The sequence below is a fragment of the Erinaceus europaeus genome, chromosome 6 (genome assembly GCF_950295315.1).
Source record: "Erinaceus europaeus chromosome 6, mEriEur2.1, whole genome shotgun sequence".
NCBI lineage: Eukaryota > Metazoa > Chordata > Mammalia > Eulipotyphla > Erinaceidae > Erinaceus > Erinaceus europaeus.
In genome coordinates this window covers 4,653,175-4,722,905 of record NC_080167.1, presented here as the reverse complement: position 1 = coordinate 4,722,905, position 69,731 = coordinate 4,653,175, and the positions used below count along the sequence as shown (strand labels likewise).

General features: G+C 57.3%; 1 protein-coding gene across 2 annotated transcripts; it reads left to right on the top strand.

The window, feature by feature from the left end:
• The first annotated feature begins 27,588 nt into the window (after positions 1–27,588).
• FAM222A (family with sequence similarity 222 member A) lies at positions 27,589–62,384 on the top strand. Of its 2 annotated transcripts, XM_060192602.1 has the most exons (3): positions 27,589–27,831; positions 47,242–47,367; positions 60,520–62,384. In XM_060192602.1, exons 2-3 carry the CDS (start codon positions 47,286–47,288, stop codon positions 61,629–61,631), a joined length of 1,194 nt encoding a protein of 397 aa, XP_060048585.1. In that variant the 5' UTR covers positions 27,589–27,831; positions 47,242–47,285; the 3' UTR covers positions 61,632–62,384. The 2 variants fall into 2 exon arrangements, with proteins under 2 accessions (XP_060048585.1, XP_060048586.1); XM_060192603.1 differs by lacking the exon at positions 47,242–47,367.
• Positions 62,385–69,731: the final 7,347 nt, after the last annotated feature.

Genomic DNA, 69,731 nt, shown 5'->3' with positions numbered 1-69,731 from the left:
TTCACTTGTGGTGGAACAGGACTGCAGGTGTGTGTGTTTCTCTCTCTCCCTCTCTCAGTCTCCCCCTCCTCTTTCTCAGTTCCTCTCAGTCTCTAGCAAATAAATAAAATTTGGAGAGAGGGAGAAATCAGAGCATATTTGAGTCTCTACAGCTTGAGCATGGAAGCAGTCTCTCGGACAGGTGAGTCCTGCACTCTGCAGCTGAGCCAACTCCCCCACCACTGGGTGGCCCCCTCCCGAGTAGAGAGAGCAGACCTGTGCCACCCAAAGCGCCCAGGTGACAGCTCTGACTCCCTGGGCTCAGACACCCAGGACACAGCAGCTCTGCCTGGCTCTCTGAGGTGGCCTGCCCCAGGACTAGCCAGCAAAGGCTCCAGTGACCACTGAGCTGCCTGGTGGGATGTAGGCAGTACAGACGAGCCACCGCAGAGAGTGGATCCTCCTGTTGACACTCTAGCCATCAGACAACGCTGCAGCTGACCTGCTGTTTCCGGTGAGACGCTGAGCCAGAACCAGCCGGCATCCTGACCTGCAGAAACAAGGCAGAGATGTTGTGGCAGTCACGTAGTTGCCATAACAACCCCGGGAAAGGAGGAAAAAAGGACCCTGCAGACAGAGGAGGCGAGAAGTAGCCCACCCGGGCCGTCATTCACTGTCCTTGCACTTTAAGTTCTTTGATGTATTGGTAATATTTTATATGCACAATTCTGAAAAATCACAATAAATGTGAATGAGTCAAATTTGCTGACAAAGGACAGCACTCTCCCCCCTAGTAATCTCACGAGAGAGAGAGGCACCATTTTCCCCATGTGGCAGACAGGGATGTGGGAGGGCTCAGCATGTGATGGAACTTGCCTGAGAGCTCCAGACCTGACAGCGCCAGGTTGGGGGTTAAATCTAGGTCTCTCTGACTGCAAGGCACATAGCTCTCACAAGAAGAACCGGAGACTCAGAGAGGGTGAGGGACTCGCCCTGGGTCACACAGTATCCGTCTGTCCTGAGACTCCCAGACGAGCTCTCCTGGTTCAGAGTCCCCAGGGTCTTCAGTCTTCATCAGGTGTGTGTGTGGGAGGGGCCACTCCCTGGGGACCAGAGCACCAGCACAAAGCCATATGTGGGGGTGGGGGTGGCCCCAGGGCCTTGGAGCTGGGTTCCGGTAATTACATCATTTGTATTTAGGTGATGAATGTCTGTGTGTGCCAGCCTGATTACCTTATTTACATTTAGAATTTGCTGTTCTATTATTAATGTCTCCTGGAGGCCGGGGCGAGAGGGACCTGAGTAGCTGGGACACCCCTCCCCCATCCAGGAAGCACAAGCTCTCAGGCCCAAGACCCCCCCGCCCCAGGCTCCCTGCTACCCCTCCTTGCGTGGGCTGGAGGTTCCTATCCCTTCATCAGTAGAAGCCCAGGAGCACACACACAGAGCTGCCGGGTATGAGCTCACACTCGTATTGCAACACGTCTGTCTGTGACCCTCCTGTGCCTGGCACACACATGGACCACGCCCTCACACTGGCATGGGTATGCACATGCATGTGACATACGTGATATTATGGCTGGATACTGGTGCCCCCATTCCAACTATCCTGTTGAAGCTCTGCCCCAAAGTGTGACGGTGTTTGGAATAGAGCTTCTCTCCCTCTCTCTCTCTCTCTCTCTCTCTCTCTCCCTCTCTCTCTGCCACTAACTAGGATTGTCACTGGGGCTTGGTGCCTACACGATGACTTCACCACTCCCAGCGGCCATTTCTTTTTCTGTGGTAAAGGGTGAGAGAGAGAGAGAGAGAGAAAGAGACAGAGAGAAGGAGACACCTGCAGTTCTGCTCCACTACTCGTGAAGTTTGCCCCTGCAGATGGAGACTAGAAGCTTGATCCCGGGTCTTTGAGCATGGTAAACACATGTGATTTCTCTGAGAGGGAATTCAAACTCAGTGAGGTCAGGAGGGTGGGGCCCTCATGCTGGGATTAGCATCCTTGATAGAAGTGACTCCCTTGGAGTCGGGCAGTAGCGCAGCAGCTTAAATGCAGGTGGCGCAAAGCACAAGGACTGGCATAAGGATCCCAGTTCCAGCCCCAGGCTCCCCACCTGCAGGGTGAAACAGGTCTGCAGGTGTCTGTCTTTCTCTCCACCTCTCTGTCTTCCCCTCCTCTTTTCATTTCTCTCTGTCCTATCCAACAACAACGACATCAATAATAACTACAAGAATAAAACAGCAAGGACAACAAAAGGGAATGAATAAATAAATAAAAAGAAGTGACTCCCTGTCTCTGAGTGATCACATGGAACCTGTGAGACGCAGCAAGGGAGACACCATCCTCTCACCAGGAGGAGCACTGCCAGCAGGGATGGGCCAGCCAGCACTGGAACTTCCTGGCTACATTGTCAGGGCTCCCAGCTGAGGAGCTGACACACACACACACTCGGTAACTTGCTGTCCCAGCCTGGGGGAGCCAGCAGCTTGCCAAGGACCTCCTCCACCTGAGGGCGGCGTGGCTGGGTCTGTGGTCCCTGTAGCCAGGTGGCCTGGGTTTGAGTCCGGCTCTGCCTGCTTGTAGTGGTGTGACAAGGGGAGTGACAGCATTTCTGTCCCGTGCTGCCATCTGAGCTTCACGCACTGTGAAAAGGGCCTGTCGGTGTGCTCCAGGAGCTCGGTCCGCAGTTCCCAGGTCACCACCGTACTGGTGTTCCATGGACCTGTCACACGGCTGGCACACAAAGGAGTCATGGGAAAAGAGAGGGTCTGGGGAAATGGCTCAGTGGCTAGACCACAGTGCTTGCACACCTGAGGCTCCTGGTTCAAGTCCCAGCATCTCATGTAGTGCACTGGCTTCTCTTCCTCTCCCTTGTGAAGCTCTCTCACGTAAGACTTTTTCATATGAAATAAGTAAAAATAAGTCTTTTGATAGAAACATGATTACACATGCCCTTTCATGCCCCGTCCTTACCACATGCATACATACATACACACACACACACACACACACACACACACACAGAGACACATACAGAGAGACACACACACAGATACACATAGAGACACAGACACACAGAGACACACACACAGACAGACAGACACACACACACACAGAGACACACAGAGACACACACAGAGAGACACACACAGATACACATAGAGACACAGACACACAGAGACACACACACAGACACACACACAGAGACACAGACACACATAGACACACACAGATAGACACACACAGAGACATCCACACAGGCACACACACACAGACACACACACACACACACACAGGGACACACACACAGAGAGACACACAGAGACACACATGGATACACACACATTCATCTCCATCTGCTTTCCCAGCCCCGCCCCACCAGACTGCCCGTGGCTCCCTCTCCACCAGGCTGCAGGTGGGGCAGGGAAAGGGCTCTGGATCCGGTGTCCCAGACCAAGGCCGGGTCCTCGTCTCAGCCACTTGTTAACGTGACCCTGGCACCGTGACGCAGCTTCGCTTGCCGGACCTGTAGAGTGGGTGGGTGGCAGAGAACTGAGGGCAGGAATCCCGTCAGGATGCTGGCAGACCTGCTTCACCTCTCGTGAAGCAGCCCCCTCTACTCCACAGGTGGGGACGGGGGGCTTGAACCTGGGTCCTTGCCACCACCCAACCCTGCCCCCATTAAAAATATCCACTTGGGGAGTCGGGCTGTAGCGCAGCGGGCTAACCGCAGGTGGCGCAAAGCACAAGGACCGGCATAAGGACCCCGGTTCGAACCCCGGCTCCCCACCTGCAGGGGAGTCACTTCACAGGCGGTGAAGCAGGTCTGCAGGTGTCTATCTTTCTCTCCCCCTCTCTGTCTTCCCCTCCTCTCTCCATTTCTCTCTGTCCTATCCAACAACAACAACAACAATAATAACTACAACAATAAAAACAAGGGCAACAAAAGGGAATAAATAAATAAATATAAAAAATATATATCCATTTGATATGGGCTTACAAGGTGATGGTATTTTAGGATAGTTTGATAGCTGCATGGGTGTGTGAGACCCTCATCACACGACCCCTCTAGTCTACCTAGACCCCCTCCCCCTGTCCACTGGCACCCAAAACCACCAGAGCTTTCATGGGCTAGAGCCCGTTTGCTTGTTATTATTATTATTATTATTATTATTATTATCCTTGCACACGAATTCCTTTTACCATCTGGATTGCTCGTGTGACCAGGACAATGTGGTCGTCTTCTGCCTCCTGAATTGTTTCACATGGCAGCATCACCTCCAGTTCTGCACGTTTAATCTAGATCAACACAAGCTGCTCCTGCTCCCTGTCTCCCTCCTTCTTCTTCTTCTTCTTCTTCTTTCTTTTCCAGACAGAAAGATCAAGACGGGAGTCGGACGGTAGTGCAGCGGGTGGCGCAAAGCGTAAGGATCCTGGTTCGAGCCCCAGGCTCCCCACCTGCAGGGGAGTCGCTTCACAGGCGGTGAAGCAGGTCTGTAGGTGTCTGTCTTTCTCTCCCCCTCTCTGTCTTCCCCTCCTCTCTCCGTTTCTCTCTGTCCTATCCAACAACAACGACATCAACAACAACAACTACAACAATAAAACAGCAAGGGCAACAAAAGGGAATAAACAAATAAATATTTAATAAAAATTAGAGGCAGAGGGAGACAGGAGAGATATCATAGCACTGCTCTGCTGCTCCTGAAGCTTTCCCTGCTGCAGTGTGTGGCTGGAACCCGGGTCCTGGCACAGGGTACAGTGTACTGTATGGAGGAGCTTCCTCTGGCCTCCCACCTCCTGCCCTCTTAGAGGTGGGGAAACTGTGGCAGGACCAACAGGTAGCGTGTGTGTGTGTGTGTGTGTGTGTGTGTGTGTGTGTGTGTGTGTGTGTGTGTGATTTCCGGGGGCCCAGCTAGACCAGGCCTGGGTTCCACAGGGTGTGGAGTGACAACTTCTCTCTCCCTTCTCAGAGGGGCTCGAACTCCCCTTTTACTGGTGGGAAGGCTGAGGCCCGGTCGCCAGAGATGGGCCCTAGGGGCTGGCCAGGGGTGGGGCCACCGAGCTGTTCCAGAGCGGGATCCCCTAGGGCACCTGCCAGGGGGCGGGGTCTGGACCCCTGGCCCCACCCACCCGCATCGCCATGGCGACCAGGCAGGTGAGCCTCCTCTGGGCTAATCCTCTAATTACCAGCCACCTCTCCAATCGGCGGTAATTACTTTGGGGACACGGTTAACCTCTCATTAGGCGCGCACGGCCGCCTCCTCCCCAGCGCAGCGCTGACATGCCTAGTAATTTCCCGCCCCGCTTGCTCGTGGCCGCTTTGTGTGGCGCTAGGCGTCCCTGTCATTACTCCAACCCGGTTGTCATGACAATTAATCATTCAATCCCTCATCAGCAACTTTTGCCAAATGTCACCCCGCTCTTGATCAAGATCCATCCCGCCGGCCGGCGCTGGGGGACTAATGACTTGGAAATCAGCTTCTCCTTCCCTGAGAGAGCTTTCCACCCTGCAAGACATGTGGGGGCCCCCTGAGGGAGCAGGGGCCAGGCTCAGAGCGGGGGTAGGGTGCAGGCAGGGGGAGGGGGCTGGGATGAAGCGGGCTCTTCCCCTGTGCCTGGCACCATCGACACATGTCACTCATAAGGAAACTCCTTCCCAGGAGGAGAAACTGAGGCTTGGGTGGGTGTGGCGGGGGACAAGGGGTGGGGGTGCGGCAGCTGGGAAGAGAGAATCTCAAAAAATTCCAAAGCTGGGCGTCTCTGTCCTGCCTGACAGCCTCTGCTGGACGCATCAGCGAGGAGGGGAGCGTCCATGGAATACCCTGGACTTGATATTCTTCACTCGGGTCTCCTCGGAGCTTTGTGGTGGATCCCAGTATCTGTGAGCCCCTGAAAGTGACCCGTCTGAGTGGGGGCATTTTTTTCTAGAGAGATGCTGTCATGGCTTGTCCAGAGTCCACAGCAAAGGGTGACTTCATCCTAAGAGGCAGGGGTGGGGCTTGGACGACCTGGCCAGCTGTGTAGGGGGAAGGCTCCTGCCTCTCTCTGGGTCACGTCTGCCACCCCTGCATGCCCCCCACGTGCCACCCCCATCCCTGTCCGGGAATCTTTCTGAGGCCCCTCCCGGGACCGTTCCTGCTGGCTGGGCCTCCAGCATGTGTGAGACATAATTACAGCACGTTGTAAATGGCATTAGCAGACTGTCACAGCAGCCACACGCTATTAGCCCACGGCTCTGTCTTCATCACACAGGCCCGCTGCTCCCCGGCTGTGTGGAGCACCTTCCTAGGGGTCTTCTGCCACGTCAGGTGGCAGAAATCTCCTGCTTGGGAGAGAGGGGGCGGGGCGAGGTAGGGGGCAAAGAGCTGAGTGGGAAGCTCAGTGATTTATATTTTTTGACTCTTTTTTTAAAATTATCTTTACTTATTTATTGGATAGAAACAGCCAGAAATCAAGAGGGAGGGGTGTGATAGAGAGGGGGAAGGACAACTGTAGCCCTGCATCGCCACTCTCAAAGCTTTCCCCCCCCACCGCAGGTGGGGAACGGAGGCTCGAACCCAGGTCTTTGTGCACTGTAGTGTGTGCGCTCAGCCAGCTGTGCCACCACCCAGCCCCAGCTTAGTGATTTGTAAACTTGTTTCTGGCACAAACGTGCTAAGCTCTGTCTGACGTCTGATCTCATTGCAGCTGCACTGCCCCGACCTCAGAGCTCAGAGTCTTAGAGGGGGCAGGTGACTTGCCCAAGTCCTCTCAGCTGGCCAGTGGTGGCGGTGGGATTCAAATGGCTCCTCCAGGACCTAGGTTTTCCCATGTCTAGTTTTTTTTTTTAATATTTATTTATTCGTTTTCCCTTTTTGTTGTCCTTGTTGGTTTATTGTTGTAGTTATTATTGTTGTTGTTATTGATGTCGTCGTTGTTGGATAGGACAGAGAGAAATGGAGAGAGGAGGGGAGAGAGGGGAGAGAGGGGGAGAGAAAGACACCTGCAGACCTGCTTCACCGCTTGTGAAGCAACTCCCCTGCAGGTGAGGAGCCGGGGGCTTGAACCGGGATCCTTATGCCGGTCTTTGTGCTTTGCGCCACCTGCGCTTCACCACTGCGCTACCGTCCGACTCCCACCCATGTCTAGTTTTACCTCCTTGGAAAAATCTTTGATGAGCTTTCTGCCAACAGATACTGTAGCCCCGAAGGCAGTTCATTCCCTGAAGCTACCAGCCCTCCAGAAAGCCACCACCCTGGGAGCAGTGCTCACTGGGAGCGACTATGTAATAATCTAGATGACAGCAAACCTTGTTTCTCCTAGAGAAGTTCTCCTATGATCTTTGCGGCAAACACAGGCAGGGAAGAGGAACAATTTGTCTTACTTGAGAGTTGAGATCTGAGTTCCAGAAGAGGAAAGTGATTTGGCCAGGACCCTGGGGTGAGGTCTCGGGCCTGGGGACATTTGTTCCTGGGGTGGGGTGGCTCATCCCCCCCACATGCCCAGTAAGCAAGGGTGACTGATGCTGTCTTCTGGAGAAGGCTGAACCAACCTCTCTGCCAGGGAGGTCATATTTTATCCCGGCTGCCACCTGCCGGCCCATTTGCTTTCAGATTATAGGAGCTTCATCAGGGAGGAATTAGCGATGGCTTATCCCACAGACTTGGCAGATGGGTAGCAAGGCAGGGCATGGCCAGGGTGAGAGGCCAGGAGCCCGCTCTAAGGTCACCGCCTTGTCCCCTGTCCCTTAGCCCTGCTCTGGAACGAAAAAATGTGGCACCAGGATTCCTACTCTGGGTGGCTTCCGCAGACTCCCCCCTGCCCTACCCTGCCCTGCCCCAGTTAGTAGTGAAGTGTATCTAACAGTTCAGGAGGGGCTATTGATGCCTAGGATTTTATTATACCCATCAGGGACTCCAAACCCACCAGTGGTTGGCATTTAAAACCCCTACGTTTACAGATGAAGAAACAGAAGTTCAGGAAGTGTAAGCAGCTCACTAATGCCACACATAAGGGTTATATGGTTTCTGGGGCTGGGTGGTGGTGCACCTGGTTGAGTGCACATGTTAAAATGCACAAGGAAAAAGACAGTGACGTGTGACACACAATTTAAAAATAATAGCCAAACTGGCATAGCCTATCTTAAACCTCAACTGACTATCATAAACCATTGGCATGAGGAGTTCGGCGGTAACACAGTGGGTTAAGCACACGTGCCAAGTGCAAGAACCAGCGTAAGGATCCTGGTTTGAGCCTCCGGCTCCCCACCTGCAGGGGAGTCACTTCACAGGCAGTGAAGCAGGTCTGCGGGTGTCTGGCACCAAGCCCCAGAGATAAACCTAAAGGCATATATATAAAAAGTTGGGGGTCTGGCGGTAGTGCAGTGGGTTAAGCGCACGTGGCACAAAGTGCAGGGACTGTAGGAAGGATCCCAGTTTGGGCCCCTTGCCTCCTACCTGCAGGGGAGTCACTTCACAGGTGGTGAAGCAGGTCTGCAGGTGTCTGTCTTTCTCTCCCCCTCTCTGTCTCCCCTCCTCTCTCCATTTCTCTCTGTCCTATCCAACAACAATGACAGCAATAACAATGATAATAATAACCACAACAATGGTAAAAATGACCATCAATGAGCGTTCACACCGGAACCTCCTGTGTTCACCTGCTCCACCTGTGGGTACCAGAGCTTGGCAACAGTTGATGCCAATTTAAAAAAAATTTAATATATTTATTTATTTTCCCTTTTGTTGCCCTTGTTTTTTATTGTTGTTTAGTTATTATTGTTGTTGTTATTGATGTCATCATTGATAGATATGACAGAGAGAGAGGGGGAAGACTGAGAGGGGGAGAGAAAGACACCTGCAGACCTGCTTCACTGCCTGTGAAGTGACTCCCCTGCATGTGGGGAGCCAGGGGCTTGAACCAGGATCCTTACACCCATCCCTGCGCTTCGTGCCATATGCGCTTAACCCGCTGTGATACCACTCGGACCCTGCTATATATATATATATTTTTTTCCCTTGCCTCCAGAGTTATCACTGGGGCTCGGTGCCTGCACCACAAATCCACTGCTCCTGGAGGCTATTTTTTTCCCCTTTTGTTGCCCTTGTTGTTTTATCATTGTTGTGGTTATTGTTATTGATGTCACTGTTGTTGGATAGGACAGAAAGGAAACGAGAGCGGAGGGGACAACTGAGAGAGGGAGAGAAAGATAGACAGACACCTGCAGACCTGCTTCACCGCTTGTGAAGTGACTCCCTGCAGGTGGGGAGCTGGGGGCTCGAACCGGGATCCTTACACTGGTGTTTGAGCCTCACGCCATGTGCACTTAACCAGCTGCACTACTGCCCGACCCCCATATATATATTTTATAGGCTTGTTACTGGATAGAATTTACTGATTTTCCCTCTTCTAGATAGAGGATGAGAGAGAGAAAGAGAGAGAGAGAGGAGACATCATAGCACCACTCTACCTCATAAACCTTCCACCCCTTGCCTTGTGGGTATCCCCATATTGTGACCCTGGGCTCGAACCCAGGTCCTTGCACATGGCAATATGATTTACTAGGTGAACCACCTGCCAGTCCCCAAACCCACTGGCTTTGAGTTCACTGAGTGTGTAAACAGATGTGGTCACTTGAACCCTGGACCACAGAGATCAAGGACTCCATGGACCCCAGGGGTGCCATAGCAATCACCTCCTGACTCCCCCCACACACACACACACACACTCTGGCTCCAGGCTCAGCTCTGGGGGGGTGGGGCAGGAGGGCAGTGCAGGCTGGGGGCCCAGCATGTGCAAAGGCAGTCCCTGTGGTAAGATGAGATGGGTGGGGGACCCCTCCAGTGCCCCTGGACTATGGCTGTGTTCCCGGCAAGCACATTTCTCCCAGCCCTGCCTGCTCACAGCCTGTGGCCTCATTCCTGTTCCTACCTCCCATGGAAGCCATGACTATGCCGCTCCCTCTCTGGTGGCTTCTGAAAGGTGGTCCTGGTGGCAGCCTCCTCACTGTCTGGGGGCAGGCCTTGGGGTTGCGAGAAGCTGGACAGGGGGGTCCTGGCTGTATCCCCCACTTTGCCACCCTGAAGCCTGCAAGGAGGCAGACCAGACCACTGGTTTCTTCTGGGACTGCCAAGCCTACCCTTGGGCTCCCAGGACTGATCTCAAAAGCAAGACTCTCTTTTGGGAAACAGTTCAGAGAGGGCAACCAAGGGCTGACCTTATAGCACACAGCTCAGAGAGGGATGGAGGGCTGGGACCCCCACCCCCAGGGCCCAGGCAGAGCAAAGGACTCAGCCCTGTGGGTGAGCACAGTGGCAGAGCCCTCCTTTGTGTCCTGCTGGGGGAGCAGGTTGGGGCTAGGCTGCTACTTGGGTCTGGCTTGGGTCTCCATACCCCCTTCCCCCAGCCCCTCCAGCTGTCAAAGAAACAAAGGGGGTAGGGGTTCCCTCCCAGGCAAGGCAGAAGAACCCAGGGTAGGGCTCAACACTCCCTTTCTATTCATACTGCCCCGCCCCATAAGTCAGCAACCATCCAGTCTTTATGGGCCTTCCATAAACAGGACAGACAGACAGATGTTGGCAACATCTGGAGAGCGGGCAGCCAGTCCTCCCTAGATGGGGAGGGGTGTGGGGGGAGCTGAGGACCCCTAACTGTCACTCATCTGTGGGGCACTTGCACCACTTCCAAACCCCCTCCTCCCCAAAGGGGTCCCCCCCCCCAGCCCTGCAGGAAGAGAACTTCAAAGGAGGCCTAATCCCCGGTGACATTTCCAGAGGCGGGGAGCTTGCTTTTTTATGCTGAAGATCAAAGCCCTGAGCTTTATAAATAGCCCTCATAAAAGCCAAGGGGCTTGTAAAGTTAAACAATAAGTCACAGAGAGTGTGACCCAGGGGGAGAGAGGGTGGGAGAGGGGCTGGGGGTTGGGCCCTGGCCCCCGCTGGTCCCACCAGATGTCCACCCATCCGCCCCACCTCCAGAGCAAAAGATCAGAGGCTGTGGGAGGTCTGGGGGGTGGTGCCCACTGGATGGAGGTCACACCCCTGGCCCAGGTTGGCCTGGGGCCTCTGTGCTGCCTCCTCAACTCTGTTTGAATTCTAGAGCTGGCATTCATTCATTCATTCATTCATTCATTCATTCATTCATTCATCAAGATTTTCCTCTAGTCATCCTAGCACATGCTGGCATTGCCGGGTTCGAGTCACAGTATTTCTCCTTCCCAGCTGGACAACTTCCAAAATTTATCACCCAGCCTCTCTATGTCTCAGTTTCCTCATCTGTAATATATAAATGCTTTTTTTCCCCTTTTCTATAAAATAATAATTTAAAAAAGTTTATGGGGAGGTGGGAACCAGAGCATCCCCCAATTTAAGGTCCCCTGTCCCCTTCTCTTGCAGGTCCTGGGTGTGTGTGTGTGTGTCTGTGTGAGTGTGTGTGTGATTGTGTGTATGTGAGTGTGTGTGTGTGATTGTGTGTGAGTGTGTATGTGTGATTGTGTGTGTGTGTGTGTGTGTGTGTAGGGGTGGTCTATGTTTTTGGTGAAGTCACAAGACGTTGCCCAAAGAGAGGCATTCCCAGAGCCAGGGTGGTGAGTTCAAGGCCCGAGCCCGGCACATTTTGGGGCTCCTGCCCTCCTACTCCGAGCCTCCATGGCCTCGTCTGTGAAATGGGGGCAGTGGGGGAAGATCCAGGCAGGTGGGACTAGCCAGTGCTTGCTACAGAGTAGGTGCTCGGTAAACAGGCAGCATTTCCAGGGGGAGGGGGGCAGCTCATGGGGTGGAAAGCTGAGGAAAGCATCTTCATCCTGGGCCCCAGGATGAAGAGCCCGGTATGAGGCAGACTCCTCTGCCTATGTGTTGTCCCCGGCCCCACTCAAGTGAACTGCCACACGCTTGTGTCCACTGGGGCAGTTCATCTGCGACCCTAACAGTCAGGAGGTAAGGTTGCTGCTGTCTTTTGTTTTCTTTTGGAAGGAGCCTGGCTGAGCGGGCAGGGAGCCCTGTTTGGGATGACTAGGAACTAGTCACCCATCGAGAACGTACTTGGTGCCACCCACTGAGTGATGGTGCGCTAGGCTGGTGAGGTGGCTTTGGTTATCTGTGACTTGACGTCCCAAGTCTCACTTCACCTCTTTCTTTGAATTTCATTTTTACTTGTGTTTATTACTGAATAGAGACAAAGTGAAATTGAGATGAGCAGGGGAGGAGATAGAGAGGGAGAGAGACACCACTCGTGAAGCTTTCCCCCCTGCAGGTGGGGACCAGGGGCTCAAACCAGGGTCTTTGCACATTGTCATGTGTGCACTTAACCAGGTGCACCATCACCCAGCCCTTGGTATCTTTGTTTATAAGTCTGACTATTGGCGATGTCACAGCGGCTGGCCAATGTGTAAGATTTCAGGGGTGGGCTTTCAGGAATTCCTGCCCTTCCCCCTCCGCTTAACCACCATAGATAGTCTCCAGCCCCCAGAAGTCTGAGAGACAGTTAACCACGACTTTTTGTTATGGTTGGCGAGTTCTTCTGTCTTAGTTCTCTGTGTTACACATCTGAGTGAAACCAGGAAGAATTTAGGACAGGAATGTCTCCAGAGCCCCCACCCCCCTGAGCATCAGCCCCCTCAGCTGATGTAGTTGTCATAGAAGTCACTGAGGTGAGAGTCTGTGGCACCTTGGTTGATAAGAATGACAAAGTGGGGAGGTCCAGGGGGTGGATTAAGCGAACATAGTGCAAAGACCAGAGCAAAGATCCAGGTTTGAGTCTCTGAGGTTTGAGCCCCTGCCTCCTCACCTGCAGGGGAGTCGCTTCACAATCAGTGAGGCAGTCTGCAGGTGTCTGTCTTTCTCTCCCCTTCCCTGTCTTCCCCTCCTCTCTCGATTTCTCTCTGTCCTAGCCAACAACAGCAATAAAGACAATAAAACAACAACAAGGATAACAAAAGGGAAAAAAATAGCCTCCAGGACTAGAGGATTCATAGTGCAGGCAACAAGCCCTAGTGACAACCTTGGAAGCAAAAAAAAAAAAAAAAAGGCATGACAAAGTGGGGACCAGGCAGCCGCACACCCAAGTGAGCACACACCTTGCCATGTGCCAGGACCTGGGTACAAGCCCTTCGTCTCCACCTGCAAAAGGGGGAAGAAGCTTCCTGAGTGGTGAAGCAGGGCTGCAGGTGTCTTTCTCTCCCTCTCTCTCTCTCTCTCTCTCTCTCTCCCTCTCTGTCACTCCCTTCCATCTCAACTTCTCTCTGTCTCTATTCAATAAAGTATATATGAATGGTAAAGAATATCACACACACACACAGACTGTGCCTGCTGTCCTGCACCTGTAACTGTTGTGCAAAGTGTCGCATGTGAGTGGGCTCAATCATGCAGCTGTTTTGCCCCTCTGACATGGCAGATGTGGACTAAGAGGTGAGGCTGCACCCTCCTGACGCCTCCCCTCCCTTGTTCTGTTTCCAAGTGAGAAGGCTCCCGATGCAGTGGGCTGCGCATCCAGGACTCTCATTCTTTTTTTTTTTAATTAAAAACATTTTTTTTAATGTATTTTCCCTTTTGTTGCCCTTTTTTTTTTATTGTTGTTATTGATGGTGTCGTCTTTGTTGTATAGGACAGAGAGAAATGGAGAGAGGAGGGGAAGACAGGGGGAGAGAAAGATAGACAGACCTGCTTCACCGCCTGTGAAGTGACTCCCCTGCAGGTGGGGAGCCGGAGGCTCGAACCGGGATCCTTATGCTGGTCCTTACGCTTAACCCCCTGCGCTACTACCCTACTCGCCCGGGAACCTGACTTCTACTTCTACTGTGCTCCCATTCCCATCTAAAAGATGGTCCCCCACTCTGGCACTTAGGCAAGGGAGGAGGTTCAAAGAGGCCATGATCACATAGCCAAGGCACTTTTTTTTTTTTTTGCCTCCAGGGTTATGGCAATGGTCAATGCCAGCACTACAAATTCCATTTTACTGGATAAACAGAAATTGAGAGGGGAAGGAGGGGGAGATGGAAAGGGGGAGAGAAAGAGAGACATCTGCAGACCTGCATCACTGCTTGTGAAGTGACCTCCCGCAGGTAGGGAGCCGGGGGCTCGAACCGGGATCTTTGTGCTTCATACTATGTGCACTTAACCCAGTGCACCTCTGCCCACCCCCAGCCAAAGCACTTTGGACGCAACCCACTGAGAGCACATGGACCCTGGGGAGTGGTGTCTCAGTCCCCTCCTCCTACCCCTCATTGCTGAGCCTGTTTCCCCCTCTGCCTGGGAGAAGACCCCCACCTCCCCTGGTAGAACTGGCGGATCTCAGCAGCCTCATTAAGGCAGGTGTCCTGGAAGCCATGGTCTTATGGGGACACAGCTACAAACCCTTCCCAACTAGGCCAGGGACACCGGGGTCCCCTGTGAGCGGCTGGCCTACTTGGAAGGACACCCCAGGGAGCTGGGCTAGCTTTTCTAGAGACACCGCTCCTTGGAGTGGCTGTGTGAGGGCACAGGACAGCACCCGCTCCCCTCCCCGTCCCGCAGGCTCACCGTCCTCTCCAGGCTGGGCCTTGTTGGCTCCTTGTGTCCTGCAAAGCCACTTCCTCCACTCCAACTTTCCAGGCCCCAGGGGCAGGGCACTGGCCTCCAGCGACTGAGGAACCAGCGTCCAGATAAGGAGCACTGTGCATAGTTAGCGAGCACCCGCTAGGCGCCTGTGCTTCTTAGTTGGGTTCAAGCCCCTGGTCCCTACCTGCAGGAAGGAAGCTTCATGGGTGCTGAAGCAGGGCTGCAGGTGTCTCTCTCTATCTAGGCCTCTCCTCAATTTCTCTCAGTCTCTAGCCAATAATAAATAAATAAAAGATTTAACGATGAGAATAGAAACCAAAATCTTGGGAATAAAAAGTTTTCTTTCTCAAGGGCCAGGAGATAGTTTGCCTTGTAGAGCACACATCTGAGCATGGCATAAGGATGTGGGTTCGAGCTCCAACCACTACTTGAGGACCCTACATAAAGAGGAAGTTTCGGGAGTCGGGCTGTAGCGCAGCGGATTAAGCGCAGGTGGCGCGAAGCACAAGGACCGGCATAAGGATCCCGGTTCGAACCCCGGCTCCCCACCTGCAGGGGAGTCGCTTCACAGGCGGTGAAGCAGGTCTGCAGGTGTCTATCTTTCTCTCCTCCTCTCTGTCTTCCCCTCCTCTCTCCATTTCTCTCTGTCCTATCCAACAACGACAACAATAATAACTACAACAATAAAACAACAAGGGCAACAAAAGGGAATAAATAAAATAAATATTTAAAAAAAAAAAAAGAGGAAGTTTCACCAGTGGTGGAGCAGAACTGTGGTGTGTCCTTCCTTCTCTCCGTCTGTGTGTCTATCCTCCCTCTTTGTTGATCACCCTCTACCTAAAAACAAAACAAACAAACAAACAGAAAAAACAGGGAGCCGGGTGGTAGCACAGCGGGTTAAGCCCACGTGTCTAGACGCGCAAGGACCGGCGTAAGGATCCCGGTTCGAGCCCCCGGCTCCCCACCTGCAGGGGAGTCGCTTCACAAGCAGTGAAGCAGGTCTGCAGGTGTCTGTCTTTCTCTCCCCCTCTCTGTCTTCCCCTCCTCTCTCCATTTCTCTCTGTCCTATCCAACAACAATGACAGCAATAACAAAGGCGATAAACAAGAAGCTCAACAAAAGGGAAAAATTAAAAATAAATAAATAACATTAAAAAAACAAGGACAACAACAAAAGTATGTCAAGAGTGATGGAATCATACAGAAAACAAACCCCACAAAAACCTGGCAGGGAAAAAGATCCCTTCATCCCTTCCTTCCTTCCTTCCTTCCTTCCATTGCCACCAGGGTTATCACTGGAGTTCAGTGGCGGCCATTGTTACCTTTTTGTTTCTTTCTAGTTTATTAGATAGGACTGAGAGAAATTGAGAGGGGAGGGGGAAATAGAGAGGGAGAGAGAGAGACACCTACAGACCTGTTTCACTGCTCATGAAGCTTCCCCCCTTGCAGGTGGGGAGCGGGGGCTCAAACCTGGGTCTTTGCACATGGTAGTATGTGCGCTTAACCAAGTGCGCCACTGCCTGGCCGAGCTCCAGATCAATTGATTTCCTAACAAGAGGGGACGGTAGGGAACCAGATCATCACTCTGGCAGACATGATGCCAGGAGTGAAACCTGGGACTTCATGCCTGGAAGTCCTGTATTCGCCCACTGAACCAGCTCTCGACCATTCTTGGCCTCTTTTTACAGTTGAACAAACAGAGAAGCTGAGAAACACCTGACCCCCACACACAGCACCTGAGCACAGGCTTCAGAGTGTGTCCTGGATGGGCAGGGTGGGGGTCTGCTGGAGCTGGACCACAGAAGGCCCTTCCACGCCATGGGGGCCTGTGAGCAGAAAGGCCTTCACCCCCATGGTCAAGCCTGGCCCCTACGGCTTCTGGAAATGGGTCTGCCCCCTGCCATCTCCCCTGTGCCCCTTTCCGGGGGCTCGCCCAGCCATTGTCTGACTGGGATGGATGCATGCCACCTCCCTGCCCCCTGCTCTGTTCCCTCCCCTGCCCGCAGCCCCCAGAGCAGCTGGGCAGCGCTGCTGCCACTCGAGGGCTCGTCCATCATTCTGAGGGGCCACCGTCACTGTGAGGTCCCCGGGGACAGCCAGGCGGTGACCCCATCTGACTGAGAGCCAGGCCCCCAGGAAAGAGGAATAAATACCACGGCCAGTGGGCAGGAGACACAAATCGGCTGCTAATTGTGGCACATCCTGATTAAGTGGGGTGTGGAATAAAGACTTCAGTGCTGGAGATGCATCAGCCACCCACTCCCCACCCCCGGCCCCACCTCCTCCCCTTCCCCAGCTCCTTGACCCAGGGCTGGACAAAGGACTGTCCCCCCCACCCCCGGCTGAGGCACTGGGGATCAATCACTGTTCCCCCTCCTGGCCTCAGTTTTCTCTTCCACTGAAGAAAGACTTCGTTATCACCCACCCTTCAGCCAAGTGCAGGGATCTGGGGTGAGAATCCCAAAGTCATTTGGAGTGGCATTTGGGGGTGACCAGGTTTTGACAGATCAGAGGAGGCCATGACTGTGAGTCACAAAGAATCCTAGTTCTGGGACTAGCCCCGTGCCTCAGTTTCCCCATCTAGAAATCAGGAGTGGGAGTCCGGCGGTAGCGCAGGGGTTAAGCGCACGTGGCGCAAGGTGCAAGGGCCGCTTAAGGATCCCAGTTCGAGTCCCCAGCTCCCCACCTGCAGGGGAGTCACTTCACAGGCGGTGAAGCAGGTCTGCAGATGTCTGTCTTTCTCTCCCTCCTCTGTCTTCCCCTCCTCTCTCCATTTCTCTTGCCCTATCTAACAACAACGACATCAACAATAACTACAACAATAAAACAACAAGGACAACAAAAGGGAAAATAAAAAAAAAATTAAAAAGAAATCAGGAGTCTGCGAAGAATCACCCTTCTATTCTTGAGTCATTAGCCATTGTCATTAAAGGCAGAAGTTTCCAGAAACCCAGGGCCCACCCTGGGGTGAGATCTGTGCTTCCCACACACCCCCGTGGAGGTTCGTTCTAGAGATGCCACCTGTATCCTCCTCACAGAGCCTGCCTCCTGTTTTCTGAGAGGCAGTGTGACACCAGCTCAGGACCCCGGGGTGGGTGGGAGGAGGGAAACTCATTCTGGAAACCTTTAAATCAATTAGCCACTATTTATTTATTTATTTATTTCCCAGAGCACTGTTCAGCTCTGGCTTATGGTGGTGCAGGGGACTGAACCTGGGACTTTGGAGCCTCAGGCATGAGAGTCTGTTTGCATAACCATGATGCTGTCTCCCCGCCCCAATTAGCGGCTTTCTAGAAAGCAGGCTGGAAAACGTAAATGAGACAGAAAGGCTTTGCTTATTGGATGAAAATACCAAGGGCCCCAGGAGGCATCAGGGAGGCAAGTGACCTTGAGCAGGTCTCTTCCCCTCCTTGGTCCTGTGTGAGTGCAGGGCTGACCATTGCTTCCAGGCCTGTGCCCGGGGCAGGCATTGCTAATCGAGTGCAGCACCGGTCTCCTCACTGAGCCCCGTGAGCCAGTGAGCCAGACCACTCCAGGGCCTTCCTTCAGATAGGGCAGAGCTGCCGCTCAGGCACCAAACTGGATCGAACTCTGCCTGCAAGGTCTCCTCTGGAGCTCAGTCAACATTCACGGATGCTATTCTTCACAGGGGGATAGATTTGGAATTCATCTTGCACAAATAGCAAAGGTTGGCATTCACTGAGCACCAGAGACTATTCTCAGCTCTCAGATTTTGACTCATGGAAACGTTTTAACCAGCCGTGAAAGCAGCTGGAGTTATTAGTATCATTTTTCCAGCTCATCTCCTCATTCTTTGCTCTTTTTCTTTAGTCACAATGATCCTTGTTACTCTTACTATATTCTTCTTACTTAAAAGGGAATTATCTTCATAGCACCAGGGAGTGAAGGGAGAACCGTGTGCATGTGCAGTTCCTGGAAGGAGCCTCCCCACAGCCGTTTTCTTACTCCAAATCCAGAGACAGACAGACAGACACCACAGCACCACTCCACCACCCACAGAGCTTCCCCAGTGCTCTCTATGGTGCTCCCATAGGGTGCTGGGGCTCCAGCCCAGATCACACACAAGAAATTGTGTGATCTCTTTGCCCAGTCATCCAGTTATTATTATTTTATTATTGAAAAATTTAAAAATATTTGTTTTCCCTTTTGTTGTCCTTGTTTTATTGTTGTTGTTATTGATGCGTCGTTGTTAGGACAGAGAGAAATGGAGAGAGGAGGGGAAGACAGAGAGGGGGAGAGAAAGACAGACACCTGCAGACCTGCTTCACTGCCTGTGAAGCGACTCCCCTGCAGGTGGGGAGCCAGGGGCTCAAACTGGGAACCTTATGTCGGTCTTTGTGCTTTGCACCACCTGTGCTTAACCCGCTGTGCTACCGCCCGACTCCCATTACTGAGCATTTTTATGACTTTGTCACTAGGGTTTCCACTGGGGCTGGTCATCTGCATGATTCTTCTCTTCCTGGCAGACTTCTTTTTTCTCTTTAGATAGAGGGAGAGACAGACAGAGAGGAGAGATAGACAGAGAGGAGAGACAGCATAACACCTCTCCACTACTTATGAAACTTTCTCCATGCAGGTGTTCTCGACACGTGGTAACCTGGACCTTGAGTCTGGGTCCTTACTCATGGTACAGTGTGCACTCTACCGGCTGAGCCATGCCCCAGGCCCACCCTTTACTTTTTAGTTAACTAATTAATTATTCCTCCAGGGTTATCGCTGGGGCTCAGTGCTGACACTATGAATCCACTGCTCCTGGTGGCCATTTTTTCCTTTTTTATTGGCTAGGACAGAGAGAAATTGAGAGGGGTGGGACAGAGAGGGGGAGAGAAAGAGAGACAGACATCTGCAGACCTTCTTTGCCGCTTGTGAAGCTTCCCAATTGCAGGTGGGGGGCAGGGAACTCAAACCTGGATCCTTGTGCGTGTCTTTGCGCTTAGTAGTACTATGTGGGCTTAACCGGGTGCACCACTGCACAGCCCTCTTTCTTTTATAGTAATGTAATTGTTATCTTTTTTTTTTATCTTGCCAAGACCCAGAGCTAAAGAGTGGGGTGAAGATTCAAACTATGTCCCTCAGGCCCCTTGTTGCCAGAGGGTCCAGATGCTTCTGTTGGAAGTCTGGGAAGGGAGCCTGTGTTCTGGCTATGTTCCAGTCTGTCCCCACCCTGACATTCTGGGGCTGCACTCCTGGACGGGACAATTGACAGCTCTGTGGGTCACATGGATGGTGGTCCCTGGGGGGGGGGTAAAAGGGCTCTTCATGCTCCCCTGCCCCCTCACTGCAAGAACAGCTGCCTTGACACCTCCAGGCTCAAGCCTGGCGCATTGCTATCAGTGAGTGAAAGATACAGCTTGTATTGGGAGAGTTAGTTCCGTGTTCGGGGTCCCCAGCACCTGCTCATTGCCAGCCCTCTGACTCCACACCTCTGTCCCTTGCTGACCCTGGGTGACCTTTCATCCCTGCTCATGACCCTAGATGCCCCTGGAGGTTTCTCTCGAGCCCAGACCCATGACTCTTGGCCCTGACTCCCCATCCCCATCCCGCAGGAACCACTCAGTGCCAACTTCCTCGCCTTTTGCCCACACAGCTTGGGAGCCAAGAGAGATAGCACAACCCCACCCACCAGCCCCCATGGGAGTCCCCAGGACTTCCAGAGAGCCATGGAGGACCTGGGAGGTCAGCGCCCTGGGCTGAAATCTCTGTCCAGTCACTGGCCGGCTGTGTGACCCCTTCCCTTCTTTGGGCCTCAGTTTTCCCATCTGCATGAGAGAGAGAACTGAACTCAGTGCTTTTCAAACCTACATTGTCAGAGCAGTGGGATTTTTTTTCCCCAAATCGATTCACTGAATAATAATATGAAAAAGAGATAAAATATAAGTGCATCTCCTTGGGAGTCAGGCGGTAGCGCAGTGGGTTAAGAGCATGTGGTGCAGAGCACAGGGACCGGCATAAGGATCCCGGTTCAAGCCCCCGGCTCCCCACCTGCAAGGGAGTCGCTTCACAGGCAGTGAAGCAGGTCTGCAGGTGTCTGTCTTTCTCTCCCCCTCTCTGTCTTCTCCTCCTCTCTCCATTTCTCTCTGTCCTATCCAACAAAAACATCAATAACAGCAACAATAATAACTACAATACTAAAAATAAGGGCAACAAAAAGGGAATAAATAAAAAATATTTTAAAAAATTTAAAAAAGAAGTGCATCTCCTTGAACTTGGCAGGCTGCTTGGGGGATGTCAAGTGTGACCCCCAGACTTCTATCACCCTCCAATTCCCTCTGCCCACCCCAACTCCAGCATCCACCACCAGCCTCCAAGTCATCTTCCTAGAAGTGTGAGGTGCCCAGAGAGACAGTTACTTTTCCATCAGCGGGGCAGAGTGCATTCCTCGTGAACCTGCCTTTGAGAGAAAGTCCTCGGGATCTTGGGGTTCACTCCTCAGGTGAGCTCACTGAGTTCTTCCTCCATTCCCTCACTCCATTTCAAAGACTGGAGAGAGAGAGGGAGAGAGAGAGAGGAGAGATGTCTAGACTTAGAGCATCACCCTGGATCATGCTGTGCTGAGGATTGAACTCAGGACCTCCTGCTTGGGAGTCCAGTGCCCCATCTCCTGCGCCACCTCCCGGGCTGCTCTCTCTCTATTTTATCTGGGGGAGTGGATGCTAAGGTCCAGAGCGGCTCACACAGCTAGTGGTGGAGCTGGGTTCGAGTCCTCGGATAACTTGCCCACTCTCTGCTGTCCTGGAGCATCAGGGGTCTGCTGGACTCTGAGGACTTCACGCCTGCCCCTCCTGCCCTCCCTGCGGCCCAGATGCTGGTGTGTTTATTTCCACCATTTGAGAAAATAGGTGCCAAGCTGCAGAGAGGTCAGGTGACTCACCCAAGGCTGCACAGCCAGTTTGCCTCAAATCCTGGTCTATTTGACCCCGCGGGGACAACTCCTGATATCTCAGTGGGTTTCTTTCTTTCTTTCTTCCTTTCTTCCTTTCTTCCGGGGGGGGGGGTTTGCACCCAGAGGCAGCAGATTGTCTCTTGTCAAAGTGTGGCTTAAGTCAGGGTGCCTTTTCTACTGACAGTCTTGGGGACAGATCTGCAGGCCCAGGGCAGTCATGGTTCACAGAGCAGCTACTGTAGAAGCTGGGTGGGTCCCAGTGCTGGAGTCCAGCCAGACAAGCTCTGGGGCCCGGGCTGGAGGCTCCTTGGTGCTGTGGGGTCTGAGTCAGGGGCTGTGGGAGGGAGGGAGGCAGGCAGAGAGAGAGAGAGAGAGAGAGAGAGAGAGAGAGAGAGAGAGGGCCCAGCCTGGGAGGACGGGCCAGAGGCCCAATCAATGCTATCTTCCCAGGCCATGCCTGGCCGACATTGATTTCTGCCACTGTTGTTAACTCTCTGTTTATGTAAAGCCTGAACTTTGCACAACGGAGCCACTTAACGTGCGGGAGTGGGCCCGTTGCCATGTGAACCAAGCTACACATGACAGCCCGGCCCTGCCTTGGCGGTCTGCACCAGGAGCATTTTAACCTTGATAAGTCAATAACTTTGGGGACAAAAGATCCACAGGGCAGGCGGCAGGGCTGGGGAGGGTTGCTCCCTGGGAACTCTGCTGCCTCTCAGCTCCTGGCTCCAGGAGCCTGCCCAGAGCCCAGAGCCCAGAGAGACCTTGGAACCACAGGAGGGAGTGGGGGTACAGGGACCCCAGCACCAGTCACTAGTCCCCTGTTAGTCACTGTGGGGCTAAGCCACCTGTTTCTCAGCTGTCACCAGCAGCCGGGTTGGTGGAGTGTGTCCTGCTTCAACGAAGTTGCATGTCCCTACTTGGTCAAGGCCTAAAGCTCAGTGTGTTGAGGGGAGATGAGCCTCGTTTGCAGATGGGGAAACTGAGGCCCCAGTGAGTCATCTGATCTTCCCAGGGCCCCTATGATAAGGGTCAGCTCTGATCCAAGGTGACTAGTTTCCTCACACCTAGTGTATATCCCAGCCTGGAGGCCCATGTCTCAGGCAAGGGTGGCCGAGGCTCTGTCCTTCTGAGCCCGAGGAACCTTCTGCCACATGGAACCGGGGTCCGAGAGGAAGCTCAGCTGGAGTTTTGTGCCCCCTCCCACCTAGATTGACTTTGCTCTAGTGCCTTCCCTTCTCCAGCTCCGCTATGTGTCCTAGGGAGAGTATCTGCAGGGGTAGTCAGGGAGGGCTTCCCTGAGGAAGTGACTTTTCAACGAGACCCAAAGTATGAAGGGGCAACCAGATAATGAGCATTCCAGTGTTCCAGGAAGAGGGAAAAGGCCTGGAGGGGGAAAATGGTGTGATACATCCAAGCAAACAAGAGGAGGTCAGAGGGAGAAGCTAGCAGGCCTTGATGGGGGCCTTGTGCAGCCCAACCCCTCCCCCTCGGCCTGCCCCAAGTGCCAGGTACCTGGGGGGCAGGGCTGGGTGAATAACAAGGTTACACGTGACTCCTTTCCCCCCTTTCTCCTGCGGCAGTATAAAGAGCTCTTTCTTTCCCGCTTATTAATAGCTCTGATTAAATTATCTCTGAGGAACCTGGGTGGAGGCACCAGTGGGGGGTCGCCTCCCCCTAGGCTCTGGCCTAGATTATGGCAACCAGGGCAGGTGAGGCAAGGGGCCGGGCAGGGGGGCTGGGTGGGCCGCTGGCACCGCTGCTCCTGACCTCACTCGAGAGCTGGCCCCCAAGCAAACCCCTGCAGCCAGATGCCCGCTGCAGCCTGGCCCCTCACCTGTGACCACTGCCAGCAGCCTTACTAGTCCTCTGCCTGGGAGGCCTGAGACCCTGAGTGGGTTTACAGAGGGAAAGGACTTAGGAAGCCTGTGGATGGATGGATGATGGATGGATGGGGGGATGGATGGATGGGTGGATGGGTGGATGGATGGATGGGGGCACCAATGCCTTCATGGACATGAGAGGGTGTCAGCAAACGCTCCAGCAGCTTCAGCTGTGGCCACATGGCAAGGGGCCCTGCTCCACAGAGTGGAGAAACTGAGGCACAGAGCAACTAGTCCCTTGGCTAGCAGCCTGACAAATCAGCACTCAGAAGGCAGTCTGTTGCTCAGTCCTCCTCCCTCAGCCCCTCTCCCCCAACAGAATAGATGGGGGTGGAAGAGTTCAGCATAGCCCCTGCCCTCACAGAGCCCTGGGTGGGTGATAGAGGAAGGTTGGTAGTGGGTCATTATCACACAGACCATGAATTAGAAAATGCTTGTGAAATGGGGCGGTAGTGCAGCGGGTTAAGCGCAGGTGGCGCAAAGCGCAAGGACCAGCGTAAGGATCCCGGTTTGAGGTCCGGCTCCCCACCTGCAGGGGAGTCGCTTCACAGGCAGTGAAGCAGGTCTGCAGGTGTCTGTCTTTCTCTCCCCGTCTCTGTCTTCCCCTCCTCTCTCCATTTCTCTCTGTCCTATCCAACAACAACGACATCACCAATCATCAACAATAATAACTACGACAATAAAACAAGGGCAACAACAGGGAATAAATAAATATAAAAAAATAATAATAAAAAACAAAATGCGTGTGATGGGGCAAAGTGGTCCAGCCTGGAAGGTGGTTGGCAGGGAAGGCTTCCAGGAGGAGATGTCACCCTAGCTGAAATCTGCAAGAGGAGCACCTGGATGAATGACATGGAAGAGGGGGCGGGAGCCTGTGTGGATGGGGACAGTGAGGAGTTCCCTGCCCTGTGTCCCCCTGCCCCGATTGCCTGCCTAGGGCTCTGGTGGACCGGATCAAATCCATCTTGACACTGTCTCCATCCCATAATGCACAGCGACTGGACAGGACCATGAGCAGCAGAGGGCTGGGGGAGGCATCTTCCAGGGCCACCTGGAAGGGTATAGGAAGCCTCTGAAACACTGCCCTCCCTCCTCCCACTCTGCTCCCTAACTCCCCCCCCCACACACACACACATACACCAGGGCGCCCTGGACTGTTTGTGTTGGGGGCGTTTAAGTTCATCTGTCTCTGTCTGCGTGCTGCTGGAGTTACATGGGACCTTTGCAAACCACTGGGGGGGGAATGGGGGGTCCCTTCACTACATTTTACAGATGTATTTCTATTTATTTCATATTCCATGATAGAAAGTGGGACCAGAGCGAATGAGGAAGCAACCAGCCCATGTGGACAAAGCTTAAGCCTGGGGCCCCAACATGCAAGTCCTGCACTCTGCCAGCTGAGCTGTCTCCCCAGCCAGCCACCTGAGAGGGGAAGAGACAGATCCTTCCTCTTACCCCTGGGGTCACACCCAGTCAATTAGCAGAGCCCCAGTAAAGCCTGGTAGGTCTGGGGTTGGTGGGGTGTGGGACCTGCTTCTGTCCTCGTATGACCTCGTGTGTGTGTGTGTGTGTGTGTGTGTGTGTGTGTGTGTGTGTGTGAAGAGTATTGGGGGGGTTGCTGGCGGAGACCTCATTGCTGCCAGGGTGCCAGGAGCAAGTAGAGTGGGCTATAAATAGCTCAGAGCACCCACCCTGACTCTGTCACCCCAGGGTAACTCACAATGGAGGCAGTCTTCCAGCTACGGGAAGCTGTGTCAACCCCCCACCCCCACCCCAGGCTTGCCCTTACTCAGCCAGTCATGGCTGGTCCTGGCTGGAATTGGTCTCACCTGCCCCACACCCCTCTTGCCCCATGCCCCACCTGCCCCACGCCCCGCCTGGCTGGAATTGGCTCGAGCTCTCCACCTGTCCATGCCTGGGTCCACCCAGCTGTCTCCTGGGCAACGTGCCCTCCTGTCACCCATCGCTGGCAGTACTGGCCTCAGAGCAGGGACAGCTGGTGCTGGCTCGTGTTTCCAGGTACACTCCCAGCCTCCACTCCAACTCAGTGAGGGGGCGGGGCAGCTGGAGAGAAACAGAACAGCTCCGCGCGTGGCAGCCTGAAAGCAGGCCAGCTCCTGCCCTAGATAAGGCAGCCGGTGGCCTAGTTGGGCCAGCCTGGAGCCTCCCCGCAGGTCTCCAAAGCCCTTCCTGCCGGCAGCACCACAGCCGGCATTTACTGAGCACGTACTGTGTTCTGAGCTCTCTCCCTGCCACCGCTCCTTCTGCCCTCACAGCAGCCCTGCAGGGATGCACTTCATAGGCAAGACGGGGAGGCAGAGTCACAAAAGTCAGGTAGCAAGGACTCGAGGGTCTCACAGACCACTGAAAGGGGTGGGCAGGATCCTGAGGTCTTTCCTGTAATGTCAGCTCCAGTTGCTGTGTATGGACACAACGTACTCCCAGCCTTCAGCCCCTCCAGCTGCAGAACCAGCCATCCACAGGCCAGCCACCTGAGTAGATGAGACTGTTTGAAATTGAAAGGCAGGATGCAGCTAGCTCGATGGATTCCAATCTGGGCCCCCAGGCCAGCTGGTATCTCTGTTTGCATGTCTGCTAAGGGGTGAGGGTGGGGTGGGGGCTGGGGGAGGTAGGTAGCAGACCTGCCTCCTGTATTCGCAGTGGGGATTCTTGGGAGGGGGTACAAGGTGGGGTGGTGGTGGTGGTGGTGATGGGGGTATGACTCCTGTTCCACAGATCTCTGCTGTGGTGCTGGAAATCCAGGCCAAACCCTTAGGGACAGTATCACATCCTCAAAGCTTCTGTTGTTTCCTCTGTAAACTGAGAGTGTGATAACAGCCTCCCTTGACCTACCATTTTCAGTTTTCTGAAATGAGAAGTGAGGGACAGTGAGGAAGGAAGGACGACCCCACGGTAGTACTCTACCGCTCAGGAAGCTTCCCCCTTTGCATGGAGCTCCCTTGCTTTGGCCAGGCATTTGAACCCGGGTCCTTGTTCATGAAATGTGTGTTCTAGAGTGTGAGCTCTTTCCTAGCCCCTATTTTTATTACTTTAAACGAGTTTCTTATACAGTTGTTTCTCAGGACTAAATGAAACCATGGTGGACAATGCCTCGCTCGGTAAATATGTGCTCAAGAAATGATGTGGGAGGGGGGCCGGGTGGTGGCACATCTGGTTGAGCGCACACGTTACAGTGCTCAAAGACCCAGGTTCAAGTCCCTGCTCCCCACCTGCAGGAGGAAAGCCCTGTGAGTGGTGAAGCAGTGCTGGAAGTCTCTCTCTCTCTCTCTCTCTCTCCCTCCCTCTTCCCCCTCGATTTCTGTCTGTCTCTATCCAATAAATAAAGATTTTTAAAATTTTTTACTTGTAAAAAGGAAACATTGACAAAACCATAGGATAAGAGGGGTACAACCTGGCACAATTCCCATCACCAGACCTCCGTATCCCATCCCCTCCCCTGATAGCTTTCCTATTCCTTACCCCTCTGGGAGTATGGACCCAAGATCGTTGTGGGATGCAGAAGGTGGAAGGTCTGGCTTCTGTAATTGCTTTCAAGATTTTTTTTTTTTAACCATAGCACTGCTCAGCTCTGGCTTATGGTGGTGCGGGGGACTGAACCTGGGACTTTGGAGCCTCAGGCATGAGAGTCTGTTTGCATAACTATTATACTTACTACCCTCTGCCCAAGTAAAGATATTTTTTAAAAGTTATGCTTAAAAAGATGATGCGCAAGTTACCGCCCCATTTCCTACAAAGGGACTACGAGTACCAGCATGCTTTGCGCCCCACCTCCAGGCCTCTCGGTACGGTATCGGCGCGCTGCATGCCGGGATCTGAAGTCCTCGCGAGGACGGTCCCTCCGGCCCCAGCTTGGGGGAGGAGGTTGGAGAGCCGCCCTGCCGGCCTTTGAATTTTGCCGCGAAAAGCGCGCGTGGCGGCCCCCAGCACCGCCCCCCGCGGGACGCGGCGCCGCGTCACCGTGGTAACCGCCTCTCGGCCGTCGCCGATTGGTCCGCCGCGAGGTGGGCGGGGCCGTGGCAGCCGCGGCGGCGCTGCGGGCGCTCGCGCTGTCAGTCGGGCCGGAGCAGAGCAGCGGGCGGGACGGCGGGACCGCGGGGCGGGCGGCTCGGTGGAGCGGCTGTGCGCGCCTGCCGGGAGCCGAGACCGGGCCGCCGCCCGCGGGCTGAGCCCGAGCCCGAGCCGGAGCCCGGGGCCATGCGCGCCTGAGCGCCGCTGCGGCAGCCCGCCGCCCCCAGGCCGCAGGCGCCAGGCCCCGCGCCCCTCCCCCGCGGCCCGGTGCGTCCTCGCCGCCCGCCGCCCGCCGCCCGCAGGTGCGCGCCGCCCAGGACCCGGCCGCGCGGGGCCGCCACAAAGGCCGGCTGCGGCGGGGCGGGGAGCGGGGAGCGGGGCCGCGGCCCGGGAGGAGCCCCGGGCGGAGCCGCCGCCGCAGCCGGGCCCGAGGGGAGGCGCAGCGCCCCCCGCCGGACGCGGGCAGCACAGGCCCCGAGGATGCGGCGCTGAGCCCCGGAGCCCCCGCAGCGCCCCCGGACGGCCTGCTGACCCGGTGAGTCCCGCGGCCGCGCCCGCTCTGGCCCCGCCGGCGGGGTGCGGGGTCGGGGTGGGGGGCCCGCAGGTCCCCGGGCCGCGCGTCTGCAGGCAGGCAGTCACCCACCTCTCGAGCCGACAGACAATGGTGGCAGCTCCGCCATCCCCCCCGCGCGGAACCCCCGGAGTACTGGGAGACACCCCCCCCCGCCGCCGCCCCCCAGGATGGGACACGTTGGGGGCCTGCCCGGAGGCTTCTGCCATCTTCCCGGGGCATCTGCTCGGGCTGTCAGGGGGCCGCTTTGGGAGACGCTCGTCTCTGGGCTGGGGGGAGCCAGGCCCCCTTCACAGCTGCACCCCCAGGGACGTGGGGCTCCTCGTGGGCTTCGCGGGCTGACATCAGACACTGTCACCGGGTCGGGGTGAGGGCGCACCCCCCGGGTGCTGCCTGCTGACCCCAATCCCCAGCGCCCTGTGCGGGGAGGGAAGCGGTGCCAGCTGTCTCTGCCGACCCCCCCCCCATTAGCTTGGATAACCTGGCAGGTGTCTGGGGGTGCCGGGCTCCCTGAGACAGCAACTTTCTGCCAGCAAAGGGGGACCCCCTCCCCACATCCAGAGGCAGGTGGGACTCTCCAGAAAGGTGGGGGGGGGCTCAGCGTGGACCCTACAGAGGAGGTGCTGTTGCCCCCCACCCCATCCAGGCGCCCCCCCTCCCCCCGTTGTCCCACCCCAAGGTGAGGGGACCCGGGTGTCACCAACACCCTCCTCCCAGCTGCCACCCCCCCACACACACGCACACTTTGGAGCTGAGGGCCGGGCAGCTTTCAGGGCTGGGACGGCTCCCTCCTCCCTGCTGGGGCAGCAGCCCTGTTGGCTTGTGACCTCAGAGTCTGCAGGGTTGGGGAGGGAGAAACCACCGCCGTGACCCCTTTCCTGGGATGACAGTGGGGAGCTGTGACAGGTCCTGGGGCCGTTGGGATGAGAAGCTGCTTTGCCAGGCTCTGGGGGCGGGGGGGCGGGGGGAGACTCGCGGCCTCCAGCCCCTGGCGCTGCCACGGGCTTGGCAGGGCTTGGCAGGGATGCCGCGGTGTCGTGAAACATGGGCCCCGGGGACGGGGGACGGCAGAGGGGAGGGGGCCGTGCGCGCTTCTCCAAGATCCCAGCTTAGAGGCAAACTCGCCGTGCGCCAGGGAACCCCTCCCCTCCCCAGGCAGCAAGCGGGGTCTCCGGAGGTTTCAGCCGCAGCCCCTCTGCTCCCTCCCACTACGGGCTCTGAGTGGCGCTGGACAGTGGCACCGTCACTAAAGGGGAAACAGGCGGCAACGGGCCCTGGGCGCCCAGCCGGCCGGCCATGGAGGTTCGGCCCTGAAGGGCCTGGCCCCGGGCCTTCCCCCTCTTCCTGTGGGTGCAGGGCAGACACCCACTTGTTGGGTACACCTCCACCCCCACCCCTGCAGGGAGGAAGGCCTGGGTGGGGGGCTGTGGAGGGATGCTTGCTGTGCTGAAACCGGGTTTGAAGCCAGGCTATTGGCCACTGCAGCCTGGGGTCAGACTGGCCCCTTCCTTGTCCAGCACAGCTCCCGCCTGTGCCTGTGCCCACCCCTCGGGGGTGTGAGGGTCCCACCCAGCCCCCCACTCAGATGGTTGGGAGACGCCAGGAGGGGACCTGTGACCCTGGACTGAAGGGGTCCCCCAGGAGGCAGAGAACACTTGTTGGGGCTGTTTAGCAGGAGAGAGAGTGGTAACTGCACCCCAGCGCTTGTGACTTGACTAATTCCATCTAAGCCCTCGAGAGCTGGGGACCAGACTGTGTGACCTTGGGCCGGTGACTCTGCCTCTCTGAGCTCAGTCCCCTCCCCCAGAGCAGCGGGGGGGGGGGGGAGGGTGGGTGCTGGCTGGGTCTCCCGGCCACCACCCAGGGCACTCACGCTCGGCAAGCACCCGTGACTGCTGGCGGAACTGGGGGAGGGGGAGGAGGGGCCAAGCCCTGGCAGGGCCGCACCCCGGCTTCCCAGTCCCCCCAAATGGAGGAAGGGGCCGGGGGACCTGGCAGCCGTAATCCAACCAGGCGGCTGTGGGTTCCGGGGAGAACACAAAAGCGCCACTTCCGAGCCCCGGCCGCCCGTCGCCCCCGCCGCCTGCATTGTGTTAACCCATTTGCGTGTCAAGAGCCATTGTGCCTGGCTCTCTCCTCGACGCCTGCCCGGCCACCTCCCGCCCGCCTGCCTGCCCGCCCGGCTGGTTGCTAAGTGATTTGCATCCAAGGTAATCACTTTTATCTCGGAAGGATGTCGACTATAATTATAAGCTACTGACATCTTTTGAAATCTGCCTAATGACTATTTTAGTCTGCTGCGGGCTGGGGGCGGGAGGGGGGTTCTGGAGTCTGAGGGGGCAGCGAGGGGGAGGAGTGGGGGGACAGTCCTCACCCACCTGGACGGGGTTCCCGAAGGAGGTTGAGAACAAAAGGCAGGGTGGCTGGCGTGGGGGGACAGGGGTGCCCACCTTCCTGCGGTGGGGGGCCTGTTTCTGAGGAGTAGAGGCTCCTGGGCTGACCCCTTGAGAGCCGGGAGGTGGGGTGGGGGCGCCACAGTCACACCTGGGCATCACAGGAGCTGGCCCTGGTGGGTCCTGTGTGAGGTCTGTGCCACAGCCCAGGGCCCGCAGGTGCTGCTGTACAGGCCATTTCACCAGGGAGGGAGCGGGCACAGAGGTCACAGCCGGAGAGTGGCTGCAGGCCAGTGGGTGGCCAGAATTGGGTGCTGGCCTTCCTCCCTCACCACCTCATGATTCTGCCCGGCAGACACTCCCCCCCCCCCAACCCAGGTCAGAGCTCTGAGGACACTGACAGCCACAGCTCTCGGGAGTCCAGAGTCTGTGACTAACTCCAGCTCTGGACCCAGTAGAGCAGGGCCGGAGCAGAGACCTGCAAAAAAGGGAAGGACTGTAGCCAGTCCTGGAGGGCTTCCTGACAGAGGCGGCTTTTGCTCCAAGGCTGGCTAGATCTACCCTGACTGGAGTGAAGGGGGTGATGTGGGGGTGGGGGGCTTGTGAGGGGACAACCAGGAAGGACACAGGGAGCATAGAAGAGGTTAGAGGGCAAGGAGCAAGGACACGGCATAAAGGTTCTGCAGAAAGACTCTCATGCCTGATGCGCCAGAGTTCCCAGGTTCCATTCCCAGTACCACCATAAACCAAAGATGAGCAGGGCTCGGGGGAAAAAATAATCAAAGTAATGATTCTTGTCAAGAGGTCAGGGCGCTAAAGCAGGAGTGCTGGACGGAGTGCCCTCCCCTCCGGGAGCAAGGGCAGCAGTCACAGCCTCTCGTGGTGGAAGGGGTGTGACTTGAGGGGCTGGGGGCCCAGGAAAGTCCAACCACATTTTCAAAAAATATTTTATTCATTTATGAGAAAGATAGGAGGAGAGAGAAAGAACCAGCCATCACTCTGGTACGTGTGCTGCGGGGATTGAACTCAGGACCTCATGCCTGAGAGTCCGGTGCTCTGTCCACTGCACCACCTCCTGGATCACCAACCACATTTTTTTTTTTTTTAAAGATAGAAATGCACACACCACAGCACTGAAACTTCCTTCAGTGCAGCAGGGCTTGGGCTCGGCCTGCCACATGGCAAAGCAGCACACTGTCCAGGGGAGCTGTTTCCCTGACCCCCGACGGCCTTTGTAGGAGCTCGGACCCCACAGGCTGAGGCCACTCCAGCTCCCGCACCCCCCACCCCAGCTCTGAGTCTTCGGCCGAGTCACTGGGCCTCTCTGGGCCTTGCCTTCCTCAGAGGCCGAGGGGAGGCCCGCGGGCCTGTGCATGGTGTGAGCTGGGGTGCACAGGGAGCTGGGGGCCTCGCTGAGCCCTGCGGAGCTAGGCTGGGGCTTCCAGGCTCCAGTCTCAGTCAAGCCTATGGCCCCAGCAGCTGCTTGGGGCTGGGAGTCCCTGTGGATATGTAGAGGGCACTGGGGAGGTGGCTAGCAGGGAAGCCAGGCTCCCAGGGGCAGGGCCTGGTGGCCTCAGCCTGTAGAAGTGATGCTCGCTCAGAGCTGCACTGCTCAGTGCCAGGCTCGGGGCTGAAGGTGGCAAGGAACCCTGTGTGTGGGCACAGTGCCAGAGATGCACAGTCCCCTCCCCCACTCCCTCCCCTCCATCTCAGCACACTGGGAGATCAGAGGCAGCCAGGGAGGGCTCCCTGGAGGAGAAGACACTAACAGGTGCTGGCTTGAGAGCTTTTTTTTTTTAAATTTATTGGATAGAAACAGCCAGAAATGGGGGGGGAGGGATAGACAGGGAGAGAGACAGACACCCGCAGCCCTGCTTCACCACTCGTGAAGCTTTCCCCCTGCAGGTGGGGAGCAGGGGCTTGAACCCGGATCCTTGCACATTGTAACATGTGTGCTCGACCAGGGGCGCCACCACTGGTCCCCCGGGGCTTTCCTTTCTCACCCCTTTGCCTGTTAAGGGGACCACAGAAATGGGGTGTCAGCGCCTGCTGTCCTCCAGGCTAAGCCCCTTGCTTTGATATCTCATTACCTCGCCTACTCTTATGAGGCTGTAAAGCAGGAGGGCCAAAACTGCCTCTGTTGGGAAGCCCTCCAGGATCTCAAGGTCTCCTTACTCAGCATCCCTGAGGCCTTGCTCCCTTCCACCCAGAATTGGGGTCAGGAGGTGGTGACAGAAGCAGCCCCCAGGGCACTGGACTGGGCGAGGCTGAGGGGACCCCAGACCCACTCTGAGTGGCACGGCCATGACTGCATTCCCTGCCTAGCCCTGACTGGCATGTCCTCTGTCAAATGTCAAGGATGGCCGCCAGGCCTGCCTCCCACCGCCGTGCCCTTGGCAGACATCACCAATCCATCGCCGCCCTCCCCGCGAATTCCTCGCCTGACCTTGGGCTCCTGCCAGGGCTGGACGGGCGGCCCCAATCAGTCAGCTGCCTGAGCATGAGGCCCACCTGCCCACCCTGCCCCTTCCCTGAGGATGGGGCGCTTCTCCAGCCACGTGGGCCAGGGTCCCTGGCATCCCCTCCGCACACGTTCAGTGCCAAGGAGCTTCCAGATGCCCCCGCTGCCACTGGCCTGCCACAGCCCTTGGCTCAGAGCAGTGTCCGGCACACTTGGGGGAGGAAGCACCCAGGAGAGTTTGTTGCTTGAGTAAGTAAAGGGTTGACCATCCCGCCCCACCCCCCAGCTTGAACACCAGGCCCAGGAGATGGGGCCACAGGAATGCACCAGGCAGGCCCCCCAGCCTTGTTCCTGTGCCTGTCCCTATCCCTTCCCAGGGGCCATCCCGCAGCCTCTAGGAGGCCACACCTGGCTGGGGGGAGAGATGTGGCCGGAGAGTCCTCTGGCTCAGGGCAGGGAGAGGAGGCTGCGGGCCGGATATAATTAGTCCGAGGCGGTGGCGGCCGCTCTTGATTTAGCTCTTGAGAACAAGACAGGGATGTTAGACCCAATTAGCGGGAACATCCGCGGAGCCCCAGCAGGTGAGAGAACAAGCTATTTTTATGACTCTCTCCCTGCCCAGGGCTGGGGGCACCTAGGCCTCCTTTCCTCCCATTAACAGTTGTCACCATCTCCAGGTCTCCCAGCCACAGGCTGCCTCCGTCCCCATCCTAGCTGGCCCTGGTGGCTCTGGGGCAGGGAGGGAAACTGAGGCTGAGCTCTGATTCTGCGCCCCGCATAGTGCTCGCTGCGAGGGGCACAGGTACCACCCTCATTCCTGGGCCCCTGATGACCCCCCACCCAGCCTGCCTCGGTTTCCCCCCTGCCCAAGGCTGTAGAGATGCAGAGGAGCCCTGGCAACCCTCCCTGGCACCACCCTTCATTTCCCATCAAGTGGGCAGAGGCTCAGATCCCTCAGCCCCCACCTGCTGGACACCCATCAAGGCTGGCCTCAGGTCCGAGGCCCAGCCTCGGGCAGGAGGTTCCTTTTCGAGGGCACCCAGCCAAGCCCCTCTGCAGTCACCCGGCCCCCCTCCGAGTCCTGTGGGCAGCACCCCCACCCCGGCCCAGCCATGCAGAGTGGGAGTTTAATTGCAAACAGTTTCTATGGATTGTGGGCCCATCTGTGACACCATATGTAAAAGGAAAAAAAATCCCTGTTAAACCATCTTTTCTGCCCAGACCCCCTCCCCTCCCCTCCCCTGACTGAAACGCCTCCCAAGGCTCGGCTGTGGGAACTGGGGTGGTGCTGAGCCCTGGCAGGGCGAGGGGCTGCACAGCTCAGACCCCACTGCTCCCTGGGATTGGGGGCTGCTTGTGGGACCCACAGAGCACTCCTCTGCCCCAGGCTGCCACCAGAGCCCCACTGTTTGTCTGTCTGTCTGTCAGTCTGTCCTCGCCTCAGTCTCCTCCCCAGTGAGATGGGGATAAGAAGGTATCTGCTTGTCTGTCTTCCTTCCTCAATGCAGAGTCTCTGTCACAAGTGTCTTTCTAGGGTCCTTATGTGGCCACTCAGTGGACAGATGGGTGGAGGGATGGATGGATGGATGGATGGATGGATGGATGGATGGATGGATAGATGGACAGTTTAAATTAGTGAGCAAATGAAATAGCCGAAGGACTCTGCGGAAGACCAGGGGCATAGGCCCCAGACATGGGAGAAATCCTGGGTTTTCACATCCTCTCTGTTGATGTCAATGGTACCCAGCCCCCATGAGGATTGCCCCTTCCCACAAGGAGGCCAGAGGAGCCATGCCTCCAGCTGGCCAGGGTCACGGGCACAGAGCTAGCAGCCTGCCTGGGGCGGAGACCCCACAGCCCCGTCGCCACATGAAGCAGTAGCCCCAGAGCCCAGGCCGGCACCGGTGGGTGTCCCCGCAGCCTTTCAGCCTGGCAGCCAGGTGCTCACACCAGGCCTCACGGGGCCTGGTGCCACCCTCCCAGAAAGGTCTCAGGGAGAGGCCCCACACCCCCCACCAGCAGCTCCTGTGTGATCATTAGAACTATTAAAAGGAAGCGCTCACTTGAAACCACGTCAGGCGCGAGCTGTGCTTTGTAAACGTTCACAATTAATGCCAATCAGGCCGGGAAGGAGCCGGCCGGGACGCTGTCTGCTGCCTCGCGTGTCAGCTGCTGCGTCTCCTTTCCTGCAGTCACTGTAAACAGAAGGGGAACTCCGCTCACCCAGGTCCCACGGTGCAGCCTAATTACCCACGCTCTGTGGCTGGGTAATTAGCTGGGGGGCAGGCCGGGGCACCTGGGTCAGGCTGGGGCCAGGGTCTCCTGTCCCGTCCTCCACAGGCCACCTGGCAGCAATGTGCCACTAGCAAAAAGCCCCTCGGGGGAGAAGGGGGTCACCCAGCCCTGGCGGCGAATCCTGGTCCAGCTCCCAGGGTGAGCCGGGTGCCTTGGCTCAGTTTCCCCTTCCCTGGGGTGGAGGCAGTGGTAGGGCCATTCTCCCCACAGCCAGAAGTGAGGGTCCCTGACTGGAGCCTGGCTTTGCACCCGGCTGCCTGGACACTGACCACTACACCATCCGGCTTCACCCTCCCACACCTGCCTAGGAGCCCCCAGCACATAGCAGGTGCTGCACAGACAGACGCTAGGCTGGGACAGTATGGGCTCAGACCCCAGCCTGAGGGGGTGGCAGCTCCCCTGGGGAGCTCACAGGGTACGACCTGACCCAGCCTAGGGACCCCTGCCCACCCCCAATGCTGAGACCCACTCAGAGACCCTGGGGGTCCCAGGCGCCCAGCCCCCCATCACCTGAGCGAACCCCAGCCCTGCTGTGCGTCCACTGTGCAGATGAGAACGGGGCCCAGTGGACCTCTCCGGGACCCCTGGAGCCAAGGGGTCATCTGAGGTCAGGCTGGCAGGGTGGGAGACTCGGCCTTTGTGGAGACAGGGGGCCGATGGGGGACAGCCAGGCGGTGGGGACAGAGGCTCCTTTGTGTGGCTCTCGTGGGGGTGGGGTGCTGCCAGCTGCCACCCTGGGCAAGGGGTGAGGGGCGCCCAGCCTCTGTGCAGGGCCTGTCTCTGCTGTGCAGCTGCGCTGTGGGCCTCCTGTGTGCCCTACGGGCCTCCTACCCAGTGGCCCTGCAGACAAGGGCTGCGTGACCCTGTGGTGGATGGGGACACAGGCCACTTGTGGCGCTCATTCAGCTGGTCAGGGGCCAGGACCAGGCCGGCTGCAAAGTTATTTCCTGGGGCCTGGGAGTGGCACACCTGGCTGAACACGTACATCGCCATGCCCAAGGACCGGGGTTCAAGCCCCTGTTCCCCACCTGTAGGGGGGAAGCTTCACCAGTTGCGAAGCAGGGTTGCAGGTGTCTCTCTATCTCTCCTCCCCCTCAGTCTCTCTCTGTCCTTTCTAATAGAAAAAAAAAAAAGGCCACCAAGGGTGGGGGACTCATATTGGCAGCAATGAGCCCCAGCGGTAACCCTGGAGGAAAAAAAAGTCATTTCTGTAGCACTTCCCCAGTGCCCTGGGGCCTCAGGCTGTGTGGGCCCAGGTGGACACCGGTCTAGACCCTGGGCCAGCAGCTGTCACTCTAGGGGAGACCACACAGGGAGCCCTGGCACCCCCCTCGCCTTAGCTGAAACTGGTGGCTTTGTGGCAGACTGAGCACCTGGCCTGTGTGAGGCCCTGGGTTCGAGCCCCACTGCACACTCTGCTCTTCCACTATATATGTTTTTAAAAGAATAAAAAGAAACTCTCCCCCCAGTGCTGGGTGTGTCTGGCCAGGACAGGGTGAACCTCAGAGAGACAGGCTGCAGGCACCCAGCCACCCAGGAGGTGAGGGGTAGCAGTGACTTCTGGGGAGCCCTGTGGCACCCCTTTTTGACTGGCCTAGGCCCAGCTTCCTGGGTGACTTGTCCAGGGTCCCGGGGTCTCAGGGAGACTACACTTCCCGGAGGACCCAGCCCTGTGCTTTTGTCCTCTGCACACACTTGGGGTCCCTGTGGTGAGCCCAGCCCCTGGGGGCACAGAGCCAGGGACTGGAAGCCCCTCCTTGGCTTCCCATGACCTGACCCCTGGGCCTGTCTGGACAGACAGACTCAGGGACCAGTGGCTGGGGATGGGACAGGGGAGAGGCGGGAGGCGCCCACCCTAGCTCCCAGAACACCTCAGAGCAGAGGTTGACAGACACCTGAGGGCAGGGGACAGTCCTCCCTTGCCCCCTCAGGCCCTGCCCTTCTCTCCCAGGTGGCACTGGGAGCAGAGTGGCCACGGCCTCGTGGTCAGAGGGCTCAGCACCTCCAGAGCTGTTGGTTCTTTCTTCTTCCCAAAGACAAACCAGACCAAGAGAGTCTGAGGGTCTTGCCTCCCGAGGAGCCTGCCTCTTTACCAGGGAGCCAGTGCCTCAGGCCCAGAAATGGGGAGGTGTCAGAAGGGTGTCCCCTACACCCCGCTGGGGGTGCTGAGGGGCCCAGTGGGGGGCTGGCTAGCAGGAGGTACCCGCCCCAGCCCCTCTCCCAGCCACCACCCTCACAGGGCCCAGCCCCCGAGGGCACAGCCCAAACAGCTATAATCAGCAGCCTCGCCAAGACTTCAAACTCACCCAATTATCCTGCGAGGGAAAAAAAACAAAATGAAAACAAATTAACATGTTTGCAGAGAAGCTGCCGCGACGACACACACACAGCAGCAGGGCTGGCGCAGGCCCTGGGGGACCAGCCGCTCCAGCCGCTCCGCGGGCACCGTGCAGGGCAGGGGTGGGCGGGTGGGGCGGGGCCTGACCCTGGAGCAGGTCAGCGGCCGGGGCACCCCAAGCCTGGCTGGCTGGCCCACCTGCCCTGCTGTTTCTTTTAGTATTTGTATCTGGCACTGGGTGGGGTGCAGGGCCTTGGGCAGACACACCACGGCTGAGTGGCCCCCAGACCCAGTTTGTCTGTTTTCACGTAGAGAGAGAGGGAGACGGGAGACACCACTCTACCATCCGCAGAGCTCCCTCAGTGCTGGCATGGTGCACCCTTGTGGTGCCAGGGTTTGAGCACAGGGCCTTGGTCTTGGTAAGGTGCTTGCCCTGCCTGTGATTGGGCTCTCACCCCATCACCTCTCCTCTTTTGGCTCACCTGCACCCCTTTTGTCAGGCGTGGGGGCCAAGGCACAGAGAGGCCAGTGGCCTTCCGGGGCTGCACAGCTGGCAAGGGGCATGGGGACCTCACACGCCCAGGCCTTGTGGCTTCCTATGGTCAGGGGGAAGGGATGCCTGGTCCTGCACACCCTTCCCAGTCCCCCTCTCCCCCTGTCTCTCACACCCCCCCACCACCCTCCTGGCTTCCTGAGCTCTTGGGTCCGGTGGGTCTGGGTCAGATCCTGGCTCTGTCAGGCCCTCACAGGGGGGCTTCCCTTCTCATGGCCTCCGTTTCCCCTCCTAGAATGTCGGGACAACAGCCTTGTCCACCTCAGCACAATGAGGGGCATGCTGGGCTCTCATACCTGGCGTCCATCCTTGGCACCAGGTGTACAAGGTGGAGCTTGGGCTTGCTGGCTTCTCCCTGACTAGTGAGACAACAACTGGCTTTTTTAAAAAAATTTTTTATTTTCCCTTTTGTTGCCCTTTTTTTTTATTGTTGTAGTTATTATTGTTGTTGTTGATGATGTCGTCGTTGGATAGGATAGAGAGAAGTGGAGAGAGATGGGGAGGACAGAGAGGGGAGAGAAAGACAGACACCTGCAGACCTGCTTCACCGCCAGTGAAGTGACTCCCTTGCAGGTGGGGAGCCGGGGGCTCAAACCGGGATCCTTACACCGCCGGCCCTTGCATTTCGCCACACCTGCGCTTAACCCGCTGCGCTACCGCCCGACTCCCAACATCTGGCTTTTCAATATTCACTCAGGAGAGAGGAGAGAGCCAGAAAGAAAGAGCCAGCATCATCCTGAGGCAGGTGCTGTGGGGGACTGAACTCAAGACCTCGTGCTTGAGGCTCCGGCACTGTATCCACTGCACCCCTCCCAGGCCACAGTGAGTGAGAAAAGATTCAAGGGGGTGATGTAGTGCAGAGGATCTGTCGGTTCCTGGGTGTCAGGGGTCCCTGCTGCAATGCCCTTGCTGCCCCCATGGCCCCCGTGCAGGTGGCCCCCGACACCCCGAGCCCCAGGGTGCTGCCTCTGTGCTGGGGCACAGGCAAGGAGCTGGCAGACGCCCCTGCCACACTCTCCCTGGAGGCTACTCAGCCCTGCCCTGTGAGCCCTGTTCATGCTTGGAGCTCCAGGTTTCCAGGCTGTACCCTGCATTCCGCAGTCTTGGCTCCCAAGGGTGCCCCCTTCCTCCTGAGGGCCCCGCACCTGCAGTTGCAGCCCTCACCACGGGGAGAAGCAGCTGTGTCCCCCAGCTCCAGACAGGGAGCCCCTGGGCCCTGAGTCACTGCCTGGAATGGGTGGTCACAGTGGCCATGACACAGAGCTGACATCCTCATCCCCTGACGGCCCTCTGGGTTGGGGGTTGTGCCGGAAGCCACCAGGGGCAGTGGCCAGTATCTAGCCAGGGGTGGCAAACCCCATGGGATGGTGGGTGTCCCTGGGGACTTTCACCAGAGATAAGTCTCTGGCTGGAGTCTGAGACAATCCTTTGTCCTCTCAGAGACTCTGCTCCCCCATGGGGCATGGCAGGCTGAGCACATACTATGTGCTGGCAGGAGTGCATGTGAGAGAGCTGGGCTCAGCCCCCAGGCTGTCATTCTGGGGGGTGTCTGGGGGTGGTGACACTGCAGGGAACTAGGAGGTCAGGAGGTGCAAGTCTGGGGGTGACGCAGGAAGACAGCCCCCCTCCCTTACAGCAGGATCAGCAGCATTCCAGGTGCTGTAAGTGGGGAGAAGCTGCCCCCCCCAGCAGCCAGAGTGGCCTCTGGTGTTGGGAAATAACTGGACGGGATCCAGCTGTCACTCGTCTGCCCGGGACAAGCCTTGCTCTGACAAGGACATTCCGGCCAGGTGGCGACTCTGGCTCTGCTTTGCATACTGCCCCTCCTGGTCATGGGGGACCGGGTCAGGCCCCAGGAAGGGCCCCTCCATGCACTCCAGTCTGGCCAGGGCGGGCGGGGCCTCTCAGAGCTGCCCCTTGGTGCACAGGTCTTTCGGGGTTACTTGAAACTGTCACAGCCGTCTCCACAGACTCCATCTGGGCTCTGCTGCCACAGCTGTCTCTGGGGGTCTCTGGAAAGAGGTGCTTCCCCACAAGGAAGGGGACCAGGGCAGGGGGGCTGCTGAGGGCTCACCAATCAGGGCGCCAGAGCAGGGGTGTGGCCAAGGGAGACGCTGGCCTAGACTGGGTGGTCAAGGAGAAGCCCCCAGAAGGAGGCGGCATTTGTGTTGAAACAGTTGGCACGGCGAACACTCCAGGCTGCCCTGAGCATAAACCTGCCCCAGGTCTCAGAGATGGTGGGTGACGGTAGAGCTTGAGTGACCTCACCCGCAGTGACAGGACAGGGCTGTGTGTTTGAGCACCAGGATAGAGTCCGCTGTGCCCCGGGCTGTAGCTGGCCCCGTGGTCAGCAGGAGGCCCACAGTCCCCTTGTCTTTGTGGTGGACGACACTGACAGCACTTAGGGGAGACAAGTGCATGTGCAAAGGCCCTGGGGTGAGCGGGTCGGCCTGGGGGAGGCTGGGAGTGAGGGGCCTGTCCACGGCACTGAGTGGGAGCCATGTGGGGAAGACGTGGATCTAGGGCCCCAGTGGGGGTCCAAGGTCAGGATGGGGACAGTTGTCCAGGAGGCCAGTGGTGGGAGCCTCCTCTGGAGACGAGACGTAGTCACCAGGATAGAAGTGAAGGGCGTTCACAGCAGAGGGGTGAGAGGCACCAAGCAGGACGTGAGCCCAGGTGGGGAATGTGTGTGTGTGTGTGTGGGGGGGGGTCAGGTCTGGACCCCAGCCCGGCCCAGAGGCCTCTAGCGGGAGACCCACTTGGCTCAGGCATGTGCTTATCAGTGCTACTTGGGGGCCTAGAGTGCCTCCCCTGCCCCGCCCAGAAGGTTCTACTCATTTCTGTGTCATCCGATCCCCCAAAAGGATCTGTCGGTAAGAATGAAACCCTCCCTCCAGCCACGCCCAGGGAGGGGCATTGGCTCCCATGGGGGCAGCCTGGTCTGGTGGCAGTGACAATAAGGACCCCCCCCACTGCTAGTTCTTTTTTTTTTTTCTTCCCCTAGGGTTGTCGCTGGGGCTTGGTGCCTGCACTACGAATCCACAGCTCCTGGAGGCCATTTTTACATTTTGCTGTTGTTATTATTGTTGGATAGGATAGAGAAATTGAGACAGGAGGGGAAGCCGGGGAGAAAAAGACACCTGCAGACCTGCCTCACCACTTATGAAGCGGACCCCCCTGCAGGTGGGGAGCTGGGGTCTCGAACCAGAATCCTTACGCTGGTCCTTGTGCTTAACCCAGTGTGCTACCATCCGGCCCCCTGCTAGTCCTTTAGAGCCCTTACCAACCTCCTGCCCCAGCCAGCCCTTGTCCACAGAAGGCAGGGTCCCATCCTCCATCCTGGCAACCCTGCCTGGCCCCGCACAGAGGGGACACTAGTCCTTGCTGGAGGGCGTGTCCCCCAGCAGCCCAAAGCAGCCCTCTCTGGCTCCTCTGAGTCCCTGTGCGCTGGGCCTGGCTGTCCCCAGCCCTCCTGCTACCTGTCATCTGTAATCGTAAGTGACACTAAGCATGACTGCTGCAGCAGGAGTCTGTGACCCTGGCGCTGTGTCTGTGCTGGCTCCTGGTCAGGATTGACCACTGTTTTCAGACAAGGAAGCGGGGCTGAGAGAGAGGGGCCCACCCGAGGCCACGGAGTTATGGGGCACAAAGCCGGGACGGAGGGGGGGGGGGACGCTCAGGCCTGCCTCCACCTCCAGAAGGAGGGGGGGGAGAAGGCTTGTCCCCAGGCCGGGTGGGGCCACCCAGAGGCTCCCACTTGTCACATGGGCTTGGCAGGGCTGCCCAATGCCAGTCCCCACCTCAGCATCAGCTCTGGGCCAGAGCAAGGCAGAGCCTGCCAGCCAAGGGGGTGGGGCAGCTCCATGGTTCCCATGGAAACCGGCCCACCTGCCCCGCCCCCTGCTGGCAGCTGCTGGAGCTGGCCGTGGTGCTGACGTGGAGGGGTTCGTGGCCGAGGCCTGGCCCTGGAGGGGCCACCCCGGGCCTCTGAGGCCTCCTGTGGTCGGTCCCTGTGGTCTCCCGAGGTCCAGAGTGACCGGTGTCTGCTGGGGCAGAGGGGGACCTGGGCAGGGGTGCTTGTGCCCTGAAGCAGAGCTTGTACAGGTCCTCACCAGATTTGCATTCCAGCCCCCCCCCCACCCTTGGGGGGACAGGAGACACAGCGGAAACAGTGGCAGGAGAGGGGGCCTTGTGCCAGGGTCAGAGCCCCACCCCCAGCCTTGGAAAATGCAAAAGGACTTAAGGAACCCCTCTGGTGCCGTCCCTGTCCGGTCCCGGGTGGCGACGGGGAAATAATCGCTTTTCACAGCCCGCCTACCCACGGCCAGGCCCGCACCCTGTGACGGGAAGATTCCAGGGCCAGGAGATCAGGAGAGGGGTGAGAGAAAATTACCCTCCTGCCTCCATGCTAATGTAATCTCTAACCAGATCTGCCTAGCCGCAGCTCAAATTGCTTTTTAGATTAACATTTAATTATTAACAGGGTCCCCTAGAAGGCCTCAGGCTTGGAGCAGGAGGGGGAGGGCTGCTGGCAGAAAGACAGAGGTGGGGGGGAGAGTTGGCCAGGTAGGGGGAGATAGGGATAGATATGGGGGAGGCGGCAGGGGTGAAGGAGCTGGGAGACACAGGACAGATGCAGATGGGCAGAGGGAGACAGATGAGTGGGGGGGGGAATCCTCTGGGGGCGGCTGTGAGCCCAGGTTCCCCGTGTGGTTATTCTGCCGAGCCCCTCAGCCGGCCAGGAAAGGGGGCCATCTTCCTTTGCCCAGCCCAGCCTCTACGGACTGCTTGGGGGTGGGGTGCCAGAGGCTCAGCTTGGCCCTTTGTGTGTCAGGAAGGTCTCCTGGGACCTGCTGGTCCCGCCCAGAAAGGGCCCAAGCAGCCCCTGGACAGGCTCAGCAGGCAGACCCGGCCGCAGCGTCTAGCATCTCAGACAGTGCCAAGAGCGCCCTTCATGCATGGGGTGGGTGCTGTGGCGTCTCTTCTTCCAACGTTCTTCTAAGAACATAGAACTCTTTATTTTTTTTGGTTGTCAGTGGGGCTTCACTGCTCTGGATTTCCTCAAAGGATGAGAGATACGGGGGAGGTCGTTGGGGGGGGGGAATGGGAAGAAAGGACAGCACCGAAGCCTTCTCCTTCTCAAGTGGGAGCCGGGCTTGAACCTGGGGAGCACGTGGCGAGGCAGCCCACCATCCAGGCGAGCTGTTGCGCTGGCCCACAAGAATGTCGATTCTTATTCCTTCACCAGTTGGAAGCGACCCCCTGTAGGTGGGGACTGGGGGCTTGAACCCAGGTCCCTGTGCACTGTAACGTGTGCGCTTAACCAGGTGCACCACCGCCTGGCCAGGAAGGCTACTCAGAGGCACCCCACATCCGTGCTAGGGACCCTGGTCCAGTCCCCGGAGCCTCATAAACACCCAGCGAGGGAGACGGACTCAGCACTTCCCAGTGTTACAGCCTGGAACTCTGGTGCCCGAGCCCTACCTGGCAGGTGCTGGCCTGGGGTCCCCTCCTCCCAAGCTCTAGTCTGACATGACCCCCCCCCCCAGCATCCGTCTGTCGCCAGCCTTGAGTGAAGTCACAGAGGACTCAAGGCTGCTACAGGCCAGGGGGGGTGCAGGGGGATTGGCAGGACCAGAAGGGGCACAGTCTTGGCTTCCCGGAGTTTGTCTCCCCCACTACAGGGACAGTGACCTGCATGGTGGGAGTCCTGGGTGGGGGCAGGCATTCTGCCACCACCATTTGAGGGAGGTATGGGAGGCTGGAGGGGGAGGCCAGGAACAAGTCTTTATACTGGCAACCCAGTTATAGGATTGGGGAGGGGGCAGATAGGGCACCAGGTATGGGTATGCCTTGCCATGAGTACCCAGCTTTGAGCCCTGGCACCACATAGGAGGGCCTATGACATCAGAGGAAGCTCCAATGCTGTGGTATCACTCCCTTTCTCTGTCTCACAGTCTATGTGGATAATAATAATATAATAATAGCTTAAGGCAGGTTCCAGGGGTATAGTTTGAACCTACATGTGTGCCCCAGCTCCCCACACCCACCGCCTCAATTCCTGTGTCCCCCCCCCCAACCACCACAGTTCTCAGAGGCAGTTTGGCATATCTACTAACTAATTTTTTTTTTCTTGCAAGTCTGTTTGCTCCCTCATCTGTCTTCACCTGTCAGGGAAAGCATCCTGGTTGCCTGGGAAAGCCCTTGCTGGAGGGGCTAGTTTTGGGGTGGAGGAGTCAGTTCTGGTCTGTTCTCCCAGCACATGGTGTGAGGCTGACCCCTCCTCCCCAAAAAAAAAAGATGCTCGAGTACTGGCAGATGGAGTACTGGCAGATGGATGGATGGATGGGTGGATGGGTGGATGGGTGGGTGGGTGGGTGGATGGGTGGATGGGTGGATGGATGGGTGGATGGGTGGATGGATGGATGGATGGATGGATGGGTGGGTGGCAGACAGGCAGGCAGACACATAGCTTCCTCAGAGAAGCAGCTGCCACTTCTGCAGGGCCCTGTTCTGCCACCTTACTGGGTACACAAATGGCCTCCTGCCTGCCCTGCCCTGTCCTGTGGGGGGGCTGGAGGCTCAGGGACCCCTCACTATTGGGGGAGGGCTGGGCATGCAGGTGACATTCAAGCTCAGCCACCTCAAGGGGACCTGCAGGCAGGGTGTGGCTCTGAGGGAACTTTCCAGAAGCTTCCTGCTGTTCTCTCTCTGAGCTCATGATGCTGCGCTGTTTTTGAGTCCACCCCTCCCTCGGGCTGGGGGGGCAGCACCCCCAGCTGCCAGACAGGGAGGGAGAGATGACAGAAGGCTCCAAATCTCATTCTCTTAATAAACTTGAGAGCCAAGCTGCCTTCTGAGGGGCCTCTGCTGGGCTTTGTTCTACCGGAGAGCTGCTGCCTCCTCCCCCTCCTCCTCCTCCCCTTCTTCCCCTCTCCCCCTCCTCCTCTCCCTCCTCCTCTGGCAGGAAAGTTCCTTCCTCTCTGCTCCCGCTGTCACATCTCCTTTATCTAAATCCTCAGCTTTGAAAGGGCACATAGACAGCTGAGGACATTATCTGGTGGAGGGGACCTTTTCCTGGGGTGCCACGGAGATAAGGCGCCTTATCGGGCAGAAGCATTCTAATCAACGGGGCGCCCAGCATCCCCCCACTACAGTGGGGTCTGCAGACAGGCTGAGCTGTGCACAGCGCAGGAGGCCTCTCTGCAGATGGGCTGCGGCAGGGAGGGCCTGGGGCAACCAAGCACCTGTTCCCAGCACTTGCCTCCAGTGCTGGGCAAGCTTGGACGGGACAGGTGACATCTCTAGACCTCAGCACGGACCCGGGATCCGGCCCTTGTCCCAGAGACCTCTGCGATGTGGTGGTGAGAGATAGGAAAATGAGGGGAGATCTGACAGAGTTGGTGTCACCCCCATCACAAGGTCAGCCTTTTAGAATTTTAAATTGATTTATTTTAATTATGATAGGTGGGGAGGGAGGGAGGGAGGGAGACACCTGCAGCCCTGCTTCACCACTTGTGAAGCTTCCTCCTGCCGGTGGGAACCAGGGGCTTAATCTGGGGTCCCCGTGCATGGTAACTTGTGTACTTAACCAGCTGCACCACCACCAGGCCGCAAGGTTTCCTTATTAAATAGAGAAGCAGGCCAGCACTCCGGCACCTCCCACGCACAGGATCGAACCCAGGACCTCACACCGGCAAGCCCTGTGCTCCACCCACTGTACCACCTCCTGGGCTGCCCCAGACACTGTTTTACCAGAGCTCTGCTCCACTCTGGCTTCTAGTGGCACTGGGATTTGAACCTGCAGCTTTTGGTGCCTCAGGCTTGCAGGTGTTTTCTGCAGAACCCCTGTGCTACACCCCCTTCCCAGAGAGGTTTAAAGGTGAGGGGTGGTGTGTCTGACTCGGTCTGATCTGGGGTTACGCTGGGCTGTCCCTGCCCCTCCTGTGCTGAGCCACCCCACCTGAACCACGCCGGCCTGCCGGCAGTAGGGTGTGGCCTCCCCGGAGGGCAGTGAGAGCAGTCCCTCCTCCGTGCTGCCCCCCCCCCCACCACTCCACAGAAAGGATGGCTGTTGTGACCCAGGCCTTACCTGGAATGCCTCCTCCCATGTCCTCCACGGTCTTCCGATGGACAGGTGGCCTCAGAGCACAGCCGAGCGAGACAGACAGCATGTTGGGGGGCCACCATCTGACCACCCACCTGGGCCCCCCATCCGTCCCCTTCCACACCTCTATGGCCTGGTGACAGGTGGGCAGTGCGCTGGGCGGGGTGCACACCTACCTGTCCCATGTCCCCAAGTGGGCAGAATGAGCCCTGTGTCCAGACAGGCCCCAGAGGGACACATCCAAGGCCACAGTCCTGGGGTGGCCCCTGCCCTGCCACGGCATCTCTGGGGATCTGTCAGAGCCAGAGTCGGAGGCTCTTCCTGCCTGGAGCTCGGGGTGGGGGGCGCTTCCCCTCCCCCAGCGTCCCCAGCTCTCTCTCTCTCTTTGCGACAGTAATAGGAGAAAATTGGTTTTGAAACTGAATAAAAGTCCCTTTCAGAGTAAATCATTTCTTTCAGGGCACCTTTGCCGAGAGTGAAATAGCGCATAATGAAAGGTGGTGCCGCCATTTCTGTCATCTCCCGGCGCCCAGACGAGGGGGGACAGGGACACGGCCCCGCGCGGGAGACAAGACGGGAATAATTGTGCCGTAACAAGGAGCTTGTTGTGAAATTAGTATCTTCAGAAAGCGGCCAGGAAAGGCTTTTCCCGTGAATACTTCATTACGGAGCGCAGCCGCCACCTGTTCCCGGCTCGGCTCGCGCTCGGCTCCTCCCCTGTGCATGTGCCAGTCGGGTGGGGGTGGGGGTCAGGACGGTCAGAAGGGGGTGGGGTGGGGTGGGGGGTGGCTCTGGAAGGGGAGAGCAGAAAGCAGACTCCGGCCCCTAGGGAAGGTGGGGTTTGAGAAGGTGGAGAGACAGGTGTCCTGTGAGTGAGTCAGGGAGGCTGGGCCAGGGTCTGTAGCTGAGGTGGGATTCGGGGCACCCCTCTCTCCCAGAGACCCCTCCCTTGCAGGAGGCCAGAGAACACATGTCCCAGGCTCAGTGAGGCAGGGTACCCCCACTTCCGGGCCTGTATGCTCACTGTGGCCCAGTGCACCCCTCGAGAGACTTCTGCCTTCCATGGGGTCGTGGGTAAGCTTCCAGAAGCTTCTGGACCTCAGTCTCTCGCCTGGCCTTAGGGAGTGAATGCAGCTACTTTGAGAATCTGATGGTCTGTGGTTTGGGGGCTGGCCACCCTGAGCAGACCCCACCCGAGTGACCAGCCCCCCCTCCTGCCTCCTCCAGGGTCCCCGCAGCAGTGCACGCCCCGCCGGACCCCCAGCGCAGCCATGCTGGCCTGCCTGCAGAGGACCCAGGACCCCCCGGGCCAGCACCTGACCCGCCCCAGCAAGAGCCTGGAGCTGCGGAAGTGTGAGTGCACCCCTGCCCGGCCCCCACCTCCAGTCAGCACTGCCCCAAAGCTCTGCCCCAATTCTCCGGGCCGGGCTGCTCAGGACCTCGTCCCTGCTTGCTGTTCCCTGGGTACGGCCTGCCACTGGGGACCCGGACTCAAGGACCTGTCCCCTTGACTAGCCAGGATGGAGCACGGGCGCCCGGGCTGTGTTCTTCGCGGGTACAGGATTTGAAAGACTCCAGGCGTTCAGAAGCTTCTGAACTCAAGTCTGCATGAAAGTCCGGATTGCTGGTGTCTCTCAGGGAAAATCCCCAGAGTCTGCTAAGCTGGCCAGTGGGTCCGCAGGGTCCATCTGCCCCCCGACCCCGCGCCGCCTCTGTCCATGTGCAGAGCCGCTGTCTGCTGCGGTGGTGGTCACGTGCCTTCGCTCCCCTTCAGACCCCCCCACCCCAGTCTGTGAGATGTGAAGGGGAGAGGGGCGCAGACCGGAGCCTGGCTCTGCTCCGTCCTGAGGTCCTAGGCCAGCCCGGCCAGTGGTGTGTGCTCTGTGAGAAGCTTTGGCCCCAGGGCTTCACTTCACTGGGCCTTGGTGCCCACACAGCCCCACTGTCCCGAGGGTGGCAAGCTGAGAGGGAGACACCCCATCCCCCCCCCAAGCTCCCTTTGTGTGGTGCCCCTACGTGGTGGCAGGGGCTCGAGCCCGCTGTCACAGGCACTGTGGCACCCAGCAGCTGTGTGGCTCAGGCCAGGAGCATGGGTGCCGGTCTGAGGGGTGTGTGCTAGTGACCATAGCCCTGAGAGAGCCCTGTCCCCTCTCCCTCACCATCGGCTCCGAATCTCGGCCGTCCAAGCTCTGCTCCAGGGTCAGCGTGATCCTGAAGAGAGGAGCAGAGCCTCTGTCTGGCCCAGGTGATGCTGGAGATGGCGCTCGGGCTGCGCAGTGCGGTGAGGGCGGCCGACTGACCGTGTGTGCTCAGGCTCAGGCTTAGGTTTGCCCTTGGAGCCTACCTGTGTCCTTGGTCCACTTGTTGGCTGAGACTGATCTAACACCAGCTCTTTGTAGACAGAGGGATTAGCCCCGGGGATTAATCACGGGGATTGCATATGTGGGCCCCAGTTTGTCATTTGTCCTTTTTTTTTAGTTTAATTTGTTGTGTCATTTTGTCTTTGGTTCTACCTTGGAAGGTGTTGTTGTTGTTGTTGTTGTTGTTGTTGTGAAACTGTCACTGTTTCCTTTTCTGACTGTCCCTCCAGATTTCTTCCAGTTCTTCTGCGGCCTCATTGGTTACGTTACAATTTCAGGGGGCCCCCTAGTGGCACACTCAATAGAGTGCACACGTCACTTCACACAAGGACCCAAGTTCAAGATCCCACTTCCCACTTGTGGGGGTGGGCTTCACGAGCAGTGGAGTGGGGCCGCAGGGGTCACTCCTCTGCAACCAAGTTGACATCACGTCTTCACGTCAACCAGATTTTCTTTCTGTCACCAGGGTATTGCTGGGGCTCAGTGCCGCGGAGGCTCACTGTTGTAGGCAGCCATTCTTTTTAAAAAATTTTTTGTGATAGAAGGGGGAGGGGCAAGAGAGGAGGAGAGCGAGGCAGAGATACCTGTCGCGTAAGACATGAAGCTTCGTTCCTGCAGGTGGGGACCCGGGGCTTGAACCCAGCTCCCTGCCCGGTCCTCTGCCTCTCACCCGCCCCTCCTCAAGCACATTTTCCTATCTAAACTGTAAAATCGCCTTGTCTGTACAAGGGGAAAAAATCGGTGTCTCAGTAAGCTTGCATTGAGTTTTAAAATGAGGAAGTGATGACACTTTTCATCTGTCTTGGCCCTGTGGGAACGCGGGTGCCTTTGTTTCGCCCAGGCTGGTCCGGCTCCTCGAGGACGTTTCACAGATGCTTCCTTTGGATTCTGCACAATTTTAAAGTTTACTTTTCTTAAATAGTTAACATTTTTTTGGTAGCTGTGTCTTCCATAAATGGAGGTTATTTACATAAGTGTCATTAACTCCTGTGACTGTGCTGCATTCCATCTACAGGGGGAGAGAGAGAGAGAAACACATTAGGACATTTTTGTAGCACATGCAGTGCTGGGGCTCAAACCCAGGACCTCATGCTGGAATGTGCCAACGCCCCAGCCAAAGGATCGCTTTGCTCACGAACACTCCTCAACTTCATCTCAGGTTTTTCAGCTCGGCTGCTCGTAACATTTGCAGACTAATTTTCTCTCCTGAGTCGTCTGTGTGAGTGTGCTGGACACTGTCCCCAAACAGTGAGGCCCGACTGTGGGGATGGCAGACATCACGCAGAGGTCGGGGGACCTCAACACGACACTCAGCTTTCTCCATTAAGCTCAACGCTGGCTTGGGGCCCATGCTTCATTTGCTAATTTAAGTATCTGTCTATGAAGATAACTTTTTTTTTCTTAGATTTTTTTTTTATTGGGGGTTAATGGTTTACAGTCAACAGTAAAATACAATAGTTTGTACATACTTAACATTTCCACATAACAAACAACCCCCACGTTCCTCCTCTGCCATCAGGTTCCAGGACCTGAATCCTCCCTACCATCTCAGAATCTTTGAAGATGACTGTGGTTTTTATTTATTTATTTGCTTTTAAATATTTATTTTCCCTTTTGTTGCCCTTTTTATTGTAGTTATTATTGTGATTGATGTTGTCATTGTTGGATAGGACAGAGAGAAATGGAGAGAGGAAGGGAAGACAGAGGGGGGGAGAGAAAGACACCTGCAGACCTGCTTCACCACCTGTGAAGCGACTCCCCTGCAGGTGGGGAGCCAGGGGATCGAACCAGGATCCTTATGCCGGTCCTTGTGCTTTGCGCCACCTGCTTAACCTGCAGTGCTACTGCCCGACTTCCTGTTTTTTTTTGTTTGTTTGTTTGTTTTCCCTCCAGGGTTATTGCCGGCTCAGTGCCTGCACCATGAATCCACGGCTCCTGGAGGCCATTTTTCCCCCTTTTGTTGCCCTTGTTGTTGTAGCCTTGTTGTGGTTGTTATTATTATTGTTGATGTCGTTGTTATTGGATAGGACAGAGAGAAATGGAGAGAGGAAGGGAAGACAGAGAGGGGGAGAGAAAGACAGACACCTGCAGACCTGCTTCACCGCCTGTGAAGCGACTCCCCTGCAGGTGGGGAGCCGGGGGCTCGAACTGGGATCCTTAACGCCGGTCCTTGTACCTTGTGCCACCTGCGCTTAACTCGCTGTGCTACCGCCCGACCGCCGACGACTGTGTTTTTAGTGACAGAGGCCTTTTACATTTAATTCTTTGTTTCATGAGCTGGGGGTGCAGGAGATTATACTCCGGACTTCATGCTTGCCATTTTAGCGCTCTTCTTACTTGATAGGATGCAGGGGAGAGAAGGACAGACACCTGCAGAACAGCTTCGCTGCTTGAGAAGCTTCCCCCCTGCAGGTGGGGATCAGGGGCTCAAACCTGGGTCCTTGTGCACCGAACTGTGTGCGCTTAACCAGGTGCGCCCCCTCCTGGCTCGCATGAGGTAGATTGGTTGAGCCCCTGGTGCCCTCATCGTGGCGATGGTTTCTGTGTGATCTGTAACACCAGCTTGCTGTCTGCGTCATGCTCCAGTCCGTCAGCGAGGTGGGGCTTCCAGTGCTGACCTTCTTGATAGCATCTGACAGACAGACCCTGTGTCCCTTCTGTCCCTCAGCTGCTGTAACTGTCTGGAGCCTGTGAACAGCTTTCTCTCCTGTCGTTCACATTTTCAATTCTGCTAATTCAGTGTTTTTCTAGAAACATGCCCATCTTATCTGAGGTTTCAAGTTGATGTGCATGAAGTTAAAACACCATTTTCTAGAGATTTTTTTTTTACTATAGTTGTCATTGATGTCGTTGTTGGATAGGACAGAGAGAAATGGAGAGAGGAGGGGAAGACAGAGAGGGGGAGAGAAAGATAGACACCTGCAGACCTGCTTCACCGCCTGTGAAGCGACTCCCCTGCAGGTGGGGAGCCAGGGGATCGAACCAGGATCCTTGAGCCAGTCCTTGTGCTTCGAGCCACGTGCGCTTAGCCTTAACACTGCTACCGCCCGACTCTCTAAAGATGTTTTTATTTATTTTTTTGCCTCCAGGGTTATTGCTAGGGCTCGGTGCCTGCACTAGGAATCCACTGCTCCTGGAGGCTATTTTTTCCTTTTTTGTTTATTGTTATTATTGCTGTCCTTGGATAGGACAAAGAGAAAAGGAGAGAGGACAGGAAGACAGAGGGGGAGAGAAAGACACCTGCAGACCTGCTTCACCGCTTGTAAAGCAACCCCCGCTGCAGGTGGGGAGCCGGGGGCTCAAACCGGGATCCTTAGGCTAGTCCTTGAGCTTTGCGCTTTGCACCATATGCACTTAACTCACTGCGCTACCGCCCAGCCCCCAGATGTATTTATTTATTTTAAAGATTTTTATTTATTCATGAGAAAGATAGGAGGAGAGAGAAGGAACCAGACATCACTCTGGCACATGTGCTGCTGGGGATCAAACTCAGGACCTTATGCTTGAGAGTCCAAAGCTTTATCACTTTATCACCTCCCGGCCCCCAGATGTATTTATTTTTATGAGAGAGACCAGGGCACTGGGGAGGGAACATGGGGCCTCACAGTGTAATCAAACATATTGAACTATCCACCCCGCCCCACTGTAATTCTCTTTAAAAAGATTTGAGAGAGTAAATCAGCTATCACCGGTGCACGTGCTGCTGGCGATTGAGCTCAGAATCTCCTGTGATGCCCCCTATTGCCCCTTATTTCTCACAGGAGTTAGTGGGGAAGGCTTCCCTGCTTTTTAAAGATGTCTTGCATTTGAGACTTAACTCCAGCATAAAGAAGGTTGAGGGTGAGTTCTGTGAGCACTGCTTTAGCTGCAGGCTCTATTGTGTTTCTACTTATTATGTTCCAGTCTCGAGCACTTCGGCCTAAGACTGAACTGAGTTCCACCCATTGCCCAGGTAGTAGGAGCTTTTAATTATTTTTGATTTGTTTGCTTCCGAATCATTTCACTGAGGATAATAGTGGCTGTAACAGTTGTTGCCACATGGCGCATTTTGTCTCCTCCTCTGCCATTGTCCACCCCCCACCCCCCCGTCCTTTGCTTTGGCGCAGTAATCACTTCTGATTTCACTGCATTGTGATCCAGGCACAGCATCTGTGGCTCCCCGTTTGGGGAACGAGTGACTGTTTTTGTTTTGTTTTTTTTTTTGCCTCCAGGGTTATCGCTGGGCCTCGGTGCCTGCACTATAATCCACTGCTCCTGGAGGCCATGTTTTTCCCTTTTGTTGCCCTTATCATTGTCATTGCTGTCGTTGTTGGACAGGACAGAGAGGAGGGGATAATGAGGAGAGAAAGAGTGTCACCTGCAGACCTGCTTCACCGCTTGTGAAGGGGACCCCCCCCTTACAGGTGGGGAGCCGGGGGCTCGAACCAGGACCCTTAAGTCAGTCCTTGCGTCATGTGCGCTACCACCCGACCCCCAAGTGGCTTTTTCTTTGCAATATGTTCTGTCCTCATTTTGTGAGGTTGGTGGTTTTCAGGTAGGCTGTTTACAGCACCCCAGTAACTGCAGTAGGTCTCCATGCATTCCTCTCTACTAGAGAAATGCAGCAGAACCCCTTTTCGTGGACCCTCCCCCACGACTGCTTCTCGAAGCACCTCTAGCTTTGGGCCTGTGGGTGGTAACTCCATGGATCACAGAGCAGAGAGGGGGACACCTCGGCTCTTCCCAGGGACCGTGGCCTCCTCTTTCCGAGCCGCTCGGCCTAGGTGTGGCTCGCACGCAATAGAATCGGGTTCAGCTTCATGGTCTGCCCTGAAAACCTGGGGAGACTCCTAGAGTTCAGCCAGCTGCCCGCCCTGCGCCCAGAAGTAGGGGCAGCCTGGCGTGTTTTGTTCTAGTGGCGTAACTGACATGCAGTCACTGGGGCTTCCTTGATCCAGCTGAGCTTGTCAGACGGAGACTCTAGAGCCCTGGCTGGGTGGGGGCGGGTGTGGTCTTGGCTTCTTCTGAAGTTCCCAGCACACTTTTAGCCCGTCACAGCTGAGGGTGTCCGCTGCTCCTGTGCCCTTCTGCCAGGCAGCCCCAGGGTGTGATTTCCTTTCGGGGGGACTCCAGTCACCCCCATGTCCTTCCCACCCCTCTACCAACTTGGGTTTGGCCCCGGGCTCTTTGTGGCCCCCCTTTGAAGATGTGTCTTCCTTTGCTCTTGCGTATCTGCTTTACAGGAACCGTGACTAATTGCTTCCTAGGTGGTGTCAGGGCTTGGAGCCAGTGACCTTCCCCTCGGTCCTCCTCTCTCCTTCACACTGAGATATTTGACTATAATTGGAATTCTTTCTCCCAGCCACCATGACTTTATGTTTTGGCCTTCTCTGCATTTCTCATATTTTTTTGGCTAGGTTTTCAGTGCCTACCTTTGGAGGGGGGCAGAGGCCAGGGTCTGGGGAGCCCAGAGTTCTCCATCCAGCCACTTCCCCCAGGCGGCCTTGGGCACTAATAGGCCTGCAGCATGGACTGCCGGGGCCCTGCATCCCTTCAGAGGCCAGGGGTCTCGTGTGTGGCCCCTCCTCGCAGTGAGCTGGGTGCTCTCTCCACTCCAGCGCCCTCCCTCTGCAGGCTCCCCAGCCTCCACCTCCGCTGATTAGGTGCACAAGGGCCCGGGTTCAAGCCCCTGCTCCCCACTTGTGAAACAGGGCTGCGTGTGTCTCCCTCCCCTTCTGTCCTATCAAAAAAAAAAAAAAAAGAGGCAGCAGTGACAGTGGTGAAACCCCTTCCTGAGCCCATGCCCTTCCCCATCACCCCCATCATTAGGCCCCTGCCCACAAGTGGGGGCTGGGGGACAGCTGCAGGATTAACCTCCACTTCAGTGGATCAGGGTTATCACTGGGGCTCGGTGTCTGCACTGCGGATCCACAGCTCCTGGAGGCCCTTTTATCCCCATTGTTGCTGGATAGGACTGGGGGGGGAGAGGGCACTTACAGGCCTGCTTCACTGCTTGCAAAGTGAGCACCCTGCAGGTGGAGAGCTGGGGGAGGTCAAACCTGGACCCTTGAGCCGGTCCTTGCACTATATGCACCTAATCTGGTGCCCTACCGCCCAGCCCCTCTGGTCCTCTTTTTCATGCAGTGCTCACCCGTGCACAACACTGCCCCCCAGCCCAGCAGTGAGGAAGGCCACACACCACGCCACCATTCATGGACCACCCTCTGGTGCTGCCCGGGCTTGAACTGGGGCTGTCAGTCACTCAGCTTCCAGTCAAGGCCAGATGTGGGAGAGAGCCAGCTGTGCCCGGCCCAGATAGGGTGGAGACAGCACCTGCTGGCGTGGGCTTCAGGGGTCGAGGGGCTGTACCCTGGCACGTGTGCTGGAGTGGTGCTCTGTCCTCTTCCGGTGCTTCATAAAATCAGATTTCGTGATTTTTTTTTTTTACTTAAAAACAAAGCATTTAATTAGTGCTGGGGACACACGATGGTAATGCAAAAGCCCCCCGAGGCCCAGCTTCAGTCCCCGGCACCACCATGAGGCTCTGGTCTCTCTCGTTAATAATTTTTTTATTGATGAGAGGGAAACGGGACCGGAGCATCATTCTGGCTGGTCTACTTGGTGCTTGGGATCAGATTCAAGTTTTGCAAGTCCTGGGCTCTGCTCATTGCACTACCTCTTATGTCTTTATTTTTCTAGAGGCAGGATAGGGCCCAGCCAGGGAGCACACACTTTATGTATGAAGACCCAGACTGAGGAGCCATGGGGGTGGGTGCTGGGCTGCTAGCAGATACACACTCGCCCCCCCCCCCCCACGGGCCCAGGGATCTCCCGCTTACTCCTCCTAGAAAAGCCCAGGCCAGTCCCCTCCCACTGCCCGGCCGGGCGAGCATTCCTGCAGGTGCATCGGCTTCCACGGGCACTAATAAAATACGGAAGGAACAAAGCAATTTAAAATTCCAATAAAATTAAAAACCAGCCTCTGGTGTGTGTGGCAGATCTGATTAGGGAAGGCTGCGGAGGCCAGGCCTCGAGTCCTGCCCCTCTTATCATTGCAGCAATGGAAGCCAGGGAGCGTGGCCTCTCCAGGTGTGGGGGGTCTGGGAGGGGTAAAGACAGGCCCACGCCCTCATCTTCCTCCACAGCCAAACTTGGGGGGTGTGACTACTGCCATCTCCCCATTCTGCTGCCTGTGTTCCAATAAAACTTTATTGGCAGCAGCTGGCAGGGAGCCGGGCTTGCCCCACAGGCTGCAGGCTCCTACTTGACACCCAAAATAAAGACTTAAAAATATATATATATATATATATATATATTTGTGTATATATTTTTTAGAAACCATTTTGTGTGTATGGTAACACATGCCATCGAATTTAGCCACTCAAGTGTACTTAGCAGTACGTTTTCAGAATGACTTGAGCGCTGTGTCGCCAACACCACTATCAGATTCCGGGACATTCTTCCCTCCTGCAGCAGAATCCTGCACCTGTCACCAGCCCGTCTCTACATATCATGAGATGCCACGGATGGCAGGCACTGGGAGCCCTCGCATTTCATTCTTTCCCTGCTGAAGTCGCAGAGGAGGGCAGGGCCCCAGAGAGCTCACCTTGCTGGTTTGAACCCAGCCCCATCACACGGGGGAGGGGGAGGCTCTGGTGTCTTTCCTTCTCTTTCTGCCTGAGAAAATGAGCGCTGACAAGGAGACTGTCAGTGTGTGGATCCGACCCTTGTATCCTGACTGTGCATGTGTAACCTGAGAAGCAGAGGTTTTCTGAGCACTGCTCAGCTCTTAGTTGTACCAGGATCGAACCCAGGACCTCTCTGTCTGAAATTAATTGGAGAAAAAAGGAGCCCAAGTAGTGCAGGGGGACAGCCCACGCCAGAAATAGTAAGATCAGTCTGCAGCCTTTGGGGCAAAAGGCGTCCCCAGAGCCGTCTCACAGCCTAGCAGGAACCCGTGTTTGAGGGTCAGGCCCAAGCAGAGACTGCACATGCCCACAGCACCCCGAGGTGCAGGGTCAGCTGCACAGCAGGGGGCCACTGACCTCTGTATTCACCAGGCCCTCCTCCCTTGTCACTCAGGACAAGTTGAGGGGACAAGTCAGCAGGCAGCTCAGGCATGGTGGGGGGTTATAGGCAGGAGGCAGTCAGGGAAGACTTCCTGCAGGGGGTGTCTCAGCTGACACTGGAGAGAGCACCAACACAAGGGGAGTGAGTGCTCATACACCACGCATCAGCCAGATGTCCCTGTGGGTCTGGAGAAGGGACCCAGAAACTGGGGAGGGGTAGAGCTCCCCCCCCCAAACACAGGGAGACAGGTGGACATGAGTGCAGGTGGTCCTTCAGGCTGAACTCTGCTGAATTGGGGTGTCAGCAAGAACAGGAGTCCTGGTGTGGATGACACGGGTTCACGTCCTGCTCCCAGGTCCCTGCCGGGCTGCCACGGGACTATCTCTCTCCTCAGGCGGGGGAGGAGGGGTACCGTGGTACCAGTCTCCCCTGGTGCCCTGGCTTCCGCCACGTGGCATGGCGCAGCTCCTGGTGGGCATTGCTGCCCTGTTCCAAGCTGCAGCACAGCTAAACCAGTGACCACCACCCTGGGCACTGCAAGGAGGGCTTGGGACAGACAGGGCTGCCATGTGGGAGGAGGGTCAGGGCAGCGGGGGCCTTGGGGGACCCGCCACTCACTCCTACAGCAGCCCTCGAGGGAGGGGTTCGAGGCTCAGGGAGGAAAGCCTGGGCACAGCAGCCTCAGGGAGGGACAGCCAACAGTGAGCGGCAGAGCAGGACCCGAACCCGGGATCTGCCACTCAGTTCCACATCCCCCAGCTGGGGAGCAGGCAGAGCCCCAGGCTGCTCCGGACAGAGATAGGGCTGCCCCACCCGTGGCCCCTGCACGGACGAGCACATCCCCCTCCAAGGGCCACCACAGGTTTTTCATGCCAGGTGCCGTCCCGGGGGGGCGCCCAGGAATTCCAGCACCCCATTCATGGCCCCAGCGTCCACCCAACAGCCTGAGGTGGAACCTTAAGCCACACGTGTCCCCAAGGCCGGGCGGTTTGCAGCGGCACCCCCTCCCTCATCGCCAGGGTTCTCCCTGACGGCTGCTGCGTCACGGGGGCCCAGAGCGGCCCAGTGGTCAGAGCTCATGGACATTAGCAGCCAGGAGCCCCGGGTGCGAGTGAGCTGGTGTCCACCTGAGTGCAGGACACGGAGCCACAGCCGGGGAGGTGGAACAGCTGGTAGAGCGTTCGGCAGACTGACCGAAGCGCCCGTTCTATCCCTGGTTCCACTTGTGCTGCTCTGCCTTCTCTCAAAGGCAGTGGATAAAATCTTAAAAGACATGACGTGGGGATTCGGGCGGTAGCGCAGTGAGCTAAGCGCAAGTGGCGCAAAGCGCAAGGACCGGCGGCGTAAGGATCCTGGTTCGAGCCCCCAGCTCCCCACCTGCAGGGGAGTCGCTTCCCAGGCGGTGAAGCAGGTCTGCGGGTGTCTTATCTTTCTCTCCTCCCTCTCTGTCTTCCCCTCCTCTCTCCATTTCTCTCTGTCCTATCCAACAATGACGACATCAGTAACAACAACAACTCAATAAAAAACAAGGGTAACAAAAGGGAATAATTAAATATTAAAAAAAAGAAGACATGAAGCCCTCTGCCCCCCGCACCCCGCCTTCCTGGCTGTAGTGCTACACAGCTAGGTACCCCTGGGCACCCTAAACTCAGAGGCACCCAGCAGCTATTTAGATTGGCAGGGGTGGAGGGCGCTGCCACACTGGCAGCTGGGGTGGGAGGGGGATTTAGCTGTGGGTCGTGACCCTGGGACCCAGCCGGCTGTCAGAGAGGGCACTACCTGCTGGTGCTACTCAGGAGAAGCCCGGGGCCGAGACTGCACCCCACTCCGCCCCCCGACCCTGAGACTCCAGGCAGTGCCCCCCACCCCCCTTTAGTACAGTGGACAGACCTGCAAGCTGGGCAGGGCAGGGCCACCCCTGTGACTTTCCTGAGCATCTACTCCATGTCCCCTGGGCACAGACACTGCAGGGAGAGGCCAGCTTAGGGCTGCTGCTTCAGAGCTGGCGGAGGCCTCGGGGTGGCGTTCCCCCACCCCAAGCCCATGTGAGACTCTGGCCTCCTGAGCCTTCACACACCAGTGGGCAGACCCCAGGACAGGGTGGGGGAGCTCAAGAGTCCCTCCTCCCTGTGTCCTGCTCCTCCCAGGGGAGGAAGAGGGGCAGAGACCCCAGCAGGGCTGTCCACGGAGCCCACGTCCCCACTCTGGCCTGTTTCCTGAGCCAAGATGTGTCCACTCCCTGACTGGAGGCTGAGTGGCCTGTGTGCAGGGAGGCCTGGCTCCCCACAGCAGGCGCCCCCCCCCCCCAGAGGAGAGGGTCTGACGCAGGCGGCAGGCAGAGAGGGGACACTCCCCATGAGGGACCCCTGGCCCCATCTTGTCAGGAAGGGGAAGTGGCAGTGGTGCTGCTCCCCTCCATCTGTCTCCTTAAGGTTTTAAACACCTAATTTATTCCGCCCATTAGATCTGTTTTGTAGATTTGATCATTTTCACAGCTGGCGGCTCACCGTCTCCTCAGGATGGACCCCCCCCCCCACCATGAGCGTAATGGGGGCCGGGGGTGCCAGGGAGACACAGGCAGACACGTGGCCGCTTTTGCTGACGCTCGTGGGTTACCACAGTTAGCTTCACCAGCTTTGTTCATCTGTAAAATTGCATAAAAGTGACATTTCTGTGCTCATTACAGCAGTGGCTGATTTATGGCCACGCGGAGCCGGGCCCCGAGCTGCAGGCCTTGCAAGCAGTGCTAAGTGGCCATGAAATTGCTTGGATAATGGACTTTAGATCCAATCTCGGACAGAGAGCCCCCCTCGGCCAAAGTGACATTCCTGTTCTCCACACCCAGTTTATTGGGGGCCACATAGGTGGGGGCACCCCGGGCAGGATCAGGAGGGGGCCTTGAATCCAGTCTGGGGCAGTCGAGGGAGGGGTGCAGCCTCCTATGTATGTGGGGTCCCCCTGTACTCCCCGAGGCTGGACATCAGCCCTGGCCACTGCCCTGGCTGTGATCACAGTGTGGACCTGTGCTGATCTCCCCCCACCTGGACCTGCGTCTTGGCCCCCAGCCCTGTGCCCCAGTGAGTGGCCGCTGTGGCCGCCACCAGCAGGCTCCTCCCCACACTTGTCTCTCCCTGGCCCCTGCACCACGTTGCCCTTTTTTTCCGGAATGTACTCTGCAGCACTGCTGGTGGACCCGTCACACTGGCCTTGCACTCAGATTAGCTGTGAGCCCATGAGGGTGGTGTCGGGGAGGGGTGGGCCTTCCCAGTGCTGCCAGCCTGGGTTTGGCCGTGGGAGGGTGTCCCCCCACCCCGGCCTGTCTCTGGGTGCCCACCTCCACACTCAGCTCAGGCTCCTCACACCCTCCCAGCCTCCCTGCAGGCAGGGAAACTGAGGCTGGGGGGTCCTGGAGCTCCCCCCCCCCAAGTCACAAGTGGGAGTGCGGTTCTGCTGAGATGTGGTTGGGGCTTCCTGGCCCACGGCTACCCCTTGGCACAGCTGTCGCCCCCCTGCACAGGTAGGGAGACTGAAGCTCGGGGAACTCCTAACTCAGGCGGGACCCCCTCCCCAGGCTCAGGGACCCTGCGGCTCTGAGGGGTGAGCGGTGAGGGAGCGGCCGGCCTCTGGAGTGGCGAGGGTCTACCTGCAGCCTCCCGTGCACATGCAGGCCCCAGAAGGGGTTCCCCAGCCCTTCTCCCATGCCACCCCCTGCCTGTATCCTTATTTGTGCTGAGACATGAGGCAGAGAGGCCCCCACAACACAGCCCCCATCTGCAGGTGCTGCCCATGGTGCCCCCATAAACTCAAACCCAAGGTTGCCTTCTGAGCCTCAAACATTCCACGGGGGGGGGGGGCTGTCCCTGAAGCTCCCATGGCCAGTGTTCCATGCCCTCCACAGGCTTGCCCTCACCCCCTGCCCCCCACCCGTGTCTGTATTCTGTGTCCTGACAGACATGGGGCAAAGGGGACCACCACAACAGGCCTCCCCATGTGTGGGGCTCCCCTGATGCTCCCACGGGCCTCTGGACCCTACTGTTCTGTGTGGGGAGGGTTGGCAAGCCCCGTGCGCCCGCCCTCACCCCTCACCACCCCACAGGTGAGCCGGCGCTCAGCTCCATGCAGGCCCCCCGCTACCCCAGCCCGGCCGAGCTAGACGCCTACGCCGAGAAGGTGGCCAACAGCCCGCTGTCCATCAAGATCTTCCCCACGCACGTCCGAGTGCCACAGCACAAGCACCTGGGCCGCACGGTCAACGGCTACGACACCAGCGGCCCACGCTACAGCCCCTACGCGCCGCCCACCGCCTACCAGGGTCTGCTGGCCGTCGTCAGGGCTGCTGCCGCTGTGCCCGGTGCCCCCGCCAAGGGCGTCCTCAAGAGCGCCGAGGGCAAGCGGACCAAGCTGTCGCCCGCTGCCCTACAGGTGCAGGTGGGCGTGGCACCCTACCCCGTGCCTGGTACCCTGGGGCCCCCGGCCTACGCCAAGCCGCCAGAGGTGCCCGGCCTGCCTGCCGCCCCCGCCCCCTCCCTGCCCCTACCTGGCCGTGGCCTGGCCCTGCCACCCGCCCACCTGCCGTCCATCCACAGCCTCCTGTGCCAGCTCGGCCAGCAGGGCCAGCCCCCACCCACACCCAGCCCCGCGGCACACGGCCTGGCCTACCCCGCACCCGGCCTGCCAGAGCGGCGGAAAGGTGCCGAGCTGGGGCTGGGGGCCGTGGCGCTGGCTGGGCCCAGCAAGCCGGCCGGCTACTCGGACGGCGGCCTGGACCACCTGCTGTGGCCACAGAAGCCCCCACCACCGCCACCCGTGCCGCCCCGGGCCTACCTGGGCGGCCCCAGCAAGTCCCCCGAGTCCTGCGCCCCCGGCCGGAGCTCCCCCCTGCACTGCAGCCTGGGGCTGCCCTCCGTCTTCCCCGCCGGCCAGTACTTTGCAGGGCCCTGGAACAGCGTGCTGGCCACCCCCACCAGTGACGGTTTTCATGCAGCGGCCGGGCCGGCGGGGGCAGAGCTGGGGCCGGGGGCGGCGGCCAAGAGCGTGTGCAACGCGGCCGCCCTGAGCAGCAGCCTGCAGTCACTCGAGTATCTCATCCAGGACCTGCGGCCGCCCTGCATCAAGGAGCAGATGCTGGGCAAGGGCTACGAGACGGTGGCCGTGCCCCGGCTGCTAGACCACCAGCACGCCCACATCCGCCTGCCCGTCTACAGATAGGCCCGCACCCGGGACTGGCCGCCCGGCACCCGCCTCCCGCTCACAGCCTCACCTGCACCTCGCCCACACAGTGGGCACAAGCCTGGCGGAAGCCCCGTCTCCTCCTGGGTGCAGGGCATGGGCGGGGTGAGGGTCGCCCCCCAGATCTCCTGGGGTAGCAGCAGTCACGGGCCCACAGCACCCCTGGCCAGGCCAGCCCGGGGAGGACACTCTAGCAGAGGCTCCAGGGATGGCCAGTCCCCCCACCCCCTCCCCGGCACCGAGATGCTCCCTGCTCTCCAGGTCACCCCCTCCCCCACCCCTGGGCCACCTCACGGGGCAGCTGGCACGGCCATGCGGGCTGGGCACTGCACAAGGCACCTCGCCCCAGGGATCCTGTGGGATCCCGATATGGACACTCGATACGACGTTTTCCCCACGCTTGAGGAAGGGCCCTTTCCCTCTTGGCACAAAGATGTCCCTGGGGGTAGCAGGGAGGCCTGCCTTCTTAGAGGGGCTCCCAGGAGCTGGTGGGAGAGGGCAGCCTGCTGACTCCCATCTGGTCAGCCCCCCACGCCCACCAGTTGTCCTCTCCGAGTGGCCCCCGAGTGGGGGGGTGACGTCACGTCCCCGGTCTCCGAGACCCTGTCCCCCGGGCGCCCCAAAAGCGGTACTGTATCTCTCTCCAGGGCCTGTTTCAGCACTAAGTGCATTTACAAATCTCTGAGAATGTTTTTTTTATACTAAGATCGACCATTATATTCTACTGTGAGACGTGCGGCTGCACTATATTGTTTTAAAAATGAAGAGAAAGAGAAAAAAAAAAAAAAGAAAACACAGCCGGTGGGGTTGTTTTCACAGTGTTTGGTTTCCCCTCCCCTCCCACCCTCCCTGCCCTGGGGAGTTGTGGGGAACTCACTCCTCCTTCCCCAGTAGCTGGGGGTTGGCACCCTGGGGACCAGACAGCCCTTGGGGCGGCCTGAGTGCTTCATCCATTCTCCCTGCCAGCCCTGGCACGGGGCACTGGGGCACAGGCTGCTGGTAGCCTCACTCCCTAGAGTGACCGAGCGGGGAGGGACCCCCGCCCCCACACCGCAGAGGGGGCTCAGGGCCTGAAACAGCATCCCCCTTCACTCCCAGCTGCTTTCTCATGTCTGAGCTGGCACGTGGCAGCATGGTGGGCAGCGGCGGGGGTCCAGGGACTTGCAGCAGCTCACACAACCAACCTCCCCAACACCCGCAATGCACCAGGCGCTGCCTGTGAACTGATATCTTCAACCTCACTGGGGCCCGGCTGCCTTGCTGGGCGAGGGGTGTTCAGGAAGAAATGGACCCAGAGACTTCAAGTGACCGAGGTTACACAGCAAGTCTGGGAAGTCAGGGTTCAAACACCCCACATTCAGGCCTGGGGGACCCGTGTCAGAGGTCTCACCCCTTCTGTCCAGGCCTCACACAGGTCACTGGTTCTGGGCCTAAGTGGGGACAGAACATGCTGGATGGGACCCTGAGTGCCGGGCTCTCCCCAACCTCAAGCACCCTCAGTCAGGATGGGTCTGTGTGTGTGTGTGTGTGTGTGTGTGTGTGTGTGTGTGTGTGTGTGTGTGTGCGTGCTGGGGGGGAGCCGGGCAGGGACTGGGCGCAGCACCCCTGCATGGCCGAGTGATGACAGAGCACTGGGGACCCACGAAACCTCCTGCTACTGGAGTGACTCAGAGATGGAGCCCGAGGCAATGGGGAGGAGCAGGGGAGTACCTGGGGCCATCCCTCCTCACCAGGCCAGGCCCCTCACACTGAGAAAGCTGGGCCCCACCCTCACCCACCGTGGGGCAAGTGGGGCCCAGCTTCTGACCACCTTGAAAAGTGGGTCTGGGGCGGGGTTAAGCACACATGGCATGAAGCGCAAGGACCCCAGTTCGAGCCCCCAGCTTCCCACCTGCGGGGGGGGGGGTCACTTTACAAGCTGTGAGGCAGGTCTGCAGGTGTCTATCTTTCTCTCCCCGTCTTCCCTCCTCTCTCAGTTTCTCTCTGTCCTATCCAGTAGCAGCAATAAAAAAAAAAAAAAAGCAATAACAACAACAGCATCAACAATGAAAAAAAAAGGCTTCCAGGGGCAGTGCATTCATAGTGCAGGCACTGAGCCCCAGCGATAACCCTGGAGGCAAAAAAAAAAAAAGTGGGTTTGGGGCAAGAGCTTTTGGGTACCTTTAGAGACTTATTTCACTGAGGTGCTGGGGAGGGGTGTGTAGTGGGAAGGCAATGCTCGAACCAGGCCTGCAAGTCCCACACTACCAGCTGAGCCACCTCCCCAGCCAGGTCCAGAAGGGTCCAGAAACAAGCTCAGCCCCCACCCCACCCCCACACCAACACCATGAGCAGCATCCGGAAGATTCCAGAAAGCGCCTTGGCTCTCCCTGCCCTAAACCCCAATCCCCCCCGGGGGGGGGGCAAACCAGGCTTCTGGAACAGTCTGTCCAACTTTTCAAGTCGCTGCCTGGGCCACTGGGGGCTTGGGTTTGAGTCCTGCCCCAGTACCATGTGCCGGGAGCCCAGCCGGTGTGGACCACGGGCAGGGCGGGCGACAGCAGTGTGATAGCTACAGCTGCCCACAGTACTCAGTGCTCAGTCCTCACCCACATCCCCCCAGCCCAGGTGCACCAAGCTGAGGCAGGTGAGGCCTCACCCTTAATCACCCACTGAAGAGCCCACAGCTGGGGCAGGACGTGGCTGCCCAGCCTAGAGCCCCCCCACCACCACAAGTGAATGGAGAGCCAAGGGCCCCCCACTTCTGGCTGCCTGAACATGCTGCTGGCAGAGCCTGGCGGTCCTGCCCAGCCCCCTCAATCTCTTGGGATCTTTGGGGCTCCGCCACTGGTCTGCCTGAGGGTCACGGCCCGGGAACTGACCAGCAAGCATGGGTCCCGAGCTCCCACTGCTCACCACCACAACTACTGAGGGGGCCTCTTGCAGAAGCTCAGAGCCCCCCCCACACTTTGCAGCCCCCCATCCCCACCCCAACCCTCTGGCCTGGAAACGTCCTGGTGGGCCTGGGGAAGGCACCGTGCACTCACTCACCTTTCAGAGCCTCCCGTGCTCTGTGCTTGACCCCCGAGTTCACCCTCGTCACTGAGAACCGTCTCCTGACAGCGCCCAGAACCAGAACCCAGCCGAGCGGCTCAGCTCCCAGCATCCCTTGCATTGGGCTCCCAGCCTCTCCTGCACTGGGCTCCCTGCAGCTGTGCAGCCCGGCCCTCTTAAAGGGCCCCAGTGAGTGGTCCCTCAAGGGGCCCTCTGCTATGGAGCAGCGAGCCTGGGACCCACAGGACTCCGTCCTGGGCTGGACACAGGGTGTAGATCACTCACTCAATCCAGGTATGCTTCCTGGAATGGACACTTCAGCGGAAGGGACCAGGCACAGGACGTGCATGCTGAACCCCAACTCCAGTCCACAGCAGTCTCAGAAAAAAAAACAGACACGTCAGGGCTGGGGGTGGGGGTGGGTGGTAGCACAGCAGGTTAAGCACACATGGTGCAAAGCGCAAGGATCCCGGTTTGAGGCCCCAGCTCCCCACTTGCAGGGTGGGGGGGGGTGTCACTTCACAAGCAGTGAAGCAGGTCTGCAGGTGTCTGTCTCCCTCGCTGTCTTCCCCTCCTCTCTCAATTTCTCTCTGTCCTATCCAACAACGACAGCAATAACAAGGCCAACAAAATAGGAAAAATGGCCTCCAGAAAAAGTGGACTCGTAGAGCAGGCACCAAGCTCCAGCAATAGCCTTTGAGGTAAATAAGAGAGAGAGAGAGAAAGAAAAACTTTATAGGGGGGAACAGGAGATAATGCACCCAACAGATCACATGTGACCACACGCCAGGACCCAGGTTCAAGCCCCTGGCCTCCATCCGGGAGCACCGTGCAAAGAAGAAATATCCTATGTGGTGCTGTTGCCTCTTCCTCCTCTTTCCCTTTCTGTCTCCCACACTCTCTATTATTATTATTGAGTCAGAAAACTTAAGAGGGAACAGAGTGACCTGCAGCCCTGCTTCTCCGCTTGTGAAGCTTTCCTCCTGCAGGTCGGGGCTGGAGACTGGAACCTGGGTCACTGTGCATAGTAACCTGCACTCAGTCAGGTTCACCACCACCAGGACCCTCTTTTATTTACTGAATGAACAAATGCTCAGCTCTGGCTGATGGTGGTGCTGGGGACTGAACCTGGGACCTTAGAGCCTCAGTCATGAGAGTCTTTTTGCAGAACCATGATGCTGTCTCCCCAGCACCCCCAGGGCTGGTGGAATTCCCCAATCCCCCAGACCCAAAGCCCCAGGGCAGCCTTGGTGGCTAAAAATAAAATAAAGATTGGGGAAGGGGGCGCTGGTGAGCTAGTGCAGGTGGGCAGTGCCTCTTGTCAGGGTCAAGCCCTGGAAGCACTGCATCTTGGGAAGCTTCAGGGTGTGTGTTTCCCCCTCTGTGTGTGTGTGTGTTTCCCCCTCTGTGTGTGTGTGTGTTTCCCCCTCTGTGTGTGTGTTTTCCCCTCTGTGTGTGTGTGTTTCCCCCTCTGTGTGTGTTTCCCCTTCTGTGTGTGTGTTTCCCCCTCTGTGTGTGTGTGTTTCCCCCTGTGTGTGTGTTTCCCCCTCTGTGTGTGTGTTTCCCCCTCTGTGTGTGTGTGTTTCCCCCTGTGTGTGTGTTTCCCCCTGAGTGTGTGTGTGTGTGTTTTCCCCTGTGTGTGTGTGTGTTTTCCCCTGAGTGTGTGTGTGTGTTTCTCATCTCTGAAAAAGGTCAGACTGCTGAAGCCCCCCCCCCATTTTATTTTAACAATTAAAGACCAAGAAGTCCTCCTGCCTGGCACTTGCCTGGCAGCCCCCCCTCCATGGCACCCTCTCCCTGCTGCCTCCCCAGGGAGCCCACGGCGTCCATACAGTCTGTGCTGGGAAGAGAGAGTCAGTTCCTGTTCCTTCCTGGAGAGGAGCCTCAGTTTCCCCAACTGCAGCACAAAGCTGCCCCTGTACCCTCCAGCCTGGGCCGATGGGTCACCTGTTCTGGGGCCTCCTAAGTGATCTTTGTCTACCCATCATGTCCCCTTAGGGCCAGAGAGAGAGGAGCATCCCTTCCTGGAGGAGTTATTGGGTGAGCACCCCATCTGGAAGATGAGAAAAGTAAAGTGTATGTAGTACTAAGCGCAAGGACCAACTCAAGGATCCGAGTTCGAGCCCCCAGCTCCCCACCTGCAGGGGGTTGCTTCACAAATTGTGAAGCAACCGTCTGCAGGTGTCTCTCTCTCTCCCTCACTATCTCCCACTCCTCTCTCAGATTCTTTCTGTCCTGTCTAATAAAATGGGAAATAAATGGCCTCCAGGAGCAGTGGGTTTGTAGTGTGTGCACTGAGCCCCAGCAATAACCCTGGAGGCAAAAGAAGAAAAAGTGAGGCCCAGAGGGGGAAGCAGCCTGCCTGAGGGGACACACACACACACACACACACACACACACACACACACACACACACACACACGAAGCCAGGCTTCCTCCTGGGGTGGGGGGTGTGTCTTGCATATTACAGCTTCAGGATATGCCTTGTTTTTTATTTTATTTTGCCTCCAGGGTTATTGCTGGGGCTCAGTGCCTGCACCATGAATCCACTGCTCCTGGAGGCCATTTTTCCCCCTTTTGTTGCCCTTGTTGTAGCCTTGTTGTAGTTATTGTTGTTGTTGATGCCGTTCGTTGTTGGGTAGGACAGAGAGAAATCAAGAAAGGAGGGGAAGACAGAGAGAGGGAAAGACAGACACCTGCAGACCTGCTTCACCGCCTGTGAAGCGACTCCCCCTGAAGGTGGGGAGCTGGGGGCTCGAACGGGGATCCTTCCGTCCATCCTTGTGCTTTGCGTCAAGTGCGCTTAACCCACTGCGCTACTGCCTTAACCCGATACGCCTTGTTTTGTTTCTACCTGAAATCTTGGGGTGACCACATGCCCTGCTCCCCAGTGACCCCGAGTCTCTAAACAGTCAAGAGGAGGGACTCCTGGTCGCATGCAGAGATGTTCTTGGGGAGGCCAGGAACCAGTGGCAGCTGAGGACCCTGGTACAGCCCCCCCACTCTACCCCCCAGAATGAGCCCTCACAGCCCTATCTGGGCGGGACGTAGACGCCAGCCATGCTACCACTCCATCCAGGGAAATGCCAGAAGCCTGTGCTTGGTGGGGCGAACAGCGTGGTGGGGAAGGGCATTCGATCAGGGGGGAAAAAAACAAACGACCCACTCCCAGCACTCATCTAAAACAGAAATAACAGCTAATAGTGTCGGGGACGTGGTAATGACCTACTCATGGCACACGCGCCAATTGTTCAATTACGAACGAGCGAGAGTTCCCGGGACAGTGTCTTCTGCCGGGGACGGGAGGGGCTTTATCTTCCACGCCGCTCACACTAATGATTTCCCGGTGGTGCCTTCAGCTGCGGTGAAGAAAGCCCTCCTGTCAGCCGTGACACCCGAGTGCCTCGTCACAGTTCAAGCTGCACCCGCACACGGTACGAAACCCGTGGGGGGACAGGTGAGGGACGGTGACGTGTCCTGGCCCTGCTGCCCCCAACTCTCCAGTATCAGAATGTTAACATGCCTAAGGACCTGGGTTCGAGCCCCTGCTCCCCACCTTGCAGGGAGGGGGGAAGCTTCACAAGCCGTGAAGAATGAACTGCAGGTATCTTATCTCCTTCTCCCCTCTCAATTTCTCTCTGTCCTATCCAGTAAGAAAAAAATGTATAAAAGAAGGGCCAGGCGTACCTGGTTGAGCTCACACACTACAGTGAGCAAGGACCTGGGTTCAAGCTCCCAGTCCCCACCTGTAGGGGTTGAGAGGGAGCTTCACAAGTGGTGAAGCAAGGCTGCGGGCAACTCTCCCCCTCTCTATCTCCCTCTTCCCCTCTCAATTTCTCTCTGTCTCTATCCAATAATAAATAAATAGATTTTATACTTACTTATTTATTCCCTCCCTTTTGTTGCCCTTGTTGTTTTATTTTTGTATTTATTTATTTATTTTAAATTTTCTTTTGTTGCCCTTGTTGTTTTATTGTTATAATTTTTGTTGTTGTTATTGATGTCGTCGTTGTTGGATAGGACAGAGAGAACTGGAGAGAGGAGGGGAAGACAGAGAGGAGGAGAAAAAGACAGACACCTACAGACCTGCTTCACCGCCTGTGAAGCGACCCCCCCTGCAGGTGGGGAGCCGGGGCCTTGAACCGGGATCCTTATGCTGGTCCTTGTGCTTTGCACCACTGCCCTTAATCCACTGTGCTACCACCCGACTCCCAAGATTTTTTTTAAAAAAGGAAATTCTAGGGGGTCTGGGCAGTAGTGCAGCGGGTTAAGCGCACATGGAGCAAAGCACAAGGACCTGCACAAGGATCCCAGTTCAAGATCCCGGCTCCCCACCTGCAGAGGAGTCACTTCACGGGCAGTGAAGCAGGTCCGCAGGTGTCTGTCTTTCTCTCAGTCTTCCTCCTCTCGATTTCTCTCTGTCCTATCCAACAATAACAAAAACAACAACAAGGGCAACAAAAATGGGGGAAAATAGCCTCCAGGAGCAGTGGATTCATAGTGCAGGCACCGAGCCCCACTGATAACCCTGGAGGCAAATAATAATAATAATAATATAATAATAATAAGGAAAAATCTGAAAGGAAGGAAGAAAATAATGTCTTCTCTCCAGGCAGGTGTGGAGGCAGGAAGCCAGGATCCCAATGTCACCTGTGCCCCTCACCAGATGAGCACCCACAAATCCTCACTCCAAGCCTCAGCTTTCTCCTCCACAGTGTGGATGGGAGTCAGCGCTCAGTTTTCTGCCCTGTCTGGGTCCCAGTGACAGCAGCCCTGCCTGTTAGCTATGCCACACAACTGTACTTCAAATAATAATGATAATAAACATGGGCCGGAGGTGGCTCAGCGAGTGGGGCAGGTGCCTTGCCAGGCACAGGGTCCTGGGTTCAAGTTCTGACACCACATGGCAGCCCCACAGTGCCAGGGGAGCGCTGTGTTTGGTGGAGAAGTGTCCTAGTGTGTGTGTGTGTGTGTGTGTCTCTCTCTGTGAAGACTCTTTGGTGTATGAGAATGTTTCTTTCAGAAGGCCAGGCAGTGGCGCACACA

Excerpts from the sequence above, each read along its gene's own strand:
- FAM222A (XM_060192602.1), top strand. The coding sequence starts at position 47,286 with ATGCTGGCCTGCCTGCAGAGGACCCAGGACCCCCCGGGCCAGCACCTG. Across the intron at positions 47,368-60,519 it reads GAGCCTGGAGCTGCGGAAGT|GTGAGCCGGCGCTCAGCTCC; the intron begins GTGAGTGCACCC and ends ACCACCCCACAG.